This window comes from Lepisma saccharinum, chromosome 14 (assembly GCF_977018435.1).
Source record: "Lepisma saccharinum chromosome 14, izLepSacc3.1, whole genome shotgun sequence".
In the NCBI taxonomy this organism is placed as follows: Eukaryota; Metazoa; Arthropoda; class Insecta; order Zygentoma; family Lepismatidae; genus Lepisma; species Lepisma saccharinum.
The window spans coordinates 36731222-36803310 of record NC_139242.1 but is presented as its reverse complement, the minus strand read 5'-3'; the positions used below and the strand labels follow the sequence as shown (position 1 = coordinate 36803310).

The 72089-nt window shown below is 38.3% G+C and overlaps 1 protein-coding gene across 1 annotated transcript; it reads left to right on the top strand.

The window, feature by feature from the left end:
* Positions 1-12550: 12550 nt before the first annotated feature.
* On the top strand, positions 12551-62405 carry myo (growth/differentiation factor myoglianin). The gene is made up of 3 exons (XM_083135390.1): positions 12551-13262; positions 56116-56483; positions 59097-62405. The coding sequence occupies exons 1-3, from the start codon at positions 12677-12679 to the stop codon at positions 59478-59480; spliced, it is 1338 nt and encodes a 445-aa protein (XP_082991516.1). The 5' UTR covers positions 12551-12676; the 3' UTR covers positions 59481-62405.
* Positions 62406-72089: the final 9684 nt, after the last annotated feature.

Genomic DNA, 72089 nt, shown 5'->3' with positions numbered 1-72089 from the left:
GGCTGGTTTTCCCACAATCCAGAGTGTCATCACCGCCGCGCGCACGTGTGTTTATGGGCACATGGTGCATAGTGCATAAAGTAGACTTAAAACATGACGTTACACAGCTGTGTTTACACTTAAATGTTAAACCTATCCAGAGAGTCAAAAATGACTTTACTTATTTCAAAAGACGTTACACAGGGACACTTGTATCAACTTCATTCCACAACACAAAATACATAAATCAGCATCAGCCTATTAAATATTAATCATTTATACACTACATAAACTCCTCGAAGATCGTCCGAGCTTCTGTACTTCGAAAGAACACACTCAACACGTTTTTCCTTTTGATGTATTGATATTTTCTTCTCTTCCTAGCCAATAGACCCAATTCTGCCCTCTCAATTGCAGACGAGTTTCTCTTTGTTTTCGCCTTTAAGGCTTCAAGCAGCACGTAAACATTGGGTTACCTTTTCCAGATGACTTTGCTAAGCTTTGAATGCCATGACTCAACGGCATTATTTGTCTTGTGTCTTTGGTTGCAACAGTTCCACACAGATATTGGAACATGTTCGTTCTCCAACCACTGTTCCACTAAGTAGTCATTAAACACTGGACTTTTTGATCGAGTGAAGAACTGTCCATGATGAGTAGAAATCCCTCTTCTACTTCTGATCCAGGGGTCAATTCTCCAAATTGCTTGTTTAAAGTGGAAATTGCATCCAGAAATGTAAATAAGGGACGGCTTTCCCGTGCGTTGTCTCTATCATTTCCATATTCTCAGCAATCTTGTCGTCTCTCTCAAGTCTCAGTTTTACATAAATACTAATTTCCCAATTTAGATCCCTCATATATACTTTCATCTTACATTCAATTACCAATCACCTTCCTTTTCAATCGAAGATAAACAGCCGCAGCTGGACAACGTCATAAACACACGTGCGCTCGGCGGTAATGACACTCCGGATTGTGGGAAAACCCACCAAGGAAGGTCTTGACATATGTCGCAGCGGAAATGAACCGATAAGAACCCTCGGCGCAAACGACATGGACTCTGGAAAAAATATTTCTCCACTGAATAACATTTTATACTTGTACTTCCAGACCCAAAATAAAAGAGAAGGGGAATTCCATAAGCTTTCCATTGATATCACTGGGGAACAAAAAAAAGATTTTATTTTGCGGCATAAAGTTTAATAACAGTTTCAGCACACAAAACAGCTGTGATTGCCAATTGTATGACTGGTTCAGTTGAATTGACTCCAGTTATAAAAATAAACACACCATGGAAAATGTAGGAGGTAAAATTACTCTACGCTTTTCTCGGTAATATCAAAATTTGATATTGGGCTGAAATTCCCATTAAGAAACTTATTTATTTATTTGTAAATTGTTGCTAGGCAACTTATGAAGCATTGCTTGGCAATATATCGGACACTCAACATAGCTTAAGGAAGAATACCAAAACATAAAAATGGTTTCAGAAAAAAATTGACTATGCTGAACATAAGTGGCTCGTGTGTGTGTGGATTTCAAGATGGTGAATTTTTTACTAGGACAGCAAAGTGGGTACACAAAGTATCCCTGTTTCCTATGTTTGTGGGATAGTCGTGCTAGAGAAAGGCATTGGACGATAAAAGTTTGGCCCCCAAGGAAAAATATTAGTGGGGAATGCTAATATCATTCATGAACCACTGATAGATAGGGACAAAATCATCCTTCCGCCACTGCATATTAAACTTGGGTTGATAAAACAGTTTGTCAAGGCCTTAGATACAAGTGGTGATTGTTTCAAATATATATGACACACTTTTCCAGGACTAAGTATTGAAAAATTGAAGGCAGGAATATTTGATGGACCACCACAATTTCGTACACTTATAAATGATGCCAATTTTACAACTTACATGTCTTACATCGAATCTGAGGCGTCTGAGCTTTGTGTCCGTCGTCAAAAACTTTTTGGGGAATCACAGAGCAGAAAAGTACCCCGATATAGTTGGAAATATGCTGAAAATTTTTTGAGAAATTGGGAGCTAATATGAGTGTGAAGATACATTTTCTACATAGCCACATTGACAGATTCCCTGAGAACCTTGGTCATTTTAGTGAAGAACAGGGAGAAAGGTTCCATCAGGATATAAGGATAATGGAAGAAAGGTACCAGGGACGGTGGGATCGCCGCATGATGGCCGACTACTGTTGGAGCTTGCGGAGGGATTGTCCTAAAAAGCAATACAGCACAGGAAATCGTATAGAAAACGTTTCACATAGTTTGTTACTTCATTGTGTACATATTTTCTTAATTATTATGATCATAGGGCTATAAAAAATTATTTTTATAATAATGATTGTAATCACAAAAAGAAATATTAAATTGTTGTTGGAAGTTCATTTATATCGTATGTATGTCTTATGTCTCCACCATTTTGGTTTAGTTGCATTTATTTCATAAATTAGAGCCAATTCAGGAAATATATTATTATATCATTATTCAGCAGCATGAAATTGCCCTAAATTAGCTCTCAAACACTGTGCCGCAATTTCACTGTTCCCCAGTGTATTCTAATACATGGGCTGGGATCCCGATCCTGTTTGCTTTACGTGTAAGTTGCGTAAGTCTTACGTTTTGTGCAGAGATTGCAATATAAATTTGTACCCGATGCACCTAGGGACATTTCCCTGGCCTAAGGCTTAGGAAGAGTTATTACTGAAATAACTGATTGATTCGATTTATTTTGATTAGCATTTCTGGCACTATTGGCTAATCGCGAAGATGAGGATAAGATTGATGAAGGAACAATCACAAACACAAATGGACGATACAACACAAGTTACACAGATGATTATCCTGCAGCTGGTCTAACCGCCAGAGCCTAGTTAGCATGCAAAATGCCGTCCAGGATGTACTGCGTGGAAGCAAGGTGTTACTGAAATAAATAGCACGAGATTCCCTGCCCCTTTCTTCCTAATGCGCAGCTTTCCAGATGGCTAACGACTCGGATTACGTTTCGTACATAGTAAAGGTTAAATTACGTCAGGTATGTCTCCTAAAGGAAGTATATTAGTTTCGTTGGCCCACAGTCAAAACCATGGCACGATTCACGTAAGTAGCAGGAGATTCTCCCCTGCCCATCAACATTTTCCAAGGATGGTTGACCCGCGATGTAGAAATTTCGAGGTTGAAAATTAAATCTGATCATTCGACGAACGCTGTAAACAACACTTTGCCAACAGAGACGAGAGACATTAAATTGGAGTTTTTTTTGTTGTTGTTATTGGGTTGTTGTTGCTTCTGGGCCGACCTCCGTGGCGGAGTGGTTCGCATAGCGCGCTTCGATGCCACAGGTCCTGAGTTCGAATTCAAGTTTTGGCATGGGTGCTCTTTGTTGGTGTCCCTTCATCAATTTCATCATATGATTACTCATCTTCATCTTCGCGATTAGCCAAAAGTGAAAGAAAAGCGACGTAAAATAACCTGTTTCAAGACCAACTCTCATTTTTTGAGAAATGTATATAATTGTTATTGTTAGTATAATTAACGATAACATTAAAAACGTTAATATGATATAAACTAGGGATGTGCCGAAGCCGATTACAGATGTATACAAATCGGCCGAAATTGACATATCGGCATCGGTACCGGCATCGGCAAAAATCCGATATTTAAACCGGTACAGATTATACTAGAGTTTTACCTTCGAATAAGTTTTATATTTTAGTTTTGTAAGATTTATTGAAAATTAGGTTATGATTCATCATTATTGTAGAGTTTATGTAATAAAATTATTGCAAACTCTCATTCAGAGGATCAACCTAACTGAAATCTGAAATAAAACAGTACATTGCTGAACCAGGATCTGCTATTGTATTGGGAATTCAAAAATGAATATACAAACCTGAAGCAAGTGCTGAGAAAATATTTGGGCATACCTGCTGCATCAGTATTCAGTGAGTGAGTGTTCAGTGTTGCTGAACAGATTTGCGATAAGAGAAGAAGTAGGTTACTTCCTGAAGTGCTTCCAAAACTTGTGTTTCTGAAGTTGAATCTGGCAGCAGTAAATTTCCAATATTAAGAACAAGAATTCATTTTGCATTTCAAAGAACTGCTTGTGTACTAATGTAAAATCTCTTCAGAATCCATGTTTTTCTTAAAGGTTCACATAAACACCTTTTGTAGATGCAAATGTACATTCACATCTCTTGAGAATATATATGTATATACATATGATATGCAATACAAATGTACATAGCAAATTGATATTTTTCATGCTGAAAATAACATCCCATTTCTGTTTAATAATCTTATGTATCGGAATCGGTTAAATATCGGCATCGGTATCGGTTCCAAAAATTATCGGTGAGTACATCGGCATCGGTAAATTTTTTAGCTTCATCACATCCCTAATATAAACCTACATAATAGATAAATCATTTCCTGAAGCCAATATATTTGTCAAGCTTCATGTTTCGGGGTCCGCGTAGTTAAATGGCTAGCGCCATTTTGCGTTCGGTTAGAGACATCCCACTTCATTAATTCACACCCTACTTGTCATTGCGAGATGTCATTATTGGTCATTATGCGTCATTGCCATCGAATCTCCATATTGCAGCATTATTTATACTAGTATTTTTATTTTACTCCATTCTGCCATGAACAGATTCCTGGGCAACGAATCAAAAGCGCACTTAGTAAACGCAGTTATAATCCTAAAAAACCTGTCTACGGTTTCTTCCTATTCATAAACATCAATAGTGAAAACTTCGAAATGATTGTAAAAGAGCGAGAATGGAACTACCATACTTAAAAATAAATTAATTGGTTAATTGGTTTCTGTAAAAAGTGGTTCTCGAGGCTAAGATATACTTGCTCAATGAAAGTGATTAGGCTATAGATTCCAATGTTATTTTTAATGCACTCTTACTATTAATTGTTATATAATGTTTAAATATATGATGTATAATGCAATATTAATATAAAAATTATATAATATATATAATTCATGAGTTTTTTACTATTTTTACAGTTAATGCAAATAAAAATTCTCTATGCTTTTTGGCTTTTACGTATTTCATGTGAGCTTTAACTCTTTGAAAAAGGAAAATTGAATATATTTTTATGTTATTTGCAACTACTTATTTTGTCAATTCTTCTTCTGCACATTCTCCCCTGAAACGACTATTTCCACTCTTCAGTTACGGAAGTTTAGCTTCAAATAATTAATTTGATTTGTACTTAGCGTAGGTTTTCTGCCACTTTGGTTAATCGCGAAGATGAGGTTGAGTGATGATATGATGAAATTGATGAAGGGACACTCACAAAGAACACACATGCCTGGGTTGGGATTCGAACCCAGAACACCTGCTGTCGCAGTGAGCTTGTAATGATAAAATGGAAGTGTTCAAATATAATATAAAATATGTATGCAAAATATAAATTTTTGCCTGAAAGTGTCCTATGTGAATATAAGGATTGACAACCCAATAAATAGCTACTCAACCCCGAATTTGATTTCACACCTTTCACATGTACTGGTATGGTATCTGCAAGAGTAAATAGAATTTCAACTTGTTAGAAGTAATTTAATGACATTAATTTAATTTAATTAATTTAATTTGCATGACATACAAAAATAATAGAGAAATAATATTTAACCTATACATTGTGCAGAAATAAAAATGGTCTGCTGAATAAGGTGATAAATTATAGTGTACAGAAATGAATAGCTCTAGAACATACCTGAGAGATAACTTACTTAGAATTCACGTTCATTACTGTTACAGAAAAACATGAAAATTAAGAATGACTCAAAGATAAATGCATAATTATTATGCTTCAGGAAAACAGGCAACGAAACCTCACAATAGAGACAAAAATATAGGGACAAAAATAATGATTCTTAAGCGCTCAGGAATACAACCACCTTTTCTTTTCCATCGTAAATGAACGCACCAAGCTGCAAGGTTGTACTGGCTGAATTATTTGGAAAATTTATTACAATGTTCTCACAAACATTTCGCAGATTTGAGTCAAAGCTCAAATCAATTTGTAACGCAATAAGTAAATTTTAAAAAATATAAAAATATATTGTGCAACGTTTCTAATTACCATTAGTGTCTGACAAAAATATAGTTGTTATTAAGTAATTTCGTGTGGGGTGAAATCACACAATTGGCCCACATTTTAAAAATAACATCAAATACGTGAAAAGATAGTACTCAGTAAATTATATTTCTGAAATATCTATCTTAATTTCTCTCCTCTTCTTTGCTAATTTCATTGTTTTATTCATAAGTATCCTAACAATAGGCTTGCGCACGGTGTGTACCAGGGGTGCCTCTCAATAAATAGAAAATGAAGAAACTAACATTACAATAATATAAATAATATCAGTGTTAAAAAATAAAAAAAACTTTGTTTTATTCTAAATGCACCGATCTCTTTCGCTCCAAAACAATATAATGTTGTTTGCTATAATAATCAGTAATCACGTAGTAGAGTAGATGTTTTTCAATTTATGAATCGTACAGAGCTCCTTCACAAAGTGGCCCGCACTTATCCTTATCCAGAGCACAGCCTCGGTTGCTAATGCAACATTCTTTACTCACAAGGCTCATTTCTTTATTTACATTTATACATAACAAGAACATATGCAGAAATCATACAAACAATATAATGAAATGGAAATCAATTTATGGAGAAGCTCTGTGCAATTTATAAAAGGATAATAATAGTGGTATAATAACGGCAAAGAGTAATTATGAAACGTTGTTTTGTAGATGTAACGAGAGGGATTCAGCTGATGTTACTTGTATTGCATTACATTTGTAACTGTTGGTTATTCTGTACGAATGTTCGTTTTCAATTGTTTACTTTCATTATATAAACAATATAAATATCGTCAGAATGATGGGAAAACCTGTGCTAAAGTTATAACAAATACTCAGACTAGAAGGTTAAAATTTATCTTCATACCTACCAGTTTGTGTGAAAAGGGAACTTGAAGTTACGACAATTAGGCTAACATTGTCCACATAGGGAATTGAAACTGCCCTTAAGACACCCTCAAATAAATTAGTCTATGCACACCTATGATTCTAATCTAGGAAATGCTGTAGCAAAAGCGATCTTCTTCATTTCACATTTTCTCAGATATACTTGCTGCAAGGATCATGTAATCTGGTATTAAAAGAGGAACATAAATTATGGACAATTCATTCTTAATCTCCCATGGATTACAAAACATTCTGTCCCCCCCGGGGGGGGGATATCATTTTGGAAGCACATCTTTATTAGTTGTAAAATGCAACATCACAAATTGTTTCTAAAATATATTATAATCTAAGTTCGTTTTATTAAAATTATGCCCCTCTCTTTATATTAAGATGTGTCATTCAACCTCCTTTTCTACCACTTTAATATTTTTAATATTTTTGAGGTGCCCTCATGTATTATCACCCTAAGGACAGGAGGGACGCCACTAAAGCGTTAACATTCGACTACAGCATGAGTTTTCATGCAGTGACTTTTAAGTTTTGTGCAGTTTCTGATCCATTTCAAAATTAGCTTGTTACCAACTTCGAATATTTATATTCTGGAAGAACAAGTGTGATTTTCAATCACACAAGCCATATTGCAAAATTTTCTATGAAGGTTTTTATTCAAAAAACAGCAGAATGATTAAAAAGTCGTGTCTTACAAAGTTTGCCTTACTACATATGCAACCCACCATACATGTATGCAAAAGATCCGAACTAACAGAGATCTATGGGAAAAATACCTATTGCTTCAAAGGAGATACATTATCTCGTGGTGATAGTTTTTGGACCTTTGCAACATTAACTGCTCAACTTGTTATTCTTTCTCGATAAATATTTAAAATTAATTTCTGGGGAAAGGTGTACTGAGGACTTTTGCAATCTAATATTAAAAAGGAAAAACTGGACTCACAGCTTTAATACGAGTATAAAATGATGTTTTCCATAAATATAAAAATATACAAGTACATTAAATACGTATATTCACGATCACAATGCAATAAATTGTTTCAATCTTTACTTGTTTCTTGAGAATTTTGCCATTATCTGAGTTAATCACTAATTTTGAAAAATATAATATACGATATCACGTTATATTGCGGAGTGTAAGGGGTGATCCTTTCTAAAGACACCCAAAAAGTGAACCTCCCTTCCACGTAGTACACCCTGGACTGCATGTTTAAGACTAAGGAGGCTCTGGCATCTATACTCACTGCCAGTATAATCTTCTTTGGAGCTTGTGTTGTGTTCTGTCTACTTGTGTTTGATTGCTCTTTCATCAACGCAGAAACTGGTAGCATTTCTCAATGTGTCATTCCGCATGTGAGACTTCTCCTTGGTACAGCTGCCTGTAAACTGTTCTCGGCATTTCTTCACATTTGGAAAACTTTGGTGACCAAACGTGTAATATACCCATTGTCTTCTACATAGCAGAGAGCACATCGCGCAACGGCGCCAGGTGTCCCGGGTTCGAATCTCGGCCTGGACAACGATGTTTGTGAGTGTCCATTCATCAATTTCATCATATCATCACTCATTCCCATCTTCGCAAATTAACCAAAAGTGGCACAAAAGCGAAGTAAAATAAAGCAAATCAATAACAATAACATAACCGACAGTTCAGAGCTCTGTCTTGCGTTTCACTGGTTTATATTAATAAGTTTCCACTCAACAGTTCTTTAATTTATGGGTTAATTCATTGACGAATTCGGACTACACAAGGAATATAAAGGAATATTTTTATAGAATCGATTGTTTTTTTTATTATTGATTTTTGATGGATTATTTTACATTGCTTTTCTGCCACATTTGGCTAATCGCGAAGATGAGAATGAATGATGATATGATGAAACTGATGGATACTCACAAAGAACACCTACGCCCAGACCGGGATTCAAAACCGGACCCCTCGCGTCGTGGAACGTTGTGCTCATCACTCCGCCACTCCATCACTCAAATAATTCCCCAAATGTAATTAATTTACAAAATTTATTAATAATAACTTGAAATTACTGTTAATATTAACATATTTTATAAGTTAAAAAAATTGTAAAATTAGTTTAACATGTAGGAAACCCGCACAGACTGATACTTAAATCGTCCGTGTATGTGTGCATTTGCCTATGAATTATGATTAGTATGTGCATTGTCTCGGATATGATTTATCGTTCTTATATCTATGATCCTTTCGATGTTGAGAACTAATAATATCGTACTACTCACATTATCAGTGTTTTCTAAGGTGCATATAGTATTTTTATAGTGAGTTGTAATTTATAATTCGACTGCATGAAAACAACTTGGATCAACAACAGGCCCGAACCCAGCATTTTTTGAGGGGGGGGGGGCAAGCCCGAAACTGTGGTGATGATTTTTATATATATATATATATATATAAAATATTTTGGAGAAAAATAATTATATTTTGTATATATATATTATTGTCATATGACAATTATTAAATAATTAATTAATAGCATTGATTAATCAATTTATTTATATATATATTTACATTTATAAATATATATAAACAAATTAATTTACTACATTTATGAACTAGCAAATTAATTTCTTTAACAACTGGTTCAAAATGTCAAGAAATTAAAGATAAGTGAAATGTTTTTAATAAGTGTTAGATTTTATTTAATTATTGCTCTTTATTAATAATGATAATTAAATTTTCATACTTTTATTGTGTTATGTATCTATAATGGTGAAAATCTATTATAATGGTCTCTCAAAGGGAAACATCATCAGAGTTGGTTGAAGCTAGAGATTTCAGCGCCCAGGACGTGAATAGATTTTCGCACCCCCTGAACCGAATTTGCATTGCTCCCCCCCCCCAGATGTAACTGGCATACTTAGACATTTAATAAATTTTATGTACCTACTCTTTTCCGTTGAATCCGACGAAAAGAAAACTTAGCATTCAAGAAATGTTGCTAACAAAAGGGAAGTCGGTTCGGTTGTACATCCCACATCATCTTCATTCAAGCAGTGTGTGTTATTGTTCAAATCTGCAAACTCGATTGCAAAATTAACATGTTAGGTCTATGTTTTATTCCCGACAAAAGGAGGTGAGAAATGGAGGAGATATAATGGGTAGGTCTAATTTCTATGTTCCAGGGGCCTAGGGTGACAATGACAACCACCATCGCAGGTACGGCTCCATTTCTTAGTAGTCCAATTTGATATAATTTTAAAATCTTATCTATGAATGTAGAAGTACGTTTTTACCCCATGCTGTTACCAGCCCTAAAGAGAGATCTTTGCAACATTCACACACGGGCAGACATCATTCTTTGTTCTTCCTTCTTTGTATGTGTTTATGATATTATTCTTAGTATAGAATGTTTGAAGTCAAAACTAATTGCTTATCTTTGTTGTTATAACACAAACTCTTACCCTCGGAAAAGTTTGATGGGGGAAAAATTTTAATAGAACAAGGAAGGGGGAAAGGTGGGAGATCCCCCTTCCGCCATGGGAATTCGTACCATGTATGTGACCACAAATGCTATGGAATGATCCTTATAATGAAGAACGTGTCTGAATGTGAATTAACCAAAAAATAGACATTTCCTGATCAAGACTGCAATTCGAAAAAAGTCAGAATAGGGAGTAAAAATAGTGAACTGTCCCGACCAAATTGGGACGTTTGGTATCTTCACGTAAATGGTTATAAAACTAAAATTAATAAATATACTAGACTGCAGACTTCTAGAGTCTGCCTCTCTCCAGAAACAACACATTCATGTATGAAAGCAGAAAACAGAAACTCCTGCAAAATCTTAAAAATCGTCCGTGTTATTTTTGTAGGTTTTTATAGGTTCACATTAAACATTTCATGGCTCGAGGGAGACTGGGGCATGGTCCCCTTGGGTACGGACCTGATCAACAATAGGATGCATCAGTTGCAATGAATTTTTTCAGCATATTCTTCTCGGCACCCGCGGAACATTCGAATCAGTTTTGAACTTTCCCAATTAGTATTGTTCCTTGCGTTCAATTTTATTAAAATCGCATACAAGAAAGAAGTGCAAATAACTGGATTTTCTGTTTACTCTTTAAAAAAATAAATACAAGGAAAGTATGTATTTAAAGAGTATTCTCTTCCATTTATTATCGATAATTTACTTACTTTACTTCTTTTCTTTCTCTTTAGGTTAGTCGTAAAGATAAGGGCAAATGAAGATTAGTAAAATTAATGAATAATATATATATAGCCAGGAAGGGACACGAACACATCTTTGTCTTCATTATTTTAAATAAGGCTGAATGCACATGAATTATAACTACATATATATATATTGAATTTCAATGTTTCAAGGAGACATTTCATCAACTTCATTGAAAATAAACTTTGTTTAAAACTTTTAAAAACCCAAACGAATTTATATCTTCAATAAGTTAAGTTCTTATTGCATATCATTTAAACGTATGTGTAACATTTTTTGTAACATTTTTGGAAGCACAACGTGGTTCGGATCCCACTTTAAACTGTAGGTCCAGTACCGATCTTGCATAAAATGGACCTAAAACAAAATTCAAACTCAAAGTATCATCTGTAGAAAATATGTATGAATCTATTTTGAATTACAATAATTATATCAATAAAACATTAGTTGATCAATAATTATAGATACGTTACACGAGCCCCTAGAACTTAAGACAACGTTTAATTAACTGATACTAATAATAACGGAAATTGAGAAAAATTATCTCGAAGCATATGCTTCGAAAATAATGTCTATATGTAAAGTGTAGCACATAAAATGTGCACGCTACGAAACTCTATGAAATGAAAGTAGAGAGTTTACTTCTCATATAGGCCAGAATGTTCAATTGTATTTAATCTTTGTTAGGTTGTAATGAAAAATTTACCAGCTAAAAATATCCGAGAAGGAAATTTCCATTTTGAAAAATAATAACCTAGGACTTGAGAAAACTCAGGACAAATTTCACCTGATGAATAAAATGCAGGTGCCAAAACTTCGTCACTTGTGTACTCGTATTTAATTTAAACTAAGCAAATATGTATATAGAAGGCATGGAATAGTACGGTTCCCTATTTGATGTGTGTCGGGGTGTACACTTCCCATTCAATATACGGTGCATGCCTATCAAAGCGACGAAAGTGTTGCTGTAAGCTTTCTTTGAGAAGGCATCCTACTTAATTTATGTCAGGGTGGTGGACAATCGAGTGTTGATTTGTGATGCAAAACGAAGCACATCATAAAATTACGCTTTGAAATGATTCGCATCGATTCACCCACAAGTTGGGAGAGAGAGAGAGAGAAGCGCGAGATACCGGAATAACACCTCTTTGACACCTTGCAACAGTATCAAGCTCCGGTGCATTGCCACTCTCACTTGTTAACGTTCACCACGTGGGTAGGTTGGCCTAGGAGTTACGGAACCGCCCACAATATTCGCCACACCGAAAGAGTTAACCCCGCCTCTTCTTGTCTCACACGCTTATATATATATAAGGTTTGCCAGAGCTCCTCGGCTCCCTGTTGCAGCCAAGTTGGCTACGTTCCGAACATCCGCGACGCTTAACAGTGGCAGGAGCAACCTGCTTCCCCTTCCCTCCCTGCCCAGTTCCACTCGCACTGCCCGCCCTGACCGCCCGACCTTTTTCTCAGTTCAAACCATGGCGGCGACACGACTGCAGCTCTCTATCGGTCTCGCTTTAACGGTCCTAGTCTGCGTTACCCTCGCGGAACCTGTGGAACGTCACTCTCACGCAAGCGGCGCCGGCGAGAAAATCCACGGGAAGGCCCACCAACAGCAACACGCATCCGTCCCGGACCGCGAAGACGATATCGACCTTGATCCGTTCGTGGACACCTCGAAAGTTTCCGACGACGAGGTCGTCGAGGATCCCGCCGCTACGGAGGAACCGAAGGAGGAAGAAGCACCTGTGAATCCTCTTCCCCAGAACGGCACGTACGTTCCGTCCAATTGCACTTCCTGCCGGTTTCGGATAAGGGAGGAACTCCGGCAGTTGAATCTCGAATCCATCAAGGAGGAGATTCTCAACAAGTTGGGCATGAGAAACGCCCCGAACATGACGGGTCGCGAGTTGCCGAAAATACCACCTTTGCACAATCTCCTCGACAAGTATGGGATGCAAAACGACGCGCCGAAGCAAACTTTCCAGCTAGGCACTGTCTTCTTGGATGAGGATGACGACTTCCACGCGCGGACGGAGAAAGTATTAGCCTTTGCTCAGCCACGTAAGTAACAACTACATGTTACTGTATCTTTTCAACTTTGTGTCTCTCTGTTGTGTGTCAAGTCTTCAAACTGTGTGGTTTCCAATTCAGCGGTCGACACATTGCATCATACTTTTAAAGTGCCTAAATTATAATTTATTTTAGCACTCAATAGCTTCGCCAAATTTGAGATGCTTTAGCTCGCGTAGGGGAGGAACAATGCGATAATCATTTTGTTAGTAACTTGGAGTAACTTTAATATGAAACAATAAAAAATGATGGTCAGTAGACTGAGTAAAATTTGTAAGACTACAGGAAAGCAAAGAGTGATTTTAAAAATTTGCACCCAACATCTATTTAAAGTTCTGTACGAAATGCGAATTTGAGACGGTTCTGGGACGTAGGCAACTCTCTAATTCAAAATCGATGAATAAATTGTACTCAAACACAGTTCTATCATGAACAAATTTGAAGAACATAAGCGAACATTCGTGATTAAAAATCCTCATTGTTGTACACTTGTACTAAGTCAGCTCGCAAACCTTCACATATTTTTTTCTGTACACTTTTTTTTTCGATGTGCAGTCTCCCTAGTTATTCATTCTGTTTTAGTACTTTATCTATCATAGCATGTACTTCGGAACAAAAGAGTAGATAAAAATTTTCGGCTTGTCCTTGTTGGTCCCAGTGGTCATCTGACCACGTCTAAAAACTGTCTGGAAACGTATTTTATCTCCACAGTGACACTTCTTATCAAGATCAGTCCCCTCCCGCTTAGAACCTTTATCAAACTTTTTTTTCTCGAGAGAGAGAGAGCAGGAGGAGGGGAAAGGTCGGAATGTTTTGTTGAAAGGAACAAAATACAGTTGGAAAAACTAACTGCTCTGGCGATGGAACTTCTAGTTTCCAAAGGCAATTATATTTGTATTAGCACATTCGAGCAAAGATAGCAGTAAGACCTTTGAAAGGGATCACTTCTGTTGTCCGTTACATGAGATACTGTTGTTAGGAAAGGGACGCGAGAGGAGAGGGAATGAGATTATTGATTCTTTTTCTTCTTTTTGGCGCGAAACGACCGGAGCTATTTCACATAGTAACATCAGATGTGAATTAACTTGACGTTCGGACACACGACACTGACCTAGAGCAAAGAGTGAATGAATTGTGTGATCTCGAAGAGAAAATGTTCTGTGCTTTACAAATTTGCAATGTTAGAGATCTGAAACGGGCATGCACTAACCACATCAAAAATTACAAAAAAAACATAATTAATCTATGTAGCACGCCCTGGTTTTTGAACCAAATGACGTTTTAACAGTGCTGAGTGAACGAACTTTGGCCAACAACTATAAAGTTGCAGTGGAATGGCATTAAAACAGACATCCGATCTGCTTAGAGGGACTAATGTATGTATTTTTCTTTTTAGAATCAAGTATGTTTTAAATTGCAGGTACGATGTAAAAAAAAGGTATGCTAGTTCAGTTATCTAATCGCAACCTTTGTATATGATTTTAGTCGTAAGGGGGATACAGGACGGACTCACGCGATCCCTACCTAGCAGCAGGCTTGCTTCTAACTCGATAAACGGGGCATGAGAAATTGTCGGTGGGAGAGGAAAGAGGGGAGGGGCAACACGGGGAGGGGGAGAGAGAACTCGGGTGCAGCTGCACTGGGGGAGAAGCAGCTCTTCGCGGAAACTAGCAGGTCCTATTCCACAGGCAAGTGCTCCTGTTAAAATAGAAAAAAAAATAGAAAAAACTCAGGTATACACAAACATCTCTCGCTCGGCCCAGGTGTTGGGAAGTTTCAAAGGACACATGCGCAAGGCCACATGTGTGTGTGTGTGTGTGTGTGTGCTCGTATAATGTAATGATCGATTTTTTTTCAGGCATTGCTCCTGATAATCTCGGTACAGTCACTGTTACTAAGGTAGGCACTTTCTTTCGGTTGTGACTGGACACCGTTTCGGTTTTTTTCCCCCGTGAAGGCACGCAAGGGGGTGTGGGGTTAAGACTTCACCTTTTCTTCATCTCGATAACAGAGGAGAAAGGATAATTAACACCACGCTACAGCAGCCCCCTACTCCCCCCTCTTCCACAACAGGATTGTTACCAGGTAGTCATCTGACAAGAGGCTATGTTCCAGAGGCGTCTGTCTTATGACCATAAACCCAATTAAAATACTGTCACGCGCAATTTCTCTCCAAAACAATAACTATGTTCAAGTATTGCTAATATAGCTCCATTTATGCTGATTCTAGAGACAAGAACTACTTATGCTTCTTGCGAAAACATGGGAAATTAAGAGCTTATACATTTCTGCACAAGGAAGCTGTACACAATACATAATATCTTAATTGTAAGCTATGAAATACCACATTTTCCACAGAAAAATAGATTTTCTGTATTTTTTGCACATGAAAGCCTATTGGTTCGAATCCCTGCATGGGCCGGTGTTTTTTGTGAGTCTCTCTGCATCAAATTCATTATAACATCACTCATCCTCATCGACACGATTAGTCAAGAGTGGTAGAAAAGCGACGCTAAGTAGCAAAAGTCAAATCAAAATCAGACTTCTTGTTTACCGGTCGAAACAAACGTGATGTTTGTTTACAGTGCATTGGCTTTTCACTTCCCCTTTCACATAGGACACACGCAATACTTTCGTGCAGTGCAGGGAATCTAGTATCATGTTCTTTCTTTCCTCTGATATACAGCAGAATACCAGAAGTATTCAGAATGGTCTGTGGTCAAGTATATGTTGTAGTATATTTTCCTATGGTTGCTACTGCTTTGGAATCAACAGTAACAAGTGTCTGCCTTCATCGCAGGATGGTAAAACAGCATTAGGAGCAGTAGTTTGAGGGAAGGAAGGCTGCTGGCTTAATAGCGTGTTGATCGATTCTCTGGTCTTGTGAGTACGTTTGCCCTAGAAACGAGGTACCTGTGGTTCTGGCTAGACGGTGAATATGTCTAGAGCGTGATGCGAATCACGCCATCTCCGTTGCTACGTCCACGTGCACTCCTTACGTGCATAACACTACAATACATTTCACGTTCGATTCCTTGTGGAGGCTCATAGTGCTTCCGATTCTACATTAAACCGTAGGCCCAGTCCCAATTAGCATATCTGTGCATAAAGTGTCCTTAAAACAAAACTCAACTCAACGTTAGAGTTCACAACTTCCTTTAAATGAAATGTCTTATTAGAGTATAAGCTATAGAATAGTAGCGTCGTCACATTGTAATCATGGGGTTCCGGGTTCGATCTCCGATGGAGGCTCATAGTGCTTCCGATTCTACTTTAAACTGTGAGCCTAGTCCCGATTAGCTTTTCTGTGAATCAAGAGGAGTTAAAACAAAATATTTCAGGAGGCAATGAATTTGCCCCGTCGCTGGACGAAAGTGTCAAGTATGAGGTTTTCTTTCAAGTCCATTTTATGCACAGATAGGTTAATCTGGACTGGACCTAGAGTTTCAAGTGGCCTCTACGTGCCCCTATGGGGTGTCGAATCGGGAAGGCGACGACGTTACCAGAGTGTATCGACTCACGATATCGCTACGGAAGGTTCCGGGTTCGTGTCCTGGTCGTCCAATTCGTCTAATTTATCCTCATTTTTGTACTAATTGTATATTCAAGGAAATATCTGAAATTCGGTCAAAACACTACATTCGGTTGAAAAGGTTGTGAACACAAAAGTAAGAGTTTTAAAATTACCAAAGTTATATCGTTATGGTTATCATCAAAGAACGGATTTAAATGTAAATACATATTTATGTATGAAGCTGAAATCAGTTATATCGTGATACGATATTATGTATTATTTTTGCGCACCATGGCATATAGACTCGAAGAATTCAGATTTTATTTTCTATATATGTACATATATTAGGTTTATATTTTACATATTTTAGTTATTTTTACACATTATTTCCATATTTCAGAACATTTCTCAACATATACTCCATATTCTATACTACATGTCCCCGTGTGACCGAAAGAGTTGGACGAATTTCTGACGAATTTTAAATAAACTCCCATTACTTATTGCGATACTGAACGCAGTTTTAGTCAATACAAATCCATTTTAAGAGACAACAGAAGGAAATTCATGCTCGAGGACTTGCAACAAAATTTTGTTATTTATTTTTTTGGAAACAGAAAATGTAAACACATAGGCTATTGTGTTGTTTTACAATTATTGTCCATGCAAGCGTACTGTATTTTATGTAACTCGTGTAGTGTCTTGTATTATTAAAAATGTATTTTTCTATAATTTTAAGTCCATATTAACTCCATATTTTGGTGAAAATAACTAAATATAATATGTATTTACATATTTAGCACATTTTTACTACATATAAATCCGTTTCCTGGTTATTATAAAGAATGTACATCCCTCAACCCATACAACCCAGTATTTTCATTCAAATTGTTTACAAAGAATTTTTTGTTATAATTTTAAATTGTTTTTAATAATACATAAATAGTAACAATTAAATTATAACTATTAAAATTGTACCAACCTTGGGCTGCCAAGTTGAACCCCCACCATTATTTTCGTATATATTTTGGCCACGTTTGGATCCGTGGCAAATTTTATAACAGACACTCCACGAATCCCGAGTTCGAATCCCCGACTAGGGATGGGTGCTCTTTGTGAGTATTTCTTCATTAATTCCATCATATCACTACTGATCCTCGAATTCGCGATTAGCTGATAGTGGCAGAAAGGCAAAGTAAAATCAACCATATCAATCAATCAATGAACCCAGGCAATAGTTTTTTTTTAAAAAAGGAAGAAACTCTATTCTGCTTACGTCATCCATCAGTGCAAGGAAAAAAGGTCTTAACTGTGACGTTTCATGTGCAACCCAACTTCTTTGTCCCATTTAACCTAAGTGCATTGCTAATTAGCCTTCAAGCTCTCGGTAATGAATAAGCCAAGCTGGTGCATATCCTGGTTGTCTTGACGAAGCACGCACATCTCAGATTATTAGCGGACTGAAGTCTATCCAGTCATGCTATCTTACATAAACTACAATATTATTCGTGCTTCGATAACGTATGTGTGTGTGTATGTGCGGGCGCTCCGAAAGTAACCCTTAAGGGATCGGGCACGCTATATCACCTTTTCTCCCCTGCGTGCGATGATATCAATATGCATATGTGTGCATAAAATATCTAAGGAAGGGTTGTGCAGCTTTCATTTCTCGGCTACGTACACGCACAGGCGATTGCACGAAGGGTGTCCAGTAGTGACATCTTCAAGGAAAGTACGCCGACCTCCGTGGCGGAGTGGTTAGCACAATGCGCTACTACGACGTCAGGGGTCCCGGGTTCGATTCCAGGCCTGGACATGTGTGTTCAGATGGAAAAATGTCAGAAATATTAATCAGTAATATGTTTTATTTCGTTGTCTATGACTGTCTACCAACGCTGGGGCAGTTTTTTGATTCCACACCTGAGGAAATCAGTTGATTTCGGGTTAAAGACGTCGTCAAGCCAAGTTTGAAGAGAATTTTCGTTACCAAAGGAGTTTTCTTGAAGATTGGTGGTTTGAGAGCTGGAAAGGTGGAAATCAAGGGTGCAAGATCGGAGGGCAAGGAGGACGTTGAACAACCTCCCAACCAAACTCCTGGATAGCATCTTTTGTCGTGTTACAGAAGTGTGAGCGTGCATTATCGTGTTGCGGCAGCACTTGATGCAGTCTTCCTGCCCTACTCCATGATTTGTGTTGCTTTCACTTAGCGTGCTGTATCCTGAACCTTGCCCATGGAATGCAAATGTCGCACGATGGTTGAATGGTCACAGTTCATCACATTGTGGATTAAAGCGTTTAAACGATCTTCATTAAAGCCCGAATCTTCCTGAACGTGGAGAATCACTCAAGTCAAAATTGCCCTCTTTTAAAGTGACAAAACTATTTTCTTGCCCTGCTTTCCCCGTTGGCATTCTCCCCGTACACGACACAAATGTTTCGAGCCGCCTCCGCTGCCTTTGCTTCTATGTTAATCTCAGACAGAAGAATATATCGGAAGTGTTCGTTTTTATCCGCTTGACACGTATCATTCTTTAGCCCACAAATCACATGGTCTTACTTCAAATCTGCATAATTCAATGCGTATTCTCAAGCACAACGGTGGCACTCCAATTGATGAACGTTAAATGATAAGCAAACTTCTAACATCGCAATGTTGCCATAACATACACAAACGCTACGAATGTATGCAACAAGCCAATATTTCATATCTTACAGTGATAGAGTGGTTCAAGTCTAAAGGCGACGATGCATATATATTGATTGGATGAAGTTGAATATGTTGCATTGGATGAAAATGACGAAGGCATACTTACAAAGAAACCCTTGCCAAAACCAGATTCGAACACAGAAACTTCGATGTCAGGATGTTTTTATACTTTAATATACATTTGCTTGAGTTGGTGTTTTAAGTCCACTTTATGCACAGTAAGGCTAATTGGGACTGGACCTACAGTTTAAAGTGGGATCCGAACCACACTGAGAGAAATGTCCCCCGTATTCCGATTTTTTGGAATACGTGAAACATGTAGTTATGGTTCACAGAGTCAAACGCACGTTCGAAATCCAGAACTAGATTCGCTTGATCACGTGTACTTCTTTTATTTTGGTTACTGGTAAGAACCTCTGAAGCGTTTGCAGGACGGCATAAATGTTTTTGTTTTCACCATAAACATATTGTGTGTCTCCCACCAAGTTGACAGAGTGCGGCATTAGTCGTGCAAGCATATAGCGTGAGAACATTTTATAGTCTGCGCAGAGTAGTGTAATGGGGCGATAATGAGTGATCTCTGTGGGCTTTGCACGTTTCGGTACTAACACTATGATACCGCTCTTGGAAGATTTACCCATTTTATGTTGCTGAAAGACAGCGTTTACCCACTCGGTTAAGGTCGGCCCCACGAGCGTCCAAAATGTTTGAAAGAAACTAGTAGGAAGCCCATCCACTCCAGGGGGCGGAGAACAGCTTCCCCGCTTTCGCCGCTTTATACACTTCATCTAAGGTGAATTCCGAATCCAGCGTAGTTCGATCAGCGTCTGAGAGTACCTCCGAGACTGCTCCCAAAACTGTTTCGTAATTGGAGGTATCAGATTGGTTACGCGAAAACATCGTACCAAAGTGATCATATATCTTACTTTCTATGTCCTTGGGCGTTATGATTTTATTACCAGCATCATCTGTGAGTTCCGTGATGACTTGTCGTTGAGCATTTTGTCGTTCTTGTAGAACGTGACTGATCGAGACAGATTCTTCTGGGTCAAAATGGAGAAGTCTAGTTCTAATTTTTGCACCTAGACGTTTTTGAGCGGTCATGCGTAGGAGGATGGCTTGTATATGTTTAATTTCTGTGTGGACCGGTTGCCCTGTCGATGCTTCTTCTATTAGTTCCCGGAGGATACGATAATAAAAATTATATTTGTTGCGCCAGTCACGGGACCGCTCTTTACAATATGTTACACAGAATCGTTTGACTGTCGGTTTGAGATACTCGTCCCACCAACGAATGATGTCACTATGTCGCGTGCGTTGCGCCTCCCAAATTCTCCATTGCTCCTGGAATGCTCGTTTGAAATCGTCATCTGATAGAATGGAAGCATTCAGTTTCCAATAACCATATCCTCGAGGCACTAGGGGAAGATCAATGTTAATTGCCATTACCACCGCCAGATGATCCGAAAAACATGTAGGTGTGAGGTACATCGAAGTTACTTTCTGACGCAGTAAGGGGGTAACATAGAACTGGTCCAAGCAGGACGCACAATTGTCTCTAATGTATGTATACCCCCCTCTTACCGAAATGTCTATCTGTCCAAACGTCTACAAATTTAAAACCCGACCCCAATTTTTGTAGAGAATTTGATGTGTAAAAACCAGGACGTTGATCTTGTGGAAGCAGGAGGCAATTAAAGTCCCCACCACATATGATATGTTCCTTTGCACCCTGCAATTCAGACGCCACGTCTGTCGCAAAAATATTTCTCTGTTGTCTCTGTTGAGTACCTGATGGGGCATATATATTGCAAATCCAAACATTTGCCACTATCGCACATATAATTCGCCTGTTTGGGTGACACACAACGTTAGTGATCGACACAGTGTTTCTCGCGAGAAGAGCAGTCCCCGTTGCCTGACAATTTGCATTGTTATACACTACTATGGATGGGGGCAAGTCAAAGTTTTTCACTTGTACCTCCTGGAGGAAGACTATATCGAGGGACGACGGAATGAAAAAGTCACCCAGAGCCTCTTGTTTATTAGGTTTTGCAGTTTATTCATGTTAATTGTGGCTATTCGGAGTGTTGTAAACATAGCTAAATGGGTATTCCTAAACCTTTTAAATATACATTATACCAGACGTTAACACAAAAAAGCAGTAACACTATCACACGCATCATTAATTTGCATGAAGTATTTTACTTTCACTAGCACTAACACTAGGACCTAGATTACTAACACTTTGGGACCGGGTAATTCGCACTGGGGAGGGAGAGAGGGGGCGTTGGTCATCAATCTTCTTGGTCGGTGGGTTGATTTCCGCATCCCTTTGAGAACTTTTCTTGCGCTTCTGATTCTTCAGCTGCTTCTGCTGTCCTTCCATGGGTAGCTTCCTTCTGGTGGCATCCTTCAACGGGGCCCTTGAAACAGCAACAGGCTTCACAGAGCTTGGATCTTCATCTGTAGTCAGCTGGATATCAGAATTGTCATGCGCATTCATCCGGTCTTCACACTTCACTTGGTTGTCACCCTCTGGTAGATCTTCATGTAGTTCCATTTGGACAGTTTCTTCCCGTTCCACTTCATCAGCCCATAATATTGAAGTTTCCATGGTTTCGTCAGTCGCGTTGTTCCCCGAAAAGGGTACCACTGTAGGATCGTCTTTCGGTTCTTGCTCCGTTGACGCTGTTGGTACATCACACTCTGTCTTCTGACTCAATTTCGTTTTGGTGGGTAGTGGCAACACTGTGGGTCGCGAGTCTATTGTACCGTGAGTTGCGTTGGTGGTCGTTTGACACGTTGGGCATAGATGCTGGGTTCAGTAGCGTATGCTGAGACCAACACCAGGCCTATCTCCAAATATAGTAGTGTTTGAATTTTAAATGAAAATCTGTCCGGCATAAAAAGGGGGGGAGGGGGGCTCTTCCTCATTCATTTTGCATTTGTTTTGGTTTACATCGAAATATTACCATTAAAAACAACAATAGTAAGCAATGGACATAAACTTATTCATAGCCGGCCCCTGTGGCGGAGTGGTGTCGATCTCCGTGGCGAAGTGGTTAGCAGAGCGCGATACAACGCCAGGGGTTCCGGGTTCGAGTCCCGAATAAGGCAAGGATATTTGTGAAAAGTCCTGATATAGAAATTAGAATGAAATGCTATGAGTGAATGACGTGTGATGGGGGAAGCTTCCGTATAGGAGCTTTCCTTTATATATATATATAAAGAGGTTAGCACATCGTGCTACGACGGTAGGGTCCCGGTTCGAATCCTGGCCTGGATGTTTCTGAGTGTTCATTCATCAATTTCATCATTTCATCATATCATCCCTCATTCCCATCTTCGCAAATTAGCCAAAAGTGGCACAAAAAGCGAAGTAAAATAAAGCAAATCAAATCAACCATTTCATGCTTATTTATAAAAAGGAGCGGTCTATAACATGCAATATGTAGGACCTACATGCGAGTATGAAAAATAATAATAATAATTAACTTCCTGCCTTAATTGAAGGTAAACTCATTCTTCTCTCCTTTTGCGTGAATTTTTTGGTCACTTTATCGAAGAGTGTGTCCTCACATGAATAGCCAAATTACTAAAACACAGAACAATACAACACAACACATGTCAACAACACAGCACAACAAAACGGCCTCGGTCACTGAATTTTTCTAAAAAAATAATTCCTATCAATGGTGAACACGCTACGCGGGCGACACAAGGAACTCGGATCTCGGACACGTTTGACCATATATACACACTTTGCGAAAAACACAGACCCATGTCGTTGAAAACATGTGCGGTGAATAGTTGCTATGACAACAAGGACTGTTTATGTTGCCAAACGTTCAGAAGGGATGGCTCGGGCTGAAATCCCACCGCGAGCGCAAAGGTTTTGACATTTTGACAGGGGGGAGGGGGTTGCTTGAAACAGAAGTAAACAGGATGGCAACATGGCTGATGTAATCAGAATGTCCCATATAGCTGCGACCACAGTGCAATTCAAGCGAGAAGCAGAATGCCAACTTCAGGGAAAAATCACTACATTTGGCGGATTTATAATGCTTGTATGTGACGAAATTCATGGAACTGGGAGAGAGACGGGCAATGCTCGAAGGGATGGGGAGGGGGGAGGTGATGTAATTTTCATGAGGCATCCCCCTAGCTTGGATAATTTGCATTGGCACCCTCGCCTATAATATTTTTTTCCAACGATTTAGCGAATTTCGTATTTCCATTGTTGGCAACACTACATCATCGCCAGGATGCAGAGAAGCCTTCAGTCTCCAGCGCTTGGGGTTGGAAGCCAGCACCAAGGTCGTCTCTACCAGCACAAATACGTCATGAGTTGAAAGCACCGCCTACTGGTTCAAAGACTTTTCCCTCAGACGAAGAAGTCTGACGATAAATAAAGACGGTCATACACTAGCGCTTACCCCTTGGTCGTTACTTGAGAGTGAAGCATCGGTTAAATTTGCGAGTCGATTATTTCCTGTATTTTAATATGGGCTTCGGCGATAGCCTAGAATATACGCGCCTGGCTGGGTTCCTGATTGTTCGTAGATGTGCCTGCTTGGGCTGAGGTACTTGCTACAGTAGGACTAGTGCGTCGTCGTCTTTGGGGACACATGGCTGCTGCGTGTGTCAATTCGTCACAGATCTTGCAAGAAGGCTGCTGCCCATAATATGCGACCCAATATCTCGCACCTTGAATCGTGACGTAAGACGGTATTGACTGCTTCAATAACATCATCAACACTTTTATACCCGTACGGGTACGATAGATATGTTCGTCCGAGTAAGTCTCGTCGTCGATAGACTGTATTTCGCCATATTTGACGAGTACCGCAGATATTGACTCATCCGTGACTTCCATCGGGATGACATGTAGTCGTAATATCGTTGATATTCTGTCAGCCCATTCCAGTCGTACATCATGATCACCATCCTCATCACGAAACACCAACATTGCTCACCTAACAGGTGTGATACCAGTTTAATGTATACACACTTACGAAAATGGTCAATTTCAATGCTTAGAACCTGGTCTTCGGTGAGAGCAAGCGTTTCACCAATCCAACGGTGTAACTTCACTGACGTGGGTCTCTTTTGTGCACTTGAAAAATACAATTTTAACTTGTTTACACGACATGTTTCCATTATACAACAGTCAGAATTACTTCGATTTGACTCGTAACTAGTACTCCCTCCTACTCACCAGGACACGGCCACGTACGTACCAAGCTGCAAGCGCGACTCGAGACGATGTTGCTCGTACGGCTGCTTCCGCGAGACTAACTGGGCTGGACCTACAGTTTAAAGTGGGATCCGAACCACTATATGCCTCCACCGGGTATCGAACCCGGGACCCCTTGATTACAAAGCGACGACGCTACCACTGCGCCATCGGGGACGCTAATACACATTTGCGACTATAGCATTCATAAGATTGGCAACGTCACATACACTAGTCAAAACAAAGCACAATTACATCAATTTAGTTTCATGAACACGGATTATAGGGTTATTGTATAGGCGATGTTCCCTCACGTAAGTGTCTTAGAGTTTGGTTCCTACGTCTCTGGCCAGCAGTTACAGACTTTAGTTTCAGGGGTACGAACAAGTGCCAGATGAGAAATAACCGTATAATTTCCTACATCGCCACTGTGTTTAAGAGACAATGAGGGTCTTGACGTCAGTTCATGTTGTGACCTTCATTTCCTGTTGCATCTTTCTAGGTGCTTATCTAACTGGCATTGGCCAGTGAACAAATATCACGTACGGCTATGCAAATCATACGACTCGACTGATAGAGGCATTTCGACGAGGAAGATTGTAAGACTTGCATTCTGTCTTTTGTCCCACTGTTCTTGAAACCATGTGTTATTTTTCTTATTTTGCTAACAGTTGTGAAAGCGATATTGCATGATCAGTTTTGTACCTTTAAATGCATATGCAATGTCACATAATGTTTATCATATTTTCCAAACAAAATCAGATACTCACCGATGGTGTAGTGGTAACGTTCTCGCCTTGTAATGAAGGGTTCCCAAGTTCGATGCCCGATTGAGGCACGTAGTGGTTCGTTGCTCACTAAAATGCAGGTCAGTGGACTTAAAAACAAAACTCAAACTCCAAGCAAAGTCACTATCAATCTCTCCCCAAAAAAATGTCCATCCTGCAAGCTAATATACCTACATCTTACAGACCACTTACATTTTTGAAAGACCGCAGAGTCACATATTGGGCCTTTACAACATTTCTAGCGTTGTAATATTTTATCGTAATGAAATGAAATGGTTCAGCAGGGAGACACTACTTTAGCCGCAGTTCAAGCACCGATTCTCGACCTCCGTGAGGCAGTGTTTATCACAGCGCGGCACGACGCAAAGGTTCCGGGTTCAAATCCAGGCCTGGGCATGAACATTCTTTGTGATTGCCCCTTCTTCAATTTCATCATCACTCAAGTCAAAAGTGGCACAAAAGCGAAGTAAAATAAACAAATCAATCGATCAAGTACCAATTGTACTGTACTTAAAAGGCCACAATGGCGTCGTATTGACGTCGCCGCCTTGTAATCAAGATATTCGGGGTTCGATACTCTGTGCAGGCACATTGCACAGTGGTTAAGATTAATCTTTAAACTGAAGGAGAAGTCTCGGTTAGCCTGTCTGTGCTTAAAGTGGACATAGAACTCAACTGTACTTAAAGTTAATTATAAATCAAACGTGCTTCAAGCTCTTAAGTATTTTTAATATATTTACGCGGATCGTAGCTTTATTCTTAACTTTAAACTGGAAGACCAAAACAAATACTGCTTGTCACCTTGAACTCTTAAGCTTATAAATGCAAAGTTATCCTCTGTGTATTGCACCGTGCCATGGAGATACATGATGATCAGCATCACGCTCCGGATTCTTTACCCTCCTTGTAATACGTAATTTATTTAGAGGCTGGTTGAACCCGAGAGACACTTTATGCAGGGAGATTATCAGAAAAATGGCCACTTGGGAATCGAACCCGGGTTCTCGCGCGTGACAGTCGGATGCCCTGGATTATCGACGGTCCTTTACCTTAACCTATCATTTTTAATCTTGTATTCCTCCCGATCCAAAGTAACGTTCCAATTGATGTGTTGATTTGGCTTATTTTATTTCTCATTTCTGCCACTTTGGGCTAATTGCGAAGATGAGAATGAGTGATGATACGATTAAATTGAGAGACATTCACAAAGAACCATGTCCAGCCTGGAGTTCGAACCCGGGACCACCGGTGTCGTAGTGCGTTGTGCTAGCCACTCCGCCATGGTAGCCGGCAGCAACGTTCAGGCTTTTCATATTATTTTTGCACGTTATTTTTCACATGGCGAGCGATCTTCATAGCTTGCTAGTCTCTATCGACTGGTTGTTTGCACACATATTTATATATTGTAGGGCTGTAGCTGAAGTGTACCACATAGCCGGTTAATCGTCGTTAACTGACAAATTCGCGGCGTATCAAAGAAAGCGGCACACTTGAAGCAGATTAGCAGTGGAAACTATGCACCAATAAATAAATAATAAAGAAAGTCACATGCAAATCAACCATTCAAAATTATGGTTCTCATTTCTAGAGAACACACGTGCAATTTTTATTTGAGTGTTTACAGACTGTCGTGAAACGAGGTTGTTCGATAGCAGACGTTCTCCCCTCCCCATGGACATGTGGAGCTATGCAAGTTTAGAAAGTTCATTTTGAATGCCAGACACGTTCGTGACCTGCTTCGTCATGACGGGGTCTATTGGACGATGCACGCTCCTGATAAGACAACGCCGCGCTAACTCTCCCATGTGGCAGTCATTCTGCCACATTCGTGATCAGCTTTCAACTGTGACTCTTCTTGCCAAAAAATCAACTATTCATTGGTGACCTTTCGACCCACATTAAGGGTGTTGCTCAATTCTTCCATTAGGTCCATGTGCACCGCGAGCTAGGTGGTGGACTCGGTGACACCTCAGAAGTTCTAGTTGGGGGAGACCGTCGAAGAGGAACCGAGCTGTCTGGGATGGAGAATCGCATGTAGGGCTAGACACACGTTTTCATCAATATGACGTCGTCGCCTTGTAATCAAGGGGTCCCGGTTTCGATACGCGGTAGGGGCACATAGTGGTTCGGATTCCACTTTAAACTCTAGGTTCTGTCCCGATTAGCCTTACTGTGGATAAAGTGGACTTAAAACACTAAATCAACCAACCAATTATCAATATGACTGCTCACGAGCAAATACGTTGGCTTCCTGCTTGAACGATACACAACGCCCGCAGGCATATACACGAGCAACGTTTGGTTAGGTAACTTGACAGTCGACGATCTGATTTAGCAAGTAAAACCGTTTAAGAGCAAGTATTTACAAATTTTTGAAGTTTCTCAGTTCTACAGTATCTTTAAGTGAAGAACAGCACACTCATTGAAAATAAGTAGGCTGAATTCAAACTACTTTGATGAGATTTACACCTGAAAAGATGGTGGCATTGATCACACCATCTTCCATTACGGTCAAAATCCATACCCAGATAGCACGTACGTTTTTGGCGAACTGCCGAAAACTTACAGCTAGTTATGACAAGCTTGATGCAGGCTTGCTTTGGCACGTTTGCTTCAACTGCGACTTATGGTAACTAGATAGCTGGGCTCAAGCTTGCAGCAAACTCATCGCTTGCCATGAAGAGGTTGATGCAGGCTTCTTATTTGGCATGGCAAGTTCGCTTCAGGCTTGCAGCAAGTCTTCTGTGCTATGTGGGTAATGTGCGGCTCCCTATTTCCATAACCCCCTTGCCCGATACTTGTTGGTCATAGGATGTATTTTCTAACATGACACAGGTTACTGACTTGATGATGATGCATTATAGCATGTTCATTTATTTATAAAAGCACACGTTTTCTGGATGCTTCACGGTTGCTAAAAACTCTCTTGGATTTATCAACCCGTACTCTGACTATAGAAATGGATGATATTACTGTGATAGTTGTGGTTGGATTACCGACGGGAAATAAATCAATCACCAAGAGATCCTTCACCAAGAACAAGCAAGAAGTCATATTGAACTGGCAGGGACCGTTTATATGGGTATCTAATCCATCAGCGCCTTATTGAAAAAAATGAGTCCCTCGTAAATGCACGAGTGGTTGAATTCATTTTTGTCTCCATGTCTTATTTCTTTCATTAGACATATCTCGGTCTCATCTGCTCGCTTTCTTCCCTTGGGTCCCATCGGCTTATAGTTGTCTTTCAGCGTGCTATCTATTTCAATGATATTTGTACTACATTCAAGAGAAGCCTCAGTTGCACAAAACATGAAACTGGAGAAAAACTTGAGTATTTAGTTTTTCCCACCAATAATCAAGGAATTCGGGGTGTAAGAGGTGACCCTTTTCGAAGACATCCAAATGTTAATCTCACTGGTTCTGGCGTCCGGAGCCATGGCAACTACAATCCTTTATGGGACTGTTTTGTGCTGTCCATATGTGTTTGTGATTGTCCCTTCCTCTCTTTCATCTTATCGATTCATCCTCATCTTCGCGATTAGCCAAAATTGGCAGCAAAGCGAAATAAAATAAACTAAATCAATCAATTCTATGTCGAGAGTCTTAGCGATAGCTTTATGCAGATTATTTAAAGCATATTGATGACCTTATCTGACTCCTAATTGAACAGAGGTTCATACGTACGTATGTATTCACATTGTAGTAATTGTCATGGTAACAAAGAGGTACAAGCATATGCAACCCCACTGATGTTAAAGAGCATACTTATGTAGAAGTTCCTCCCGACTTACCGGCCAGGTGATTTCCGGAATCATCTCCAGTCTTTCCAGAGCCAACGTCACTCTCACCTCCAGGGAAGTGAGGCACATTAAGTCTAATAGCTGAGCGTAACCTACATTTTCTACAGCAATTTTCTGTTGCTCGTGTGCACGCATCAGAAAAAAAATGGTTCCTTAACATCTGCACCTTCTTATCGAGTTATACTTTCACATAATTTACCTATCATGCACGAAGACAGCAATGGTCATGCGTGCTGCAACGTCCATATTGGATCAGATAGTCTGATACTTGCAACGTACCAGAGAGAGAAATGCGTTTTTCAAAGGCATTACGAAAGTTGCACGAAAGATGCAAATGTGCAGTCACGAATCGAAATTATGCTGTTCCTCGTTTGCGCACTGCAACTTGTTCCGGCAACGAGATAATTGCTTAGAGATTAGAGATTACGTGTTCCTGTCGAAAGGGGAAACAGTGTTGCAAGACAGTAATTATTTTTACTCCTTCGTTTGTAGTGACGTAAATAATTCGTACGCAGAATGATTCCGCAAGGTATAATTTGCACCTGTCTTCAAACAAAGCTTGGGGTTGCACGCAGATTGACAACATAATATCAATTATCTTGAGTACAATGTCGGTTGAGAAAAGACAGGAAGAAGTTTAAATGCGAATGGCGTCTTACATACTTCTCAACATTAACGTTGGCTTAGTCTTTGGGTGTTCTTTGTGAGTTTCCCTTCATCAATTTCATTGTATCATAACCCATCTTCATCGTCGCGATCACCCAAAAGTGGCAGAAAGCGACGCTAAATAACAAAAATCAAATCTAATAAAATCAATTGGATTCTAACTTTATCTGGTCTCAAGTACTCCACTACTAATAAGGTTTAATGATGTGGGTTCGTTGAAAATTCTCCTCTGTTGGGAAGGTGAATTTTTAATACAGACTTACTTACTTAAGCGATTTGTATGTCGTGTGGTTAGTTCTTTGTGCCAAAACAGACACACATTGCCGCTCCTGAGCTGTATTTTATGTGTCACCAGTTGGCAACACTGTTAAAACTGGTGCAGTTTGACTTATGACAAAATGTCTAGTTAAGAGTAGCAATTATACTGACTGCCAGGTGTTTCACGGAAAGAAAAGAGGGAAGAACATAGGAAGAAAGAAAAGAGTGCCATGAGGATTCGCGTCAAGCAACTTTGCTGAAAACCCGGAAGACATTTTTCGGGAAATTACAAAGCCTGAAGAAATTGCAGACAGGGGATGTGTAATCAATTCAGAAATGACGAAGTCGTAAACTCTAGATACGTGACAAGATAATGCAACGAGTTTTCGTATTATGGAAGAGAGAGAGAGAGAGAGAGGGAGGGAGGGAGAGAGAGCCAGCTGGAAGGTGCACGGCACACCTGCATGGCTTCGGCAAAGAAAATGGCAACATGCACAACAAAGGTTTCCAAGCGATTCCGGCGAAAGCCATTTGGAACGATGGATTCAAGTAAGTACTTTGTAACGGGGCCTGAAAACTGTGTTGAAGCGGAACAGTATCACAGGCAGGTTGCAGCTCTCAGTAATATTATCCAGCGTCACTATACTGATGAGTAGATGGTTCCTAATCTATATGCTGTTTATGTTTATAATGCATTGGTATGTAATGTTATGCCACAGAAAAGGCAAATCGCAATGCAATATTTTAAGGAAAATGTCCGTAGCTTATACTAACAATCTTACTATACAGTATACAAAGCACAATATTATGGAACAACGGCTAATTAAGGATTAAGATTGAGTTTTTTTTTACGTAAGTCTACTTTATGCACAGATAGGCTAGTCGGGACTGGACCTACAATTTAAAGAGGGTTCGGAACCACTATACGCTTCCACAGGGTATCGAACCCGGGACTTCTTGATTACAATGCGACGACGTTACCACTATGCCTTCTGGGAGGTCTTAATTAGCGACTGGTTCGAGTAGTCACCTGAACTGATTTCAGAGGCGCAACCACGAATTTTTGTCTGGGGGGCAAGTACCAGGATAACTGTACCAATAATAATAAGAATAATGTTAATATAACATTATTATTATTGTTATTATTATTATTGATTTGATTTATTTTACTTTGTTTCTTGTGACACTTTTGGCTAATTTGCGAAGATGGGGATGAGTGATGGCATGATGAAAATGATGAATGGACACTCACAAACATCCATGCCCAAGCCGGGATTTGAACCCAGGACCAACATTATTATTACTATTAGTAGTAGTAGTAGTAGTATCAAATACGTTATTATCCTCGTAAATTACGCAAAAGTGCTAAAGCATTTGTGTTAGAACAAACAATTTTAATTATTTTTTAACACGTTCAATTTAACACTAATAACGGAAAACAAGCACATAAACTATTTTCGAAAGACAGAAAATGCTTGATAAATGCATTCCAAGTATAATTATTTTTTACATTAACATAACCTTCATGCACGATATACAGGGTGAGCATGAAGTCTTTCCCTGATTACAAACTATTATTGCTAAAGCACTATGCTAGATACAGATATGCGGTTTGTTGGAAATGGTGGCTTAACTCATAATGTTTTGTTTTCAGTACACTTCGACATGTGCTCCCTTTGTTGCTCTTACAACGTCTATGTTTCAGATATATGCAACGTGGAGTGACGTGGACACTAAATTGTGTACGTATTCAAAGTTTCTTTAATAAATATTATATACAGCATATATTATTTAAATACATTACACAACCAATTCATCCATCTCACAATAATCCAATAGCCATTTCCGACCAAGGTTGGAGGGCAATGCCCCCCCTGCCCCCCCTGTGGTTGCGCCACTGACTGTTGTTATGTCCTTCCATTTGCTAGACAGGAAATGTTAACAGACTGAGTTCATGGTAATAGGGGAAAAAATCATGTTATTTAAGATACTTAGAGTTTGAGACTTTGCCTAATATCTAATATGCCACGTTCCTTTTGACAAATACTAAATATAGGGTGAGACAGTCAAACGGGAAGATTTGAAAATTCACAAAAATAGAGAGAGCAAATATTATTTATTTTTTGAACATGAATGTACTGTACATGAGTGGAAATTACTAGTGTACCTGAAAAATGTTCATTTTTTTAATATGATGTCAGTAAGATGTGTCAGTCCTTTGTTTTGCACACATTGTCGGAGTTGACTGATTGAATTGGTGTTTTAAGTTCACTTTATGCACAGTAAGGCTAATCGGGACTGGACCTACAGCTTAAAGTGGGATCCGAACCACCATGTGCCTCCACCGGGTATCGAACCCGTAACCCATTGATTACACGCCGACGAGGCTATAACTGCGCAATCGGGAAGACCTCAGAGTCTCAGAATAAATCCGCCCATGACGTTGCGAGAGGCAATCGAACAGAAAGATTTCAGGAATGGCTGGCGGGCGGGCGGGATTGGGGGTGTGACCTTGAGCGGTAACACGGTGAAGGTAAACGCTAGACATTATGCTGACATATTGGTAACCTTTTTCCTGCCTGCCCTCGATGACAATGATCCAGATGAAGAAACACTCTTCAAGCAAGATGGTGGAACTAGCTATACTGCCAGTGTGTCTATGGGTGTGCTTAGGCTCGCATTTCGAATTCGGCAAGAGATCCACAACATTCCGTTGGAGATGCTACGAAGCATCATGGGAGGATTTACTCTGAGACTCCAACAATGTGTGCAACACCTAGGCCGCCATCTTACTGACACCATATTAAAAAAATGAACATTTTTTTAGGTACACTAGTAATTTCCACACATGTACAGTACATTTATGTTCAAAAAATAAATAATATTTGCTCTCTCTATTTTTTGTGAATTTTTCAAATCTTCCCGTTTGACTTCCTCACCCTGTATATATCTGCCTCAACCATTTGTAAACTATTTGAGGAACTGAACTGTCTCACTATTTATAAACTAGTTGTTGAGTCCATGTGTGTGTGTAATTAATTATTTTTTTATTTGCTTAATTTTACTTCACCTTTTGCGCCACTTCTGGCAAATTTGCGAAGATGGGAATGAGTGATGATATGATGAATGGACACTCGGATTCGAACGCGGGACCCCTGGATTTGTAGCGCGATGTGCTAACCACTCCGCCACGGGGGCCGGCTATGTGTGTAATTAATCATTAACCACATAATCAATCATATATATGTGTATATATAAACACACACTTACACACACATATACACGCACGTATGTGTGTAGTCAATGCTAGTATGTAGAGCAACTTCGTAAGCGCATATCTCTGCTAAAAGGCACTGCCTTGTAACAGTCCCTTTCTTTCGTGGTTGGTATTTAAGAAAAAGGTTTAAGACAAGACTGATAATGTATTGATTTATTTATATCGCTTTTCTTCCATTTTTGACTAATCGCGGAGATGAGGATGAGTAATGATAATTAATCATGATATAATAATGATAATCACTCCGACCCTGTGGTCGGATGATCGAGTGAAACGTTTGGTGTGAACTGTTTGTGAATCACCGCGAGATGTCTTGTGCTTGACGTATGTTTTCTTGTATTTGTTGTTTATTCTTCTTTACACACGATTTCGTGTTGTAGACACTGCCAGCTTTCTTCTATCTAGTTGGATGTTTACGATCAAGACTTTTGTGCCTCTTTCGCAGTAATCTGCACCTCCAGTATATAATCGCGAAGTTAAAGACCTCGGCAACCTCTCCGTTCAACTCTTTCGCAATTGTGGTTGTGATCAGCTCACACTTGATATTAGTTAATTTCATTAAAGTTTTAGTAGACGTTTCCTGTTTGTTCTGTCATTCGGCTTACGTAATGTTCGATTCTCTGATAACGAAAAAAGCAGTCAATGCCGTGACGCAGTGCACAAGGATAGCTTCCTTCACAGTTGTGCAATTCCAATACCGTCTGGGACCTGTATTTTATACGGTTACCGTAAACTGCTTTGATATACAAAGATTGTTTCATGTATTTACGTTCATGTTCCATTTTCAAACACGTATATACTGGGTGTCTTTTAAAAGAGTCCCCGTGGAAAATGCACTCCTTGCTTGTAGGCAACCCCGGTACACCGAAGAGAAGAGCGGGTTAGAGAACAGTCCAGGATATCGGTGCCAAGCATATTCGACAACATGACATGACATATCCTGGACTGTTCTCTGCCCCGCTCTTCTCTTCGGTGTACCAGGGTTACCTACAAGCAAGGAGCACATTTTCCATGGGGCCTCTTTTAAAAGACTCACCCAGTATATATGTATTAAATAATTCCACAGAGTATAGGGGATTAATTAAAAATAGATATTTTTTGCAAATTTATCCACGCTGCAACTCTAGTGAATTGCCGTAATTAAAACATTGACCGACCTCTCTGGAATTTTTTTTCGGGAAAATCGACTACTGGAATATGAAAACATAGTGAAAACAGCTTTAATAACCGTGTTTCTCTGAAAATCATTGACATTATTCATTAGCATGCAATGTTAATTGGACTTTATCAATTGTTTGGATTTTGAGTTTTAAGTCCTCTCTTGGCTACCTCCGTTCCGTGACGAAGTGATTATTACAGCGCGCTACGATGCAAAGGGTCCTGGGTTCGAATCACTCCGGAGTTCTTTGTTTAGTCCCGTCATGGATTTCATCATATCATCACTCATCCTCATCGATGCGATTAACCAAAAGTGGCATAAGAGCGACGCAAATAAAAATTCAATCGATTAAGTCCATTTTATGCACAGATAGGCTAATTTGGACGGACCTACAGTTTATTTTAAAGTGGGATGCGAACCACTATGTTCCTCCACCCAGCTTTATTCAATGTGAAGGGTTTTACTTTAAAGAAAAACTACGGTTAGAGAGATTTTTTATATACGTCATAGTGAATATGTGACGAATCTGTATTTTCCTCCAAATACCCTACTCAAGCCAACTACTCCACGACGCGCCGGAAACTTAGTATATTTTGCAACACTTCAATTGCTATTTCACAATGGAATGCTTTTCAGAGTTTTGGGCCATGGCTATAAAGGCTGCTTCTCTGATTTTACACAGTTTCTAATTAGATTCTTTGGGTAGCACTATTATGTTGTTCTATTGACTTCTATTTCTGCTATTTTCGAACTTCCTATTTCTTCTTTCCGTGAGTTGAGTTCATCTATTCTGTGTTCTAGAGGACGTCCAGATTTTCCTATGTCAGCTAGTCGGCATTCATATGGTATTTGCATGAGCTATGAAGGCGAACATTTTGACCACAATGTAAACATTGTGAAATTTAAGGATGATCAAAATGTGCGATCTACCAACACGGGCGTAATATATCTTAATGTGGATCACATTTGGATCTATTTTTGTTCCCTTGGAGTTTCCAAATTACGTCGTTATATATCTTCTACGTTAACTCAGACTACAAAATTACAAATTCCTCTGCCGGTCACCGTGGCGGAGTGGTTATCACTTCGCGCTACGACGCCAGGACTCCCGGGTTCGAATCCCTGCCTGGGCATGGATGCTTGTGAGTGTCCATTCATCAATTTCATCATATCATCATTCATCCCCATCTTCGCAAATTAGCCAAAAGTGGCACAAAAAGCGAAGTAAAATAAGGCCAATCAAACAAACAAATTCGTCTATCTGTTATGTTAGCGTTTCTTTTCTTCAATTTTTTTTTGTCAAACCGTGACGAAGAGGATGAGTGATGATTAGAGGAAATTAATGAAGGGAAATCTCACAGAAAACGCTCTATGCCCAGGCAAGGACTCGAATCCGGTAATTTTTGTTGTCGACTCGACCACTTAAAGAACTCGGCCACCGAGTCAGCAATAAATATAAAACATCTCGGTTCATCTGTAAATTTAGGAAACTGGAATCTTTGTTTTGCCGAAATTGTAACAGAATTGATAAAATTAATGGCTTCACAGGAAGTTTTTTTTTTCTGAAGAATATGCAATGTCGTTCCTTTCTTTCTTTTTTAACTTTGTGACATTTAATATTGCTCCTTATCACCTTATCAGCTCCAAATTTCACACCACCCACATCTTTCGTCGCTCTTATCTACTTCTCCATGCTCCACCTTTCATGTATTCCGAGTGACATCACAGTATTAGCAACAATAGTGATAATAGATAAAAACCTATTGGCCTCTCTCACTATATCACATGTTGATAATTGGGGTGATTACAATATACGACGGAAATGAAATTATTACTTAATATTTTCAAGTCACAAAAGATCATTGGCAGGGAGTGACGTCGTATACAAGGACGAATCGTAGGTATGTGTGCAGATGCGTACGAGTGCGTGTGTGTGTCTGTGCTTGCGTTATAGTTGCAAGTGTGTGTGTCCATTCATCCTGGCAAAAGTACAACTCGAGTTTCTATGCTGGCCCATTCATCCACGAACGGACAAGGGGCACGTGCCCGCGAGTGAGCGTATCCAGGGACCAAAGTCGAATGCAGTTGTGCTTCGTGCAGACCCTCACCCCACGCCGCTCCCCCCACCGCTCCATCGGTCGTCTGGCGGTTACGTGACCCATGCTGCTTGCTGACCGTGGCCATCCGATAGATAAGGCGATCCACTTTGGGCCTTCACCTCTTCGATAAGAAACTCTCAGTTAAAGAGACGCTGCCAGACTGACATCCGTTTTGGACGCTTTCCTTCATCGTTTGCATTACAAGCGAGGAGCAACAATAATCCAAAGGAACAATTTCAAAGCATTCGGTGTATTTAGTGTACTAAGAATGACTAGGAAAGTCTAGTTTTGACTCTTTTAGCAGTCCCGCGTCTATTTGGCAACACCGACCCGTCTACTTCGTCGATTTGGTTCCTGCACCGTTTGCACTGCGTTCTGGAGCGGTGTACGGTGTGGTATATGATCACGTGGTGCGTGCTAACCAATGAAATGTACGTTTAAAGCAGCAGACAGGCAATTGTTGAATCTACCCTGCTATTCTTTTCCACAGCGTCTACTTGGTTGAACGCAAGCCTGAATCAGCTTGATACTGGGATGTACAGTCACGGACACTGCCGGCTTGTAACGATTCCATTGAAAGTCAATGTATTCATTACAAGCCGGCAGTGTCCGTGACTGTACATACACTACACCTGGTGTCAAAAAGTGTAGCGAACTAGCATCAGAATTTTTTTTTTCGGAAGGGACTTGAATTGTAAAGTTACATCTGTGTCCTAGAAGGGTTAGGATATTCAATAAAATATTTCGTAATTACTATTTATGATCTTAGTTTTAAAAGTTATTCAAAGACAATATGGGATCATTTAAAGCGGGGTTTGCATTTACCATTTTAGTTTTTATCGAGTTATTTACTGCTTTCATCTGAAAATTAAGATTTTCGCAAAATGTTGGAGGGGGCTGTAGCCCCATTACCTTCCCCGTCTGTATACCAGTGCTAAAAATTGTTATTCCTTCCTAGAAGGTATCCCATTTGAGCTAATGAAATAACTTTCATGGGTCGAATATTGCAGACATTACGAAGTCAGGAAAAATGGTGAATTCATTATCAAACTTTGACAGTAACGAAACATAATGCCAAGTTCATAGTCACTAACATTACAGTTATGCAACACAACATTTCTTTTAGATGAACAACTTATCTAATTGGACCTCCCTTATAGCATCGTGTCATCGCCTTGTAATCAAGGGGTCCCGGGTTTCTGTACCCGGCGTAGACACATAGTTCTTCGGATCCCACTTTAAATTGTAGGTTGAGTTCCGATTAAGTGGACTTGCAACAAAAACTTTAACATATTTAATGAACAATGTGTACTACCGGCAATAAAAATAGGGAATCTATATCCTGAAATAGCCGCTTTCCTGCATGGAGGTATGTGTGTTGCGTAGCTCTGCGGCAATAGCCTAACTTCCTATTGAAAAATTGCTGTTGAATTTGGCTTATCGCCGTAGAATTAGGCAACACACTGGCATTGCAGGGAAGCCGGCATTTCAGGATCTAGGTGCCCCATTTTTATTACCGTTGACTGTACATACAGTGCATCTATATATCTTTAGGTTTGGACACTTTATTCTTAATGTAGTTACGATTTGAAAACGAAGCGACAACCAGTGCTTCTTCAGATCTTAGACAATATTTCGTTCATCCTGGTAAGATCAACCGACTCTTGTAAGGATCAAACCGTTGGGCCACATTTATGTATCATTTCCAGATACTGCAAGCTTAATTTTTACTGTTTCTGTTTTGAAGCAAACCGTTATAGACATCTCGAAAACTCCGTTGCGAAGGTGATACACAATGAATGAAGAACGTTTGTAACGTTTCTCGAATAGCATCATGTTTCATCGTTGCCACATCGTTCTCTAGAGTTCACATGTTCCTCTATTAATGAACCTTGACATGCAATCGACCCGTAATTGTGATAGGGAATACATGGCAGTGTTCAACCAGTCAAAGTCGAATTTCAAGCTATAATTACAGATCTGGAAGATTTGTAACTTATCAACATTCCCAATTTTTGCTTGGTATAAGCTACATACATTTTCCTCTCTGTTCTTCTAGGCCGTAAGAACGTAAAAGTTTACGAAATAGGTAGATCCTTTCTTAATACTACACTAAATGAAATCAAAAGTTAACGTGAGAACGCTTTACACTGTTTGGAATTCCGCTCTACATGCGCTAAAGGGTTTTGTATTGGTTATTTTCGTGTGAGAAACTACGATCTGAACGTGCTTTCTCGTCCATTTGTATATGTCCAGACCACAAAGCAGCATTCCACTAATTAGTTTGATACACTCGGACATTTCGGTTACAACTGAATGTATCTCAATGATGGCATTCTAATATTGGCTTAGTTCGACACAGTTATAGTGCAAACAAATCTGTCGCATGTTTTGTTGCCATGCCCTAGTTCCTTAAGTTATTCCATGGGATGAAGTATTTAGATAACAATTTTAGTTTTTTGTGTGACTGTTTAAAATACCACGAAAATTGTGTGACGTCATGTTAAGTTAGTAGGCACAGGCCTTCTTTAATCATACCCCACTGTTATTTTGGTGTAATGTAAGTTGTTGCCTATTTCAGTGTGAAAAATACATGCAATGAGGGCACAATATGCTTACTTAACGCAATAATTGAAAGTTTGACACCGGAAACTTATATCGCATACAATCGTTTGACGGATGCACGTAGCCAGATTTATCTCTTCCGCTAATTTTAATCACTACAATCAACAATGGTACGTCTACGTACAACACACACTTAACGAAAATTTTCTTCAGATCTTGATATATTCTCACTTCATCATATCATAAGTGTATAAATGGTTGCATATTCTCCAGGCTTCATTTGCTTTGTCTAACTACCACGGGCTCTGTGAAACTGAGGTTCTCTCAACATACATTCACTGTCAATGTACAAAAATCAGTATTATTTACATAGGTTCAATCGTGCTATTTCGATATCCTATATCGGATTGAGAGAATGAAATAAAATCTTTGCAGACAAATACATTATATGTCGATTAGTGCTTGCTTGTGAACCAAAGAAAATATTTTTTTCTCCTAAAGTCCTTCTTGCTGGGACTGATTGAGTGTGTGGATATTATTAAGAAATGAACCTACGTCCTACAGTAACAACAATTGACCAGATTATTTCGGGAGCGTAACGAAATCTCCTGCAAAGAGTGATTCACGTTGATGGTGTGCATATTGAACACTAAAAATGAAGTTTTGCATGTCAGTGCCATATTTCCACCTGGTAGTGAAAATTTGAACTACTTTTTTCATCGGCATTCGCTTCCCCATGGTCTACATGGACTCTCTGCAAAGTTACACATAAATCCGATGCTTCGAACGGGCTCCAGAAGGCTCCGAGTAGGGCAACTTTAATTGTGAACACCCGGTATTTAGAAAATGACACACGATGGTCAATCGGGGAGAATTTGGAAGCGATCCAATTATTATAGTTTTCAAATTTGTACTTTGAATCACAACGGGGTTGCTGCACAATGACGGGATGCAGTTAAGGAACAGGAAACCAAATATAAAGTTAAGTGCAATATGTACCAGAGATGTAAACAGTGATTAGAAAATGTGAATGGAAAAATCAATTACAGCACCAGTAGATCAAGAGTTCACGTAAACGTTTAATCAGAGTTCACGTAAACATTTGACCTTCGCTGCCACTGTTGCCACATTTTCGCATGGAAGATCGAACGAGAGCGTCCCTCTGTAAAATAACTTATCTCTAAGCGATTTTGAGACGCAGCACCGTTTTATTTTGACGAGCTGGCGCCTCTAATCACATTCATGTCTCACGATTAAAATAATGGCGGTTGGCCTCGTAGTCAGCACTAGATGGCAAAAACTAAGATCTCTTTCGTTTTCCGCTTTTTACAAATAGCTCGCGACCTAGCTTCTAGGATTGGTAGATGCTTCTATGGATTTCAGCTAGCCGTTGACTACTAAGCATTTGAAAGCACTATTTCGAAAAAGAACACTCCTAAATAAGGGCTTACATTATTACATATAAAATACTTCGAGCATTTCAACAATCCACATTCTTATAACGAAACAATGGAAGTAACGTGAATTATGTAATTATTTGACAATTTGCTATTGTCATTAAGGCACGTACACCTATTACATGAACTGCATAAGGGGTTCAACAGTATTGTTGAAATTGATATTATTATATAAACTGAAATATTGATATAATTAATAATATGTTAATACCTTGCCTACACTGCTATGGAAACAGCAAGGTTAAATTTATTGTTACGCTAAAACATTGGTCTCGGATGCATTGCGTTAATTGTTTTATTGGTGAAAACCTTCGTTTGACACTCGACAAATTAATATCAGCCCTTTGATTACAAACTTTCTTCGTACTTTTCAACTTCATCATTTGAAAAATTCGTATCTTTTAATTATTACAAATTGGACAATAGTTAGAACTAAAGTTACTTAATAACTGTGCCACTAAATCGAATGCTTGAAGGGTCCCCGCTCATCACAATGGGCGGTCTGTGGTATCCTAGTAGTAGTACTGTGCGATCTTGGGCTTTTCATGCTCTTAAAGAAAACCCCAGCTATGTGAGAGAATGGAGTTAAATCCGCGAACTGCAACTGATGGAGGTCATCGGAATCGTGTTCAGCTTGGGTTTTCTTTACGAGCATGAACAGCCCAAGATCGCACAGTACTGATGTCTACACATTCATCCCCATAAAATGCCTTCAGTCTGAGATGAATGTCAATTTGTAGCACATTTTCTGCGGTTAGAAACTCGATCACTGCACGCTACTTCAGCCGATTCACAAACATTGCATGGTTACATGCTGCCATTTTCCTCGCAATAGTTCAGCACCCCTGGCGATAGAAGTTTGAAACCTTCAATGGAGAAGCGGGGAAAGTCTTATAAGTGCAATGCATGGTTACTCAAAATCCAAAATGGGTTTACAAGGTAACAAAAAATAAATAAAAACATAGGAAGCTTTACTTTTCAGCACGCTCTCGTATGTAAACTTTATTGCAGAGCCATTTCAGAATTGTAATGTGGTTGATTGACATTCCAAATTACAGTTTGCAGAATTTTAACACAAAATGTTAATGAGAAATGAAATTAGGCATACCATATTTAATACAAAATATTGAATTTTTCACGGGTTTTGTATCTCTTAAACCAATCGAATCTCAAGCTCAAAATTTTTACTGAAGTTACTTATCATGGAGTACTGTATTGTGTACAAATTTCAGATTTTTAAACAACTGCCCACCAGAGATATTTAACCCTGAACTTGGAATTTTTTTAACAAAAAGTACATGTTTATGAACCTGTAGAAAAAAAGAAGTCTCAAGCTTCAAATAATTTTGACATACTCTATTGGTACACAGGTAGTTTGCACAAAAAAATTCAAATGTCAAACAAACTGCCTCCCCTCCCAAAAGAAGTCCGAAAATGTCATTTTCAGCGATTAAAATACACAATTTTGACCTTAAAATTTATTATGAAGGAATAATATTTAGAAAATTACACAGAAATATAATTGTAGCCTATAATGTGCTTAAAATCACAGATTTTGTCTCATTGCCGTAGGACTTACCAGAGGTGAGATAAAAAAGATGCCGCTGATGTTTACGAATGGAGAAAATGAAACACGCCATGATAAAAAAAATTACCGCCATCTTCAAATCGGTGATAGTAAAAATAAAATAACAGTGGTTCTGAACTGTCAACATATGAGGCTCACACCACACAAAAATTATTTTTTTTAAAAAATGATCAAGCAACCATGTTGTATGACTTCATATGGATTGACTCTATAGCATTACAGCACATTACCACTCATAAATGAGTCCAAAACATGTAACGTCGGCTGATGTTCAGTCAGCGCTTAATGAAGCAGATATGCTGAAATTATTGTGAAAGTATCCTAGGAATAGACTATGTATGTAGTGCATATTAGCCAAAATCCACAGGTTGAAATGCAGAAAGAAAACTTCGTTTCGATTTGGTATTCCACACAACGATTCGGCTTCAGTGATTTTTAGACAGTACCCACTGGAGTACTGCAATGAGAGTTTTTCGCTCGAGCGGCAAATAGTTCGCACGGGCAACGCTAGATGGCGAAAAACGCTCGTCGAACTCTCGAACCCTATTACTACACGTATTTCGTCATTTGTATATATGGTAATGGACCTTCAAATGTGGATCGTGAAGTAAAAGACAAACTGAAATGGAAAAATAAGTGAACATAGTCATCATATCCATGTTAAAATGCAGTTTTGTTTATCTTACCGAGATATGTGAAAATGAAATAGATGATTATGGGCTACTGATATTCTATGTTCCTACGATTATTGTCACATTAAAATGTTCGATTTAATGTTATAACTTCATTTTATTATTTCGTAGAGTATGATTATCCTTTTCGGTAAGTGAACAATGATGTACAGGTACTTGTTGCACTGTCATACGATATTTGTAATTGCTTAGGCAGGTCTGTCAGCACGTGAATCCATTTCACGTTTCGGTTTGTAGATATTGCATACTTTCAAATATATTGTATTTGAGTCTTACATAATAATATACGGATTTATTATTTAAAATTGTTTCCTTTCATGTATGGGTTGAAATACGGGACGTTGTCAACCATTCCACTACGAGCGCGGCACGCTCGAGCGTGGGAGACTCGAACGAGTTTGAGCGAGCGAAAGTGGTTCCATGCAATACTCTAGTACCCACAAATATTTTCAATTAAGTCAAATGTTGCATATTGTAAGTGCTATCATAAAATTAAGAATGAACAATTTGTTTTCGCTCACTTACGTTCCAAAAAACTTTATTTTGTTGAATTTACATTGATTTAGTTCTGGTCTAAGTAAACAATGTTATTATTGCGTTTCTAATATAACCTTAGAGATACCAAATTGAAGTCTGATCATGGGTCAATGAGAAAAGTGCATATTGCAAAATCGACCTTGAGTACGAAACTGCAGTCAGTTGTGATAGTGAAATAGACCTTCATAGTGCTGATAGAAGCGCATTATTATAAAACATTGAATGAAGCGTGGATGTGCATTGAAAGGAATCGTAAAAGGAATCTGGGGTTGGTTCAAATCGTTAATCACTTCCCTTGGTGCGAGTTTCTTTGCGATGCCATTACCCTCCATATTTACCTTGTGCTTGCGGTCTTCTCAATGGCTGCATTCTTCTAACCACATATCAGTGGTACTATGTGCATGTCTTTATTTCCATTGTCGTCAAGAATGGAATTAAACATTATTATATAAACGCTGAGCTGTGCAAGGTGAAATACAAAATTATTATGTTCTATACTTAAGAGAGATAAACTTATTGTTTAATGAAAAAATATAAATATGCTGACCAAGGCAGTAATTTATTTTATTAAAAACATAAACTAAACGTAACGTTTCAACCTTCTAGCAAGGTCTTCATCAGACTCTGTATCAAGTACAAAAGTAACAAGATACCAAAAACAGGGCATTATATATACACAAAACATTACTCCTTCCAGACTATTAGAAAGTTGTTTTGGAACTTTCTAGCAGGAGGACTTAACAGAGAGAGAAATGCGATATTTAAACACACGAGAGAAACAGGACATGACATAGAGTGGGATGAGGCTAAGCAGATAGGAAGGGAGAAGAGAATGCTAGTGAAAAAATGGAAGGAAGCCAAGGAAATGGAGAAGAAAGGTGAAGAAGACACAATGAACTGGAATGGGGGACTGAAGTTAAACAAAGAATGGAAGAAAGTGTTAGAAAGAGTGGAAAGGACAAGAGAGAAAGAGGAGAGGAGAAGGAAGAAAATGAAGGAAAAAGAGCGTGAGATATAAAGCGCAATCCACATTCTATATGAAAGTATATATTTTTCGCCTTTTAGGTGAAAGTAAAGTTCAATAGTGAAAGCCACCTGCTAGAAAGTTCCAAATCAACTTTCTAATAGTCTGGAGGGAGTAATGTTTTGTGTATATATAATGCCCTGTTTTTGGTATCTTGTTACTTTTGTACTTGATACAGAGTCTGATGAAGACCTTGCTAGAAGGTTGAAACGTTACGTTTAGTTTATGTTTTTAATAAAATAAATTACTGCCTTGGTCAGCATATTTATATTTTTTCATAATAATGGAAACAAGGCTTAATGGTGATATTATTGTTTAAATTATTCTTATTATACAAGTCCATTTCCTTTAACTCTCACAGATTGCAGACGCTAAAAAAATGTTTGTTGATGGAAAGATAAAAATAAGAGTAATGAAGATGTATGTGAACTTTACTTGATTGATTGAATAGTTTGTTTAATTTTACTTCGCTTTTCTTCCACTTTTGGCTAATTCCGAGGGTGATGATATGTCAGAGGGTTGCTTTGACTGTGGGCCCAGACGCCAGAGCACCGTTAGTCTAAAAAATGCAGTCCAGGATGTTCTACTTGGAAGAGGTTGGCATTTGGGTGTCTCCAGAAAGGATAAACCCTTACACCCTATGAACTTTACATTTTTTTGTATCTGCAGGAGCATTTTGCATATTAATTCTAATGTGACGATGTGTGATTTAGAATCACTGGGAGCTCTTTTGAAATCCACGCCTTGTTTCTTTAATAAATTTTGAAGATGAAGTTATAAAAATGTAAGGTGCTCAACAACTTCACTGGAGAATGTTAAGCATTGAAGGAACATTGTGAACAGTACGTTCCTAAATGAGAATAACTTTATTACTTATTTCATATTATTACCCAGAAGTTAAAGCAACGATGATATTATAATGTCGAATGACTTCTGCTGCAACTATACATTTTACTCTAGTCCAATATACAGAGTGGCCCACATAAAAGTAGCCCGGCGTGGTAATACCGGATACCGGCCGAAAGAAAGGTAGGAAAGAGTAGGAAAATGTGAACACTGGCTTACCTGCATGTTACATGAGATGCTGAAAGTGGGTCCCGTTAACGTCGAGACACTTCTGCGCACGTCGCAACATATTGGCTGACACAGCCTGTAGCTCTTCACGGGTGATGATGCTCTGGATGGTGTTGGTAATGTCCTGCTGCAGTTCAGCCAGGGTATGGGGGTTACTTGCATACACCTTCTGCTTTAAGCATCCCCAGAGATAAAAATCACGGGAGAACAAATCCGGGGAACGAGGGGCCACAACCCCTTGCTTACTGTGCGCTCTTCTGTAAACAGTTCATGCACCAACGCCAGGGATTCGTTCGAAGTGTGGCATGTGGCTCCATCTTGTTGGAAGTAGGACTATAGTTTTTCTTCTGGTTTCAGTTCGTCGTAAAACGTTTGCAAGAAGCCACGATAAACTACACTATTCACTGTGGATTCAAAAAAACACTGGACCTACTATACGTGTCCTGAAACTGCACATCAAACACCAATTTTTTGGCCATGGAGGGGGTGTCTTAGTGCTCAGCAGACCAGTACATCATACTCAACTAAGACTTTAATTATAAAAATAGAGATGACTGTGTACGACATTATACATATTCGTAGGCATGAAACGTAACAACAGCATTATTTCGGAGGTGGTTTTGTTCCTGGGTACCGTCCGCACATATTCTTCCACTATCACAATTCGCTGCTGCATGGAAAACACCATCATCTCGACGCGACTTGTTTACCAGAACTGCTAGGCATTTGACAGATCCATGAGCAACTAACAATGTTTATGAACAATTACATTAAAACATGAATGAGTACGTGTATTGCTTGTGCACAGATTTCTATGTCTAATTACATAACAGAGAGTTACACATACAATTATTAGCTCGTCTCTGGTATTACCCAGCCGGGCTACTTTTATGTGGGTCACCTGGTAAAAAGCGACGATCACACTCACTCACTCACTCAGATAAATTCTCACCATGAAGGATGCCTCGGATGCAAAAAATACTTCATTACGACCCATCCCGCACCCCATGAAACACCGAGAAAGTTCAAGTATTGCTAATTTTCTATAGTTTTCAGCGTTAAAATACATTTTTTGAGATTCCTAGCAACGTCCATTTCTCGGGCGAAATTCACAATTTTTTATACTTTCCTCAAGATCAATACATATGAATCTACTTTAGCTACTAAACATGCTTTCATAACTTACTATTCCATGCAAAAGTAGAGTTTCAGAAAAATGGAATACATAACACAATTCACAATAAACCATACATATAACATTAAAAAAAACTGTACATGTTTCTTATGTAAAGGTCAAACGAAGAGGGCACATAATCTATAGAAACGTTGCAAATTCGGTTGCGTTTCTGGTTGTGAAGTGCAGTTGGATGCAAGGAAGCAATCTGACGTTTTGCTCACATTACTGTTATTCTATCGAGGTAAAAAGTTTCTGTTGTGTCAGGTCTCCTTGCGCCAAGAAGGGCGTTTCCGTTGGTTTCACTGCTCATTGACAAACGGCACTAGCAAGATCTTCCAGAATCATCGGTCTCGGTTTGGGTTCAAATTCCGAGCGATAAGTGAGCAATGAAAAAAGAGTGCAAAGAAATCCAGAAAGAAATGAGGAAAAAGAACCGCATCGCCTTATTGAAAGTTTGCTTAAGTGTTTCGGAGTGATTTATTCTACCCTCCTGATAGAGGGGAGCAAAAATTAATGGCGCTTTATCAGTCTCCACATTCGACCTCTTTCGTTTGGCTCCTTCCTGTAAAAATGACGAATATGGCCGTCTGTGATAGCAACGTCTTTGAGAATAAACGAGAACTAGAAGTGGTAAACGTTGTAAGTGCCAAAAGCGGAAGTGTTGGGAAATCGCATCGTTCAGCACATCAGCCCGCAAGAACGTTCACACTAGTGACCTCTTTACACGCCCTTTGAACTACTCAGAGGGCTACCAGCTACATTTCACGTTTACTACATTATAAAGCATGGCACATTTCACAGTTTAACGTGGAAAACGGTGTTTCAATTATTGTGGCACTTACAGCGTTTACCAATTTTAGTCTTCAAACCATTAGTCACTGAAACATATTGTTATTCTTTAAACAAGGTTGGAAATAAAGGTTGTGTCAAAGGCTCTCACATATTTCGTTCATCACTAATCATTATTTTTGCCGACGTGCTTGGCAGAGTGGTTAGCAGAGCGTGCTACGACGCCATGGGTGCCGGGTTCGAATCCCGGTCTGGGCATTGGTTGATTGATTGATTTATTTTTTTATTTTACTTCACTTTTTGTGCCACGTTTGGCTAATTTACGAAGATGCGAATCGGTGATGATATGATGAATGGACACTCACAAACATCCATGGCCAGGCCAGGATTCGAAACCGGGACCCCTGGCGTCGTACCGCAATGTGCTACCCACTCCGCCACGGGGGCCGGCGCCTGGGCATTGGTGTTCTTTGTGAGCGCCGCTTCATCAATTTGATCATATCATCAGTCATCCTCATCTTCGCGACTAGCTAAAAGAGGCAGAAAAGCAAAGTAAGATAAACCAAATTAAATCAAACCAATCATTATTTAGCTTAATGACAAAAAAATAATTATTATACAGAAAATTGACTGCAAGATAACAACAAAAAATTTACACAAGATTAAATGATGTATGTATATTCCCTGAATATTAACTTCAAGTTGAAAAATCTCACTTGAAAATTCTCGATGCCTTGATATGCGATATTGATCAAAAGTTTACTTAATGGGCTGAAAAGGTACTTAAGATCAGTTGTGCAAACGTTCAGCACAGATGTTAAGAAATTAAATATCAGGAGGGGGAGAGCCTTTAGGGTTCACCAAATTTCTAATTAGCCTGACACTACAGCCTTAGTGTCGGATTTAACGACACGCGTAACTCCAATTCATTATCCAAGTGTCCCATTTTTGTGCCTGTGCAGTAACTTATCCTATGATTCCCGCGTATTTCGAAAGAGCGCATTTGATCTATTCATATCAAACTAACTTCCCTGCTCTAAGGCAAATTCTACATTCAAATTAACTTTCAATTATGTAGAGTCACCGGCAATAAAAATGGGGCAACTAGATCCTGCAAGGCGTTATGTGTGTTGCCTAACTCTATGGCGATAATTAGATTTAAATAGCAATTTTTTAATGGTAACTTCTACCACCGCCGTAGAGTCAGGCAACACACATAACATCTTGCAGAGATGCGAGTATTTCAGGAGCTAGTTGTCCCGTTTTTATTGCTGGCGACTGTACGTACAAAATATAATAAATGAAATTGTATCATTATCAGTAGGGCTAGGATTGTTATGACCTAATAGTCACCAAAATATGCAAATTAAAATATGCTCTTATGACCTAAAATTTTACAAAATATGCACTATAATTTGAAAAATATGCCCTTATAACTGGACTGTTTCAAACATCAATATCTAAACGCAGAGATATTTTCACATACGTACTATTTTTAGTTCACTTTATGGGTCCTGAGTTGCAATGCACAATGAATACTTTCTCTAAATTTTCAAATAAAAATGAAAAAGATTTTGCTACAGTCCAAAGAAAAAAAACTCTCGAGTAAGAAAGAATCCACTTCGAAATGGCTGTATATTTCTTGAAAATGCAAAAATATGCCGAATATGACCGAAAATCCATCAAAATATGCTCTATCACGCAGAAATGGCCAAATATGCCCTTATGCACCTTAATTTTATTAATTTCTTCATAATGAATTTATATATGTTTGGGGAACACATCACCCTTACCAAAAAAAATATGCTAAGTCATAAAAATCCTAGCGCTAATTATCACTAAAAGTTGAGACTAATCTATCCATTTATTGATGGCAATATACTCTAAGAGATGATTTAATCTTTCTCCTTTAACAATAGCTCTACTCCCCTAAGGAAAGCAAAAATAATCTAAAAAGCAGGGGAAAAAATTGACTACCTAAACTTTTTTTTATCCATGACAAGAGGCTTGTGCCGCCGGACAGGCAACAGTAAATCCCAAGTACGAGACCTGCGTCAAGTCGAAGTGCAGATTGTAAGTTGATGATGTGTGGTAGCGTGCGTGTTCAGACTGGGATAACGGAGAATTGTGCGTGCAAGTACGTGCGGTCCTTGGTTGTCTGCCGACCTTGACACTGGCCCTCCTTGGCCACGAAATAAACCGGCGTTAGTCATCCGTCTGCAGCCGCAATCAGTCCGATCGGAGGAGCTCGACCATTCAGGTATAATCTTCTGATCGCCAGGACACGTGGTGCTCGCATAAGGCAGGGTAATAGCCACGTGGATTGAGTTACGGATAAAGGAGATACCTTTTCATTGTAATAACAGGGTAGGGCGGGTCGAAAATACCCTCTGCGTTCTCCAGCTGCTCTCGACACGAGCACATGCTAGGCGTGAATGATATGACGGGCCGTTTCTTTATTGGGAAATTTCCTTAAGCAGTTGTGTGCCAGTGTATTAAAAAAAATAGAAATCGGGCAAATGTAGGAAATCTAGAGAAACCGTTAACATAATATATAATTGGGAGTTTCGAACTTGAAATCAAGGACGCCCGCAAGGCGGGGTCAGAGGGAGCACTTGCCCTCTGAGATAATCTGAAAAAAATAATAATAATGTGATTCTAATAGTGAAATTGTACTGATATTTAATTACAAATAATATTGTTTTCTGTGATATACACCTATAAATTACAACAATTAACTACATAAACGAGAGAACGTTTTTACCAGAGACATTAGAATCATGTTGACTGCCGTAACTAGGGGTGTGCGCGACGGAACAATTTGGGGTCGGAACGGAATTAGGAAGGAACATTTTTATAATCCCGACGTTCGGCTGAAAAAAATTGCCATTTTCCGACCAGGTATACCCGAAGCCCTCTGGAGATTGTTCGAAGCATCGTGTTGCACTGAAACTTGGTACAGAGGCTATTGCTGGTGAAAAAAGCATAGTTCAAATTTTCACCACCTAGTGGAAATATGGCGCTGAAATGTCGTACGCATTGAACAACATCCTGCTGCTGCATCAATGATCACGCTGTCTTACCTTTCCAAAGGCTCATTCACGTTGACGGCGCACATGTTGAACACTGGCATAAACTTAAAATTCAATATGATTGATAATTTTCCTTGTTTTATGCATAAGCACGAGTAGAAATGAAATGACAAATGATTTTATCACAAATTATTTGCTTATATTTCTGTGGTCCTGTTTTTAAACTTGGTGTTAATTTAAAATTAAACACAGGTGGTGTTCTGTGTGAGTTATATTACCATTCGTGAAGAAAATTGTTTCTCGCAAGGAAGTTACGAATATCTGTAGCCTGTAAACTACTGTGCCCATAAACAAAGATATGCACTTGCCTAGTTGTGCACTTGAACACGTTTTTGAGTGATCGCTATACTGAAGCATATCAAAGAGTTTGACTAAATCGCATTTGTCTTACCATCCTCCAATAACTTTGCCTTTATAACTTCTTTGTCAATATATAGTTAGTTACCATCTAATCAAAGGGTCCCTGGTTCGGAGGCGAATAATGGTTCGGATTCCACTTTAAACTGTGGGCCCAGTCCCAGTTAGCATTCCGTGGATAATGTGGATTTAAAACAAGAATTCAATATAGTTAGTTACTGTTTCAAAACATAGGAAGATAATTTTTTTTCATTTTAGTTCCTTACTTATTTTAATATCCTTCTGCTCTAATCATGATTGAAATTTGAAAGAACAAATTCAGGAACTGAACTGTGTGCATGACTGTGTAAATGAATTGGTCTCAGTGACATAACTTATTCCCATAGAACTTTGTTTTTTTACTGTCCAACACAGGGCGCAGTTTCCCAGATATCTTATGCTGGTAACTGTACATTTCCTGACAATTCGGATTAATACTTTGATATACTCACCACCATAATGATACATCTCGTATGCGTGTTGTCTGTATATACACACACATACATGTATATTTATACACACATATATAAATCTCTTGCAAAAGATATAAAGAAGAATAAGCTTCTTTAACGTGAAATATTAAGGAGAATCTTGCAGATAGGAAGGCTGTCTTTACGATGATACCAACAGAATTTCCTTCCCTTACTGGCGATGGAGAAGAAATGCCCATGAGCAAGAACCAGCCTTTATCAATTGAAGAGGGTTCCTAGCAGCGGCTTGCTTTGTGGCTGTTGACGCGTGCGTAGCTCTTCCCTTCCACCCTCGGAATCCTGAAATATGTCCGAGTCTTGAGGCTTCTTCTTTTTTCTTTTTTTAACTGTAACCAGGCACATTTCTCCCCCTCCCTTACCATCGCCCTAGAGGCTTTCCCCCCTTTTTTCTTTACCTGAGGGAAAGTGATTCGGCCTCCCATCCCCTCTACAAATGTAACCTTTTTATGGGCATTTATTAAGCACAATAGGGAGGGCTATCCCAAGGGGAGGGGGACAAGGGACCGTGCACTCCCCACACCTCTCAACCCAAGATCACCGTTCCGTGGAATGCGCAACACTCACTCCTAATAAAACTGATCCAACGCGGGAAAGTTGCTCTTTGGGAGGGGATCAAAAAGCTATTCCCTCAATCTTCGCGATCGGTTGGAACTAAGCATGAATTACAGAGTTGCCAACTTAACGCAAAACTTTGTGATTTGTGATAATTTTCATAAGCACGTTAAAGTTGTATCTAAGAACTAAAAGAATGATTGAAATGTATCAATTACGTATTAATATTGCCACGTGATTGTTTTTTATTCTTCATTGTTTAATGGTTGTTTTATTTAATATGAAATCAGTTATTAATAAAATAAGACAACACATGGTGAGATGTTAGAAAATGAACTTGAGTTTTGAAAAAAAAAAACACTACATATGCTGACCATGATAGTCTATATTTCAGTAAAAAAACACTCAACAACGTGACGTTAAGTGTTGTTTTTTACTAAAATATAGACTGCCTTGGTCAGCATATGTAGTGTTTTTTTATTTCATGGAAATGAAGATTAATAGCGTTACCATTGAGTTTCGATTACGAATGGAGTATTATCGGATAACACCATACATGCTCTCTCTCTCTCTCTCTTGCTCTCTCTCACACACACACACACATACACATACACACACACACACACACACACACACAAACACATATGTATAAGTTGCTTGTTCTTCCTTGAGTGACAGATATTCGATCTCGTCACCGAATTTTTCGAGTTCCAGTTCCCGTTGAGGCATGGCCATTGCTTTGTGATGTATTCCTTCAATACATTCATGTAATCGCCATTCAATCTTATTGTTGCAATTACAATTAGACAGAAAGAGCCCTCGAAATAAGACAAACATGATGTTATTCTAGTTTTCCAAGTGAGGTACGCCTTTAAGAGGGAGAAATTTCGCGAATAATATTACAACAATACAATTATTAAGCTACAATACATGACATTAGTTGAAGATAAGCTTGCAGAAATCATACCCATGTCGACAGAAGTGGGGTGTGAGATAAGTGATAGGCCCGCCTTGATGAAAAGCAATCGTATCAGCCAGTGGCGGCGATTAGGTTCCAAAACTGGGGAGGCAAGGTGCCAAAACTGAGGGTGGGGGCGCCGCCATTTTACTTTAGTTTAGTTTAAGGTTTAGCACGATGCAGGGTCAAAAGTGGGGGCCAACTGCCCCTTAATCGCCCCCACTGATATCAACTCATGAAGAAGATGGTGTATTTACCATAGCTTTTATTCCTATAAAATATATGCAGTGTTCTTTAAAACACTATGGTCTTGAAGAAGTCCAAAAACATTTTGCATATTAACTGAGTTCCGGCTGTTGGCACAGATATTTCGTAAAGATTATTCTTAAGATTTGCTTTACGTAAATAGATCAATCGAGACTGGGCCAACGGGTAATCGAAATCGCGACCACCTAATTGGCAGATTTAAGTACGAAATTGTCCAAAGAGCCTGTTAATTGCTTACGCATTTTGCAAAAAAAAAAAAAAAAATACAAACAAGAACTTTTTCTTTCTTTAAAAAAAGAAGAAGAAAACAGAAGATATTCTGTAAACACTTGGCTACCCTGATAGGAATATTTAATCCTCACTTTCTAAGGGTTGGATTCTGAAGGGTGCCGTGTCAAAGGAGATAGAAGCTTGTAGCTGCCTTCTTTGCGCATCTGTTCCGTCATGTTACCACTCCTACGGGATAAGTATGTCCTGACCATTCTTGCCCTGTTGCTCTATGTTCCATTACTTTATCAACGTTCGATAATGAGAGAGGAAATAGGGGTTTACTTACTCGGTATTTCTTAACGTTTTTATTACTAACGAAGTTCTGGTTGTGGTGAATCGTAGGTAGCTACTATTGCATGAAACAAATTCAAATTCCACGAAACACAAAAAAGTATAACTTAAACCGCCCAGTAACTACCAACAGCGGTACTTTCTGTAAGGGAAATATGGCCATAAGAAAGGTTATAACTTTTTTCAGTAGTTACCTGCATATTTTGCCGCCTTGTGATATATCCTATATTCCTTAATTCCTTAACAACACCTAGATAAAAAAGCGACTGGTGAGCACAGTATGTCATACATTTAATATGTATAGTGACAAGATGCAATTGAAGGAAAACTGATTGTAACTTTATTTTTGAAGAACATTCGATCACATAAACCTTTCATTAACAAGGATCGAGTTCCTAACTGATTACGCATTCGTAGCATTTCAATTCATAGAGCGAGGATTGAATTGAATTGGTGTTTTAAGTACACTTTATGCACAGTAAGGCTAATTGGGACTGAACCTACAGTTTATACTGGAATCCGAACCACTATGTACCTTCACCGGGTATCGAACCCGGGACCCCTTGATTACAAGGCGCCATCGCGGAGGCCCTCATAGAACGAGGAGAAAATCACTCTTGTTAGTAAATAATTACAATAAATCATAAAATTGCTATATTTTATGTTCGTTTTGGATAGATAAGAATCAAGAATTAATGCACAATTAATTAATTAATACGCAGAGAGGGGGTAGAAGTCGGTACTAAAGCATTTGTTTGGAACAAACTATTTGAAATATTTTTTCAACACCGTCAATTTCACATTAGCTAATAATGGAAAACAAGGACACAAACTTATTTCAATGGCAGAAAATGAATGATAAATGCATTCCGAAAATAATTCTTTTTGCACATATAGCTTCTATAACTTTAATTTCCAACATATGTTTTACACATGCAACATGGAGCGACATAAAATAAGAATATACATATGCAACATGCTAACATAAATTGTGTACGTATTGAAAGTTTATTCAATACATATATACAACACATATTATTTAAATACATTACATTACAGAAAACAACTATATTGCGAGCAAGAACATTTTTAGATCCAATTTTTGCGAAATGTATATTAATATGCATAAGATTTGAAATCGAAGGGGGCAATTGCTCCTCTGTGCACCCCATGCAGGGCGCCAAGGCATTCTCTCTTCCACAACTTTTTTTATTTAGATCATTCGGCACCCATGGCCGACTCGCGCCGCCACATAGAAAATGAGAAAAGGAGGCCTTGCGCGCGAAGCGAGCAAGAAAATTTTACGATTTTTTTTTTTTTTGCATAAAATTTAAAATCGAAGGGGAAATTCTCCTCTGTGCTTCCCATACTGGTGCCCTTGGCCATCAATGTTTGCCCCCTAGAATTTACTTCTGTCGAAGGTTGGGGGAGGGGCAATGCCCTCCTGTCCCCCCTGTGGTTGCGCCACTGACCTTGGTGGCATCCACTCCCTGCTCTCCTCTGACACCCTTGCTGGTGTAAGTTGTATGAATTTCAGTGTGTTTTTCAATAGATGGAAATTTACTCTTGACTATACTAACCCATTACTGATTTTTGAAAAATCACGGTTCTTTCCATGTCAATAGATGTAAGATGGAATTTCATAATTAGAGCATTGTTACTTATGTAGGTCTAATGAGAAATTCTATATATTGATATCAATGCACCAGAAAGAAAGTTTATTTATCTGATAGATTTACGAAACATTGTTGAACGTATCGTACTCTTTTTTGAATGTATAGCTGCGATTAAACCAGTTCCATGAATCGCCAACCTCCGTGGCTGAGTCGTTATCACAGCGCGCAACGACGTCAGGGTTCCCCGGTTCGAATCGCGACCTGGGTGTTCTTTGCGAGTTTCCCTTCATCAGTTTCATCTTATCCTCATAGTCGCGATTAGCCAAAAGTGCAAGAATAGCGACGCTAAATAGCAAAAATTTAAAAAATCAGTTTCCATGATTTATTTATTATCGTTTAAATGTTAAAATTCTATCTAGCAGCTAGATACTTTATTATTAATTGTACTCAATATCCAAATAAATATAATAATAAATTTAATTTTTTTACTGTATTTTACAGCACCTCATTTACGACATGTGCAGCAGGGACAAAACATCCAGTACTTCAAATTCTCCGAAAAAATAACAAGGAATAGGGTACTAGATTCACAATTATGGCTGTACCTAAAGGATGAAGAAAAGACGGAGAAGGTGATTACCATCGAAGTACTTCAGGTGATGAAGATCAAGGAAGGGGAATCACTCACAATGACCAGCGTTCTATCGGCGAAGAGAGCCCTCCGACAAGGCTGGATCACACTGGATGTTCGTAAATTGATGGCCCATTGGTTCAAGTACCCAAAGGAAAATCTAGGAATCGTGGTTCGAACTGAAGATGAAGCAGACAAAAAATATGTCGTTACTTATCCATCCGAGGAAGAATTTTTTGTAAGTATTTTTTAATATAATTTTAGATGTTAGTTCCAAAAGATCCTAACTGCAAGATGATTGCGTAATATTCTGATGAATCAACTTAGGGAAAACGGTTAAGAGCTGATGGAGGGATCTTTCATCCAATTGTGTGTTTAGGCTTACAAACCCCATTTATTAAAGAAGAGGAATTCTGTGGAATGTCAGCTCTCTTTTCAATTTTAATTATTAATCTACAGTATACGATTATGAAAATGGACCTCCCCGATGCTAGTGGTAACGTCTTCGCCTTGTAATCAAGGAGTCCCGGGTTCGATACCCGATGGAGGCACATAGTGTTTCGGATCCCACTTTAAACTGTAGGTCCAGTCCTGATTAGCCTTCTGTGCATAAAGTAGACTTAAAAACCAAAAATAAAGAAAAAAACGATTATGAAAAGAAATATTTTATGTCCGATGCAGGTTTGCAAATTTTTATATTGCATTATTATAGGTGTATCAACACAGGTAATTAATTTAACACATATCCCTGGAATCAAACACACGCTTGCGGAAATCAGGATCGGAACACACACAAAAACATGGCGAATATGTAGTTAAAAACTTGAAGTACTACTAATTTACAGTGGGGTTGATTTTTCATATCATTTCCTATATAAACTTCGTCTGTATGATTGCTGTCACCATGCAATCAATTAGTCCAGGGCTCGATCTATAGTCCAACCACAGTGCACAATGGTTCGGATCCCACTTTCAACTGTACGTTCAGTAACGACTATCCTACATGAACATAAAGTAGATTTAAAAACAAGGAAACAAACTCAGATATTAAAAAAATATCTGCGATCGAAACTAAATTTACATTTGTGATTGGTGTTAGAGCAGTGACAGAAGGTACCGTTTTTACCTTTTGAAAAGAACGTTGCATTTATTCTGAAGAATGAAAAAGAGATGTAAATATACAGGTTACTGCACTTGCTGCTAATCTGGCGGCATTTTCTTTGCGACGACTTTCCTAACATCGCATTGTATTAATAGTATTTAGTCATGTTATGTTTGGTGTAGCTTTAGCACTTTGAGCATAGATTTTGTTATTTGCTCAGTTTGCTTGCGAAAGACTTATTTTTAAAGCAACGCTTCACTTTATAAATAACTTTGCACTCGTTAGTAACTAATGTAATATGATTGTAAAAGTAATATTTTAAATAACGACACTCGGTTACTTTTCATAGTTATTAACTGTTATCGATAATAATTAACGGGGTTACGACTGTAATTAAATAATTTTAGAACAGTACATAACGAATGCCAGAGATATTGCAAATTGTTGAAGCACAATATGAGACAGCTATGCTGAGCTAAATATCTGAATTGCGTCATGTTTTTACTGCGTGACGAAAATAGATAACCTGGACACAGTACATTCAGCATGATTCGTTGTTATCTGCATACTGAGAGAAAAAATAACACGAATTATCCAGATTTCCCAATATCGTTGCAACTGTATGTCTACTATTTGAAAAATAAAAACTGCACATCATATAGGGTAAATGCAAATCATATTTGATCAGATCATTAATAATGGATGCAAAGAAACAACATTTAGGACGAAGCATTGTAATAGACATAATCAAGTTTCCATGTTGATGCAGGCCTCTTTATCGTACACAGAATGTAATAAATGTACAGATATGTCGTGGTTCAGAATAGTGGTTCCAAACTTACAATGCTTCTTTTCTTTTTTATTATTTCTTTACAACGCTTGAGTCAGGGGCGTATATTCTAGACTAGCTAGACAATCTGCAAAGCCTGAAGCTCTCAGACTAAAATATAGAAAATAAACTATTAGAAATTGTGAATAAAACTGTTCATTTGATGGTGATTCTGGAGTTGGCAAGCTGGTTTCTTAGGAGTTTGCAACCTGCCGTTGGTGGTTGCTTCCTTGAAGGCACCTGAAACGATCAAATTGAAGGTGTATAACCATTTATAAAGGGCGTTTACGTTGTTCTAGTATTTTCTTTTCTTCCATAGCATAAGACCACGTGTCATAGTGATTTAGTCCATATCTTAGACTCAGCATACACCACTTGCTAGAATCTACCACGAGCGGAAGCAGTCGTGCACCTGGCCTGGATAATGTCATTTGATTCTAAGTACATATCTTATGTCAGAACGTACGAAAAGTTGGTATACATTTTAAAATTTAACTGTGCATTAAATCAATGCCCATCGTGAGAAATTCATCGAGTAACTCTGTAAATATCACATGATATTTTTGGGCAGACAAATGAAAGAAAATTATACATCCTTATTCAGTTGGAAGTGATGTAAGATCAATTCTGATGGTCGACAACTCTTGGAAGTCTGAAACAAAACTCTCTCGGTGAATTCACACACATTGTGACTGATCTCCGCAAGAGCCATGATTGAAATACCCGAAAGGAAAAACCAAGATATTGAACCGACGAAGGTGGCTGCATGATTCTTCCAGGATATATTGTAATCACTGTGTTCCTGGCTGACGCTTACAATAAATTCCTTATGGACGCGTATGAGTAGGTTACTTTAGTTGTAAAGAAGGTAAATCATGAAAATTTCTAGTGTTGTTAAAAACCATTTTCTTTCTTTGCAGATACCATTCGTACAAGTTCACATGGCTGACGGAAGGAAGCACAGAACGAAAAGAACCATTGGAATAAATTGTAATGAAAATTCCCATGAAACAAGATGCTGTCGGTACCCTCTCACGGTGGACTTCGAAACTTTCGGATGGGACTGGATCATCGCCCCAAAGAAATACGAGGCCAACTACTGCTCCGGAGAGTGTCCTTACGTGTTCCTCCAAAAATATCCGCACACTCACATTGTTCAACAAGCTAATCCGGCAGGGACAGCAGGACCCTGTTGTGCACCAAGGAAAATGTCACATATTTCCATGCTTTATTTCGATAATGAATTTAACATAATTTATGGCCTGTTGCCGGGAATGGTTGTGGACAGGTGCGGTTGTTCGTAAACTCATGTGTTCAAACCAAGTGGTCTATATTTATTTTTTCAGCTCGAGGAAGGCAAACAACAACAACAACACACACACACTACAAGCATACACACACGACACGTAAACGTACGGACGTATATGAGTGCTTAAACAAATACTCAAGCACTTACACTCACAGGTACATATGAAAACACGTACACAAATAAAACAACGAGGTTAAAGTGATTGAGTTGTGTGGATATTGTAGCGAGTACGCTTGAAGGCCCCCGAAGAGCTAGTGATTTTTGAAAGTCCTTGTATATAGTGTGTACATATGATGTGATATTTAGAAGCAACTTTTTAATCTCAGTGAGATTGTCTGATGTGAAGTTTTATAGGGCTTTCATACAATTTTAATTGACAAGAAATACTCAATGTGAGAAATATTACATGAAAAGATGAGACGACGCAAAAATTTAAAAGGCTGATTCGATAGTTACAATTTTTTGAAATCATGAAGAGACCTTAAGATGTCATTTTGTATTCACCAGACGTGGACAATACTTGCACAGATTATATTGAAATTAGTACACATTTAATGTGACACTTCTGTGAGTATACAAGAGCAACGGTGATACAATTTTTGTTAGTTGTAATTTTGTGGACTAATTGTAGTGTCAAAAATAAGACAATGCCAACCGAATTTGGTTGGCCTGTTTCATAAGATCTCCTTGACGGTTTCGAAGGTAAGACTGGAATAGTGTACAAATGTGATGTAACAAGACAAGGCATACATAAAGCTCTGCGACAGAATTGCAGATGTTGTGATGTTAATAGTGCAGAGCTAGTTAATGGTAAAGCTATTGTGATATCTCTTGTTCTTAAGGTGAAATAAGCAAGGATATGTAGGAAACTCTCTGATATTGCAGTGGGCAGCTTACTTGAAGATCTACGTTATCTGCGCTGGAAACGAAAATTGTTGGTTTATTACATTCCTTTGAAAACGTTTTCTAACCATGCTATAAGTTGAAAAGAAAAATGGGAATTGAAGTCTCCCTTGTAAATATTCTATAAATAATACTGTGTTCACGTCATTAGCCGTGGAAAATCAGAAAGTATCGTATTAATTTATTGTGATAATTAAAAAGTAAGGATTTTTTTTTTCTTTTTGCATTTTATGAAAGTGTGCAAACCTTAATATTTCCATTCGAAGTAATGTGAAGATGATGAACGATGATTTCTTATTATCATTTTCCAAATACATGCTTTTGTCCCAACTTTTCCTTTGTAGCCTTGTTTGATTATTACGTCCTTTATTATTTTATTTGTAGATGACTTCAAATTTATTTTTGTATTGTATTTTAAGTAAGTCAAGTGAAAATTTGTAATGTTTTTCTACTTCTTAATATCATTTAAATGTCATTATATGTTTTATACACATAATGATATTTAGACTAATAAGTTTATCCTGCGATTTGTTTTGGCTTTACAAGCTACTCAGTTTAAACATAAAAATCTGATCTCGTAATTATAAATGTCTATGACTTCTTAATGTAAGTGAAAACCTTTCGCGAAAAAATAATGGATTGTGTTTTATTCTTGTGATATGACCAAACACACAGAGAACAAAACTAGCATTATATTAATTAATCGACTGAAAAAACTTGAAACTTTTTTTTAAAGAATGTGAACTAACTTCACTTTGGGAGGGGGGTATCTAGTGAAAGTCTCAGGTTATTGAACCTGTTAATGTGAAAATTTAGAAGATCGTATTCAATAGGGGGAAAAAAGAACAAAATACCTACCTAATTGACTTTCCTCAGGGTAGCTTGTTGCCTTCGACAATTGACATAGATTGTGTGAAATCAGTCTCGCAATCGATAGTCTAGAAATTATATATATCAAACCAAAAAAGAAACATTCATATTAAGTATATGATGTTTGTTGGAATAATTCCATTTAATAGCAATGAGGGTGATCACATTTCTGAAAAACAGCTAGCCGAACTGAGCAGAAAGAAGTACTATGTAAAGGAAACATTCTGGTGATGTCTAGTTCTTTCCAAATGATATTGTTCCCAGCAGTCATGCTCCTTGGGATATACACACACACCAGTTGATGACTGTGATATGAATACAATGTATTTTTGGATAACTTGTATCAAATAATTGTCATAATGTAATTATAATATTGTTTGCTTGCAAATGGCAGTAGAAATAAATAAAAAAAATAATTATGTTCCACCAAGTACAGTGATGTCAACGCCCATCTGGATGTAGTCATATAGATTGTGTTCAACTTTCCTGCGTGAAGTGATATTTTTTTCTTAATTAAATTGCGTTTGTCTTTCAGTGCACAGCTAAGCTAATGGAAAAACACTGAAACTATTACAAAAGGATTGTATCAAATTGTGTAATTGGTTTAAGTAACATGTATCTTAAATTTGTCTTAGTTAACAATGCAGATTAGAAATTCAGCACCAAAATTGCGGTGCCAAACAGTAAAGTAAAGTTTATAAATATATCAATGTGCATAAGCTTATGAATCACTGCCATTTTGAAGAAGAGTAGGTTTAAAATATTTAAAAAAATAAAATAAACATAAAAATACGCACATGACAAGTGTTTTCTTGGAGAAGTTACGAGACGGAGCTGTTAAGATAGCCTTCTACGTTAAACAAATCTCCATGTAAATGAATTATGTATTTTGTACGTATGATGAAAGTATGAAAGAGAGAATGTTTGTAAGGGAGAGAGTTATGTTTGTGGTCTCAATTTAATTGCATATATTGTCAATACTAAGAGTAAGATTTTTGTTCAGTCTGATAGCATATTCAACCATAATAGTAATAGTATCCATAGTACAGTGCGTTTTTTGGTTTCTTATAATATTCTTGTAATAGTAGATACTGGATACATGGACACCTATAACACACTTGAAGTTGTACTTGCTAAGGAAGAATAAATGCAATCTTATAATAAAAACTACTGATGCACATATTTTATGTAAATATAAGAAGAACCTGTAAAGGTTAAAAGGTTAAGTTGTACCCTATACATTGCAACGTAACGTTGAAGCATATATGAAGTGCGGAAAAACTCTACACATTCTCATTCTCAGTGGAGGTGGCGCTCCAACCACCTTTACTTTCAGAAGTAACCACAGCTACTTATTGATATGTATAAGATCCACTTACATGGGCTTTTGCGAAAAAATTCCCACCGCTTTGATTCGAATCTGGGTTTCCTGCATGATTGGCAGACGCTCAACCAACTGAATCACTAGGTGTAGTAAAGCGTAAACATATAAAACAAATATAAATACAAATACCGGGTGTTAAAATAATTGAGGGGTTACAAAATTTATTGCAAGTAAAGTATTGAACTTACGTCCAGAACGAACGAGGAACTCAAACAATTCTTTTGTACACCTACAAATGTTCAATGTGTGCACCACACATCAACACGATTGTCTACTTCTTGCCACACTCGCATCAACATGAGCCTGTCGATTCGCTCCCTTAGGGCTGCGTTATCATGTGGCATCGGTGAGACGAATACCCTGTCTTTCATGAAACCCCACAAAAAGAAGTCACACGGTGTAAGGTCTGGTGATATGGGGACCGAAACATTGCACTGTGATGTGGGTGATATGAGTGTCGCCTAGCGGCAGGGATATGAACTCTCAGCTTAACGAAACATACACGCACAAACTGTTTGCGTTCCTTGATCGTTCTGGACTGGTTTCTTTAACGTAAGTTTAATAGTTTACTTGCAATAAATTTTTGTAACCCCTCAATTATTTATGAAACACCCGGTATAATGGGTAGGTGTTAGATTCACCCATTTCCGAGATGTATGACGCTTCAATGAGGATAGTGGGCTACAGCTACAGACAAACTAATCCGCCAATGTTGTACATTTCATAATAGTGGTAAGTCTAAAAACAGCCTTCGTTCCACAATAAGGGATGATGCTGCCAGCCTGACGCGATGACCCTAAATCGCCCCTCCCCCACCGATCTTTCCCCGCGGCGAGCTGGAGAAAGAGAGGGTGCGCTGGGTGGTTGTAGGAGGAGGAGATAACTTACCATTATGCTTATGGGAGTACTGTTTTACTTGCTCTCTTGGGAATATCAAACTTCCGATGGTGTACAAGAACACATGCAGGGAAACAGGACAGTTTAAAGATTTTGTGTCTGTTTGGAAACTTCCAATTCATTAGTCGTAACTTGAAGTTATTTATCCATATGGAATGCATGGAAGTCTATAAATAATTATTCATCATATTTTTTACAGATCGTATCTAGCTTAATAATCAACTTTAAAAACCACTTCGACTTACAACATAGGGTGAAATCCATATTCTCTTGTACTTTTTTTTAAGTAGCAGTGCACATTCCAACAATATTGAAATAAATGCATACCTGGTGAGAAATGTGAGTCCTTGCCTTAACTTAAAATATTTCTACGATTTTCTCTTCGAGTGTTAAGAAATTTTGAATATACTGCTGACTTCCACTAGAAAAAAAAAATATCCACATTAACCCCCTTAAATTTTATGGAACATTTTCAAAATAGCCCCTTTTCTAAAGGGGGTTCAAGAAAACTATAGGATAATGCATATTGACCTTATTTTAAAGTTCAAGGAATTAGGAATCAGAAAATAGAAACATGGATCAAACCGTTAACCGTTTTAATAGGCTGATGTTTTAACTTTAGTTAGCACCACAATGCACTTTGTTTATGCGATTTCGACTCCACAGGCTTTCTCATTTAGTTACATTGCTAATTATTTTCATTCTGAATGATGATGATTGAGATATAGAAGATATGAGTTTAGCTTGCAACGCTGTAAAATGATCGTACCGGAGACCTTATTATTACATGCATCATCTTGCAGCCCTTCTATCTCAGCTCAAAGTTCTAGTCACACCACGAAGTTTGAGTTTTTGTTTTAAGTCCATTTTATGTACAGATAAGCTAAACGGGATTTAAAGTTTAAAGTGGGATCCGAAGCACTATATGTATAGAATCCGTGACCCCTTCATTGCAAGCGACTGCGTTGCCATTGCGTCATCGGGGAAGCCCGCTAGGTTTCCATATTTGGTCCCATTTATTTGGCTGGACGATTTAATCAATCAACACTTTTCACTCGCACTTACACTGTTGTCGTTGACATAGATAACTGCTAGGGTGGAGTTCCGTTGATGCTAATCTCTAAAGGTGATGAACTATAGAAGATGATAAAATGACAAGGCGTGATGCTTCCTGCTGCTGTCGCAATGAGTCCTCACAACGGTGTGGTAGTTGAGTAGTGTAAGGCCATTGTAAAGCATTTACTCTTGATCTTTCGTCTTATTGATTTTCAGAAAGGAATGGTTTTATGAGTATTGTGTGATCTGGTTTATGTTACTTAATTTCTATGCCACTTCTGGCTAATCGCGAAGATGAGTGATGATATTATGAAATTGATGAAGGGACACTCACAAAAAACATCCATGCCCAGATCGGATTTCAAACCCGGGACCTCTGGCATCGGACTCTCCACTCTCAATAGTTTTCTGTAGTTCAATAACACCAGTTAAGAACTGTTGTGATTGAGCATTATAGTATGTATAATCATGTAACTACGAAGAAGAAGAACAAATATGTTCGATAGTCTGTTGTTGATTACGATAGAGTTAGTTTGAGTTTCCTCGGACGCCATGTTGTACGCATATTGAAAGTTATTAAACCTCGTTTGTGTTTTTATGTAGAGGATGTATTTTATTTTGTCTATCATAGTTTAACTCGCATCTAAGCATTCCACAATCACTCGGGAACGTTTCAAGAACTCTTTTGAATAGTTGGTAAACTTCTCTTTTAATAAAAATACAATGAACACACAGTACTCACAAGAAAGACTTGCAACTACAGTAGCTCGTCCATTTGGTAAATGAAATGGGCTGGCACTTGCACAGTACAGCAAACTGACAGGAGAAAACCAAGTACGCTATTACATGTATCAGCTTGCAGTGTTTCCATCAGAAAACACGTTGTCTCATGTGACCTTTTGTGAATTGGGAATGTATAACATTAACTTATTTACCACGTGGTAGTCCATGAGCCAGGACCTCAAATTTAGGCGATCGGTACCACTCGGAGGGACGGGTTCTTATATGATTCTTTTGCAAGGTCTGGATGCCTGGAGCTGGAAAATGTGTGATAGCATGTCATAATTCTTTATCTAATATTATTGAATTAGTAAGAACTGCCAAAAAATAATGGATTTTCATATTTTTTATAAATAGCATATAAATTCATCACAATATTTGAAAAAATAAATTTAATTTCAACAAACAGACTTATTAAATTCAATATTACTTTATAATAATTATAATTATTAAGTGTAATAAAATTAATTAATCCGTACAATAATAATAAAACTTTATTATATTGCTTATATATTGACATAGATTAAAGTCATAAGTTTTACTTGCAATTTTCAATAATAATAGTGGCTAAATCTTAAATACGCATGTATGTTATAATTTAACATAATCAAAATTTTATTATTTACATTCAACATCATCATCTTCTGAATAGGTCTCATCACTCATTGAGTTTCACATGTGGGTAGTCTGCACTTGTCAGTGAACCTGATGTTATTTAGCCAGAAGACGCAGTTTGTAGTTTCTAATGGATTGGTTGGTTGATTGATTTGGTGTTTCAGTATGGCCAATTTGGACTGGACCTACAGCTCAAAGTGGGGCCCGAACCACTATGTGCCTCCACCGGGTATCGAACCTGGGATCCCTTGATTACAAGGCGATGATGATACCACTGCACCATCAGGGAGGCAGTTTCTAATGGAGTTGCAAGCTAGTAGATCTAACATAGTAGTTTGAGGTGCTGCCTGCCATTCCATCCAATCCACTACCAGCTGCTCTGCTCCATCGTGTTTTTTCAATGTCCACCTTCTCCCACTTGGACTATATGTACATGGATCATTCAGAAGACATCTTTTGCTTATAGCGGCTTTATAATCGCACGTTAAACATGTTTCTTGAGACAGTTTTTCCAAGGTGCAAGTTGATAAATGTCTATCTCACCCTTCTTTGCCATGTCATTCACATAATGTACGGAAGATTTTGGAGCCTACAGTAAGCACGAGAACTACAATTTGCCAATTACTTTTTCATTGAGATCCCTTTGATCTCCGAGGCTGCGAACATATTTCCTGTGTTTGTCTGTTGGCAGGAATGATTTTCAACGCACTTACTTTTCCTTTTCCTGCAAATGCATATGGAGACTTATCATATCTCAACAAACATTTTTAATAAAAATTGAAGCTATTTTCCTAATGCCAAGGACTATCGTGGATATTTTGGTACTATATTTCAGAAACAATTTAACAATGATTCCTTCATGGAATCTCAAACACGTAATACACACATCTGCGTCATCTGAGCCTCTCATTAGCAGCGGCAGTATTCACCAACAATTTACCATCTCTTTTTCATGTTTACTGTTGAGATTGAGCACTTTGGGGCTCGCTTCAGATGTGATTTTGCATAATTTATATCCATAGTTGGCGAAGTGTTTTATTTAAAAGATTTACAAAATGCTCTGGTTTCCTACATTCGTTAACAAGAAATGCAATTAGAGTTGTTTTATTTGTTACGCGACTTAGAACTTTCCTTCACTTTCTGACAATCTGGGAAGATGAGATGCTCTGTGACTGATGCCAGAGTTCTTCCCACGTGTTTGTTCTTTCGGTGTACTTCATAGACGGCTCATTGTACGTATCAAACATACAACGATTCTTGGACTCCCATTTATTTTCGCAATGCAATGCACAAGGCAGATAGACCTCACCAAAGTTTGACTCCTCTTCTTTTACTCTGAATAAGAACCATACCATCAATCGCCGTGGCTAAATTTCCAGATATTTCCTCAGGGGGAAAAACATTTTTCTGCAAGTATGTCTCTAATGACCATGATAGTGGTTCTAAGAGAAAACCCATTTGAAGATTCCGATTCTGTGCTGTCACAATAATTCGACCAAATAGTGTCTTGTCTGATAATTGACCTGCCATAACTATCCACCGCCTTCTTCTTGGATCAAGAGAGGAACAGAAAGAACTAGACGAAAACCATGTTTATGCAACTGAAATAACATTCAAAGAACAGATACAGTAGAGTATGTGTTAGTACAGGTAACAGAAGTACCCTACAGTCGCTTGGACAAATACTCACAGGATGTGCGTCACTATAGAGCAATAGAACAGCTCAGAAACGGACAGGATCACAACAGTAACTCACCCCTAGTATGGTGTGTGACATCGAACGGCCAACACCGCTTCACATCTATGTGGTATGGGCTCGATGAGGTGATCGATGAGAGCTTGGAGGATTCCTCGAAACTCTTCATTTTGGGCAATTTCAGCTCTGGAAGAGTTGAGGGAGGTGACATCCTGCCTAGAATGCGTCTGTCAAATGCATCCCATACATTCTCTATGAGATTTAAGTCCAGTAATCACGCTGGCCACTCCATGCTTTCTATTCTCTCGTCCTCGAGCAAGTTGTGCACTAACAGAACGCTATGAGGACGAGCATTATCGCCGATGAAAAGGAAACGATCACCTATTGCATCTGCGCAAGACATGGCAAGATATCTGAGGTTCACGTCCTCATAAATGTCCTACATTTTGAGCGTCACGTAATATTAATAAGGAAAATACGTGTTTCAGTTAAACAAAGAAGTTATGGAAGTTACAAGTCTATGGACTGAGCTCCCAAACTCAATAGTGAAAATTATTTTGATTCAGTCATTGCCAAAAAAAGAAAAGAAAAGTTGTCCCGCTAGAGAACAAACGGGAAATCGGAAGCAATTAATGAACAAAGTTTTCGTACCACTTTCTGATGACATCACTGTTCAATACCTGAGCGGAATGTCTTGACTTCGGGTTTATACTGATGGGACAAGGTGTTTCCAATTTCCATTCAATATTTTTATTGTAAAACAGGGGGGATATAGAGAACGAAGTTATTGAGGGTGTCTGCTAGTCAAGAAAGTCATGAAAGTCAAGAGAAAGTAAAGAAATCAGCAAGTAGGGCTTGAAGTCAATAAAAATTCCACAAATTATTCTTGTGGTCAAGAATTTTTGCTAATACATTTGCTATTTGATTTGGTTTATTTTACTTCACTTTTCTCACCCTTTGGCTAATCGCGAAGATTAGGATGAATTATGGCAAGATAAGATGGATGAAGGGACAATCACAAACATATAGGGTCGACCCCCCCAAATCAAGCCTCACGTAAGAGTCCAAACCCCAGAGCCTTGCTAGTGTCAAATGCAGTTTACTTAATTACTAATTTCCAACTTTACCTAAGCAGGGGTTGAATAAATAAACGTTAAGAAAAACGAAAAAAAGGTAAAGAAAAGTCCTGAAAAAGTCAAGAATTTTGGATGTGTTATCCTGGGTAGAAACCCTGTTGTTGAACTAAAAACTGCCCAAGATGAAACTTTTGGAACCATTTCAAATTACGGTAATTGCTGAATATTTGTTTGCCATTGCAGGTCATAATGCAAATGTTGAGAGAGTACTTTCATTCCATCAGCACAACGGACTCATGAAAAAAATATTTTATTCATAAATTCTGTAAAATGTTTGGGACTGGTCCCTATAATACCAAAGAGTTTGACTGTCCATTCTAACATAATTATATTTTGACTAAACCTGAAATTTTGAGAAAAGTGGGCTTCTCTGAGAAGTACCAGTTAGAACATGTAGTGAGATGCATTGTTTTGTATGATTACAAGTTTTGAAATTTTGCATTTAAAATTATTTTTTTTAAACTGAAAAGAAAGTGTCATTTTTACTAACGTGTTCTATAGAAATAAGTATTATTTATTGCGAATGTTTTGAGTCCTACATTTTGGGACAGCATGTCCTACATTTCCCTTGTAGCGATCTGGTAACCCTAGGAAGGGGGCGATTAAGTTCCAAAACCGGGGTGGGAGGCAAAGACAGTATATTTCCCTTTGCAGATAAGGTTTAGCATAGTGCTTGGGGTAACTGCCCCCTAATCGCCGACACTGCGTAATGAAAATCTCCCTAACTGGGGGATAGTATTCCCCGGCGTTCCCTCACTTCGAGCAAGTATCAAGGTTGTTGAATGTATTTCTCACGATAAGATTACCTGAGGGACACGAAGATGACTTGCAAGGCTCTTCACATATGCTGGCAATCTCTTAATTATAATATAAAATTGTTATTTATTTAAAATAATATCTTAAAATTACATATTTCATGCATATAATTTCATTTTAGTCACAGTAATTTACGTTGATTATTAGAAGGGCGTTGCAGGAAAATGATAACTTCAAGCTGAATGAGTTTTTTTTTTTTGAGAGGGGCAACAGTATGATGGAGGGAGTATGCCTCTTTTTCCCCTCCCTGGAAAAATTCTTGCACACGTCCATGCATATTAGCACAATTTGAATTATTGATTTGTTACTTTGAAACACGGGGCATCTTCATATTTTTGATGCGACTATATCCCAAATAATTACTGATATTATAGTCACTCTCTGGTCTTCGTGTTGGATTATGCTGCACGACTTTTGAGTGCGACTATTTTCAATTTTTTTACATATATTATTTTTCGTATCTTTTCCGCCACATTTGGATAATAACGACGATGAGTATGGATGATGCAAAGACTAAATTAATGAACCCCTAACAAAGAAACGTCAATACTCAGGCCGACTCGAACCAGAATCCTTCGGCGGTGATATTCTGGCCAGACCACTCAGCCATTGAGGCAGTTCGATATTACGTTTATACGTACATCCATGACAATTAGTATTGTACAGTCATCTGCAATAAAAATGGGACACCTAGATCCTAAAATACTGATGTGTGTTGCCTAACTGTACGGTGATAAGTAGAGCCCGGAAGTTTGGCAAAATGCCTCTTTTTATCTACTGGATATATTGATAAAATTTTTCCATGTATAAGTTTTTTATGTTGTTTCGAATGTTTTAGAAGCCTTTTCATTTTGCCTATTTTGCCTATTTGGGACCCCACTGCCTATTTTTAATTATAATGCCTTTTTTTGCCTTTTTCAATGAAATTGGACCATTTTTTTTAAAAAAAAAGTGTGTATATAAATTATTTTTCTCCCAAAAAACGTTGTTGGCATTTATTTTTCTTCCGTTTATTATGTGAATAATTTTCGCTTTATTTAAGTAATATTGAACTCACGCATGTTTCAACATTGCTGAAGGAGAAAAGTGTGAGAGAAAAGTATTTCATGCTGAGTTAGGATATTGGCTTTCGGTTAACATTTCCTTGTGCATGATTGACTGCTGAAAACCTGTTGCAGAACATCTGCACAATTACGTCATCACGTCCAGCGTCCGTGTGAGGAAGTTATTGACAAGAAACAGCACAAATGCCCAAGGGCCTTTGCATCGATTCCAAAATAAAGTTCTCTATCTTTAGTTTAGTTCTGCACTTTGGAGGGAAACGATCATGTATTTGTCATCATGCAGAAATTTAGTGTGCCATTAAGTGGTAAGTTACATGGTTACGTGCGTGAATTTGGTGAAAATTGAAATGCTCTTCCCAATGTAGATTTTAACATTTTCCCAGAAATTATAGATAAAAGTAAGCGACTTCCAAATGTGCCTTTTTTTGTTTATTTTGCCTTTTTTCATTTTTAGTGCCTATTTTCTACATTATAAATGCCTTTTTGCCTGCCTATTTTAACGAAAATAAATGCCTGAACTTCCGGGCTCTAGTGATAAGCAAACTTCAGTAGCAAGTTTTCAATTGGAAGATCTGCAATCGCCGCAGAGTTAGGCAACACACATAACGCCTTGCAGGGGAGCCGGTATATCAGGATCTAGGTGTCCCATTTTATTGCCGGTGACTGTACATTTGTCGAACATGGACTTCTTCATTTCATTTTTAAAAACTCGTGTACTGTATGCATAACCGTGCGGAATCACCAACAGCTACACAATCAGAAACTTTCGCCATCGATTGCTATTTAATATTTTCAAGACACTGGATCAGAATGTTATGTCCAACTTTCACTGCAGTTGCTTAGCACCGGACAATGACCTTCTCACAACTACGTTCCTTTCGTAAGAGATGTCCGACATGATCGGATTCCGATTCTTCATTCTGTCAGCAAGTGTGTACTCCAAAGTAATTAACAAATGTGCCCTACAAACATATTTTTGCCTCGCACAAAGCAAAACACATCAGTTACTTGTGAGACAGGACAGTTATCTTAGGGGAAAGTACGGTGTAGGAACCTTATAACCTAACAAGATACTGATGGTTCCTATAAATTAATTCAATATGCAGTATTTGTAAAAGCTTCTACCATTCACATGCTGCTGGCCAAAGATAAATGAAGTTGTTTTCCCTTTGTCGACGAGAACGAAAGGAAAATTCAAACAATCGATGTCACTTGATCTATGAAGTCACACGCTTACTAATGTGAGGTCATGTTGACGTGACAAACAAGTTTGAAAAATGATTCTATGTGCACATTCTTCCATTGGATAATTGACTTCTAAGTTCTCACCATTCTTTCTAGTAACGTTTCATAAATAACAAAAGATGTGAAATATACGAGAAGGCAA

Bases quoted from the DNA above. Each gene is read 5' to 3' on its own strand.
- myo (XM_083135390.1), top strand. From the start codon at position 12,677: ATGGCGGCGACACGACTGCAGCTCTCTATCGGTCTCGCTTTAACGGTC. The intron at 13,263-56,115 runs GTAAGTAACAAC...TGTATTTTACAG, and splicing joins ATTAGCCTTTGCTCAGCCAC to CACCTCATTTACGACATGTG. The intron at 56,484-59,096 runs GTAAGTATTTTT...CTTTCTTTGCAG, and splicing joins CATCCGAGGAAGAATTTTTT to ATACCATTCGTACAAGTTCA.